The 70,919-nt window shown below is 46.9% G+C and overlaps 4 protein-coding genes and 1 pseudogene across 8 annotated transcripts; 3 read left to right on the forward strand and 2 right to left on the reverse strand.

Moving 5' to 3' along the window:
• Positions 1-6,869: 6,869 nt before the first annotated feature.
• On the forward strand, positions 6,870-11,692 carry LOC136517502 (glucan endo-1,3-beta-glucosidase 14-like). Of its 2 annotated transcripts, XR_010774294.1 has the most exons (4): positions 6,870-7,080; positions 7,958-9,012; positions 9,130-9,302; positions 11,374-11,692. XR_010774294.1 is itself a non-coding variant. In XM_066511074.1 (3 exons), exons 1-3 carry the CDS (start codon positions 6,981-6,983, stop codon positions 9,178-9,180), a joined length of 1,206 nt encoding a protein of 401 aa, XP_066367171.1. In that variant the 5' UTR covers positions 6,870-6,980; the 3' UTR covers positions 9,181-9,392. The 2 variants fall into 2 exon arrangements, 1 of the variants encoding a protein (XP_066367171.1); XM_066511074.1 differs by lacking the exon at positions 11,374-11,692 and having other exon boundaries at positions 9,130-9,392.
• Positions 11,693-15,471: 3,779 nt separating this feature from the next.
• Positions 15,472-21,344, forward strand: LOC136516444 (protein transport protein SEC23 D-like). 2 transcript variants are annotated; one of them, XM_066509837.1, is made up of 14 exons: positions 15,472-15,933; positions 16,008-16,079; positions 16,441-16,494; positions 16,607-16,782; positions 16,865-17,051; positions 17,200-17,345; positions 17,422-17,576; positions 17,688-17,769; positions 17,852-17,967; positions 18,524-18,619; positions 19,218-19,341; positions 19,797-20,062; positions 20,356-20,570; positions 20,785-21,344. In XM_066509837.1, the coding sequence occupies exons 1-14, from the start codon at positions 15,606-15,608 to the stop codon at positions 21,012-21,014; spliced, it is 2,247 nt and encodes a 748-aa protein (XP_066365934.1). In that variant the 5' UTR covers positions 15,472-15,605; the 3' UTR covers positions 21,015-21,344. The 2 variants fall into 2 exon arrangements, with proteins under 2 accessions (XP_066365934.1, XP_066365935.1); XM_066509838.1 differs by having other exon boundaries at positions 15,868-15,933; positions 16,569-16,782.
• A 2,169-nt stretch (positions 21,345-23,513) lies between these two features.
• On the reverse strand, positions 23,514-23,879 carry LOC136515780 (classical arabinogalactan protein 4-like). Its single transcript, XM_066509278.1, has one exon. The coding sequence runs from the start codon at positions 23,877-23,879 to the stop codon at positions 23,514-23,516; it is 366 nt and encodes a 121-aa protein (XP_066365375.1).
• Positions 23,880-32,196: 8,317 nt separating this feature from the next.
• LOC136518682 (uncharacterized) lies at positions 32,197-36,987 on the reverse strand. 3 transcript variants are annotated; one of them, XM_066512364.1, is made up of 7 exons: positions 36,272-36,987; positions 34,894-35,203; positions 34,463-34,515; positions 34,309-34,373; positions 34,141-34,219; positions 33,046-33,342; positions 32,197-32,432 (listed from the first exon to the last, which is right to left on the reverse strand). In XM_066512364.1, the coding sequence occupies exons 2-7, from the start codon at positions 35,127-35,129 to the stop codon at positions 32,332-32,334; spliced, it is 831 nt and encodes a 276-aa protein (XP_066368461.1). In that variant the 5' UTR covers positions 35,130-35,203; positions 36,272-36,987; the 3' UTR covers positions 32,197-32,331. The 3 variants fall into 3 exon arrangements, with proteins under 3 accessions (XP_066368461.1, XP_066368460.1, XP_066368462.1); XM_066512363.1 differs by having other exon boundaries at positions 36,031-36,987; XM_066512365.1 differs by lacking the exon at positions 36,272-36,987 and adding an exon at positions 35,204-35,656 and having other exon boundaries at positions 34,894-35,129.
• A 15,098-nt stretch (positions 36,988-52,085) lies between these two features.
• LOC136518806 (NAC domain-containing protein 90-like) lies at positions 52,086-53,492 on the forward strand (annotated as a pseudogene).
• The last annotated feature ends 17,427 nt before the right edge of the window (positions 53,493-70,919 follow it).

Here is a 70,919-nt window from a genome sequence, read left to right on the forward strand (position 1 = left end):
GCGCCCCATGGCACGTCCAGGATGGCCTCATCCTCAAGGGGACCTGCGTCTACGTGTCGGCCACGTCCAGCCTCCTTCCGGTGGTCCTCCAGCTCGCGCACACAGCGGGGCACGAAGGCGTCCAGAAGACGCTTCAACGACTATGCCTCGACTTCGCCGTGGATCACGACCGCTCCATGGTCCGGGACTTTGTCCGCTCCTGCTCGACATGCCAGAAGAACAAGACGGAGGCTTTGCACCTGGCCGGGCTGCTCCAACCCCTCGACGTCCCCACTCAGGTCTGGTCTGACATCTCGATCGACTTTGTTGAAGGCCTCCCCAAGGTGAACGTCAAGAGCGTGATCCTTACTGCCGTGGATCGATTCTCGAAGTATGCGCACTTCATCCCCTTGGGCCACCCCTACACGGCGTCCTCCATTGCGCGCGCGTTCTTCACCGACGTGGTCCGACTTCATGGGTTCCTGGTCTCCATCGTGAGCGACCGCGACCCCGTCTTCACCGGCCACGTGTGGAGGGACCTGTTCACGATGGTCGGGGTGTAGCTGCGTATGAGCACCGCCTTCCATCCGCAAACGGACGGGCAGTCCGAGGCCGTGAACAAGACGATCGCCATGTACTTAAGGTGCATCACTGGGGACCGGCCTCACGCTTGGCTGGACAGGCTCCCATGGGCCGAATATTGCTACAACATGGCGTTCCACTCGGCGCTGCGCACGACTCCGTTCCAGGTGGTCTACGGGCGACCGCCACCGGCACTACTTCCCTACGAGTCGGCCACGGCGCGCACGGCGACGGTTGATGGCCTCTTGCAGGACCGGGACGCCTTCCTCGTCGACGTCCGGGAACGTCTTCTCCAAGCTCAGAACTACGCCAAGCGGTACTACGACGCACACCATCGCGCTTTGGCGTTCGACGTGGGTGATTGGGTTGTGCTCCGACTGCTCCATCGCCCGGCATAGTCCTTGGTCCCTGGCCGGCGCGGCAAGCTCAGTCCGCGATACGCCGGGCCCTTTCAGGTGCTGGAACGCGTGGGTGACGTCGCGTACCGCCTGGCGCTGCCGGAGCACGCCCGCATACACGATGTCTTCCACGTGGGCGTCCTCAAGCCCTTCCACGGCCAGCCTCCGGCGTCGACTCCGGCTCTTCCACCCCTACGCAACGGCAGGCTCCTCGACACCCCGGAAAAGGCGTTGCGTGCCCAGCTGCGTCGCGGTACATGGCACATGCTCGTCCAGTGGGCTGGCATGTCCCCGGAAGATGCCACTTGGGAGCCACTCGACACGCTGCGCCAGGCCCACCCCGACTTTCAGCTCGAGGACGAGCTGTTTGTCGAGGGAGGGAGAGATGTTATGGTGGGCCAAGTGTACCAGCGAAGGAAGCGTAACCGTGGCTGAAGACACGGGCGTGAAGCGCGCAGAGCGCGGCGACGAAGGGGTGATCGCGCCCAGGGCGGCGTCCTCGTTCCTAGGATCTTGGATTGCATTTCGTAGTCAGTTTGTTAGATCAGATAGATCTTGTTGCTTAATTTGTGGAACATTCGGTTTGTTAGCATGTGGCTATATATAGCCCGCACACTTGATTAATGAAGGGGTAGCTGGAGATTGAGTCAATCTCTTCCGCTCTCGAGTGACTACACTCTCACGTGTTCCAGTTTGACGCCGGACTTCAGGACGGCGTCGCGCGTTCGCCGCTGTCGAGAGCCTAAGCCCCGCCCACCAACCTCGCACGACTACTGCCTGAGAGGAACGAGTAGCGAACTTAACAGCATATGTACGGAATGTAGTTTGCAAAGCAATGTTTCTTGAAACTTGAAATTAAAAATATTTTTCCTTGGCAACATGTTACAAAAATTTGCTACATTTTGGTAGCTGCTCGACTCCGATCCAATTTCACACATCTGACTCATATTGATATTTGATTTGAATCCAAGAAAATCTGAGTTCGTACTCGAGTTCAGTACTTCAGTTGGGTTGGGGCCCTGAGTTCAGTACTGTCCGTCTGTGCCACACGCCCACAGCCCCACACCTCATCGCTGGCACGTGGGACCCTGGTGTCAGTAAGGGTTGGCTGTGCTGATCCCGCCTCCCCTCCTGATCCCCACCAAGGGGCGGCTCATGACTCATCCCGCGAATCAGACGTCCTCGTGATCGCCGAAACCCCACCACCATCATCACATTCACACCGTAAAATAAGCACACAGCTCCTCGTGATCATCGGCTCTCGGCGCCACCACGCACCTTTCGCTCAAGGAGCCAGCCGTGTGCCGACCAGCCCAGGGCAAAGCAGAGGCGTCGCAGCCGCGGCCGCGGCCAGTGACAGTTGGGTTGGGGTCGGAGCCAGCCAGCCGCCGCCGAGCCGTCGACCAGTCGGAGGGGTCGTTCCTCGACGAGGGCCAGATGGCCCAGGGGTACCTCCTCACCTGCATCTCCTACCCCAAGGCAGACTGCGTCATCCACACCCACAAGGAGGAGGAGCTGTATTGAGTTGCTTATGGATGCTTCAGTGCTTGCTCCAATGGTGGCGCGTTCGTTGATGTTCCATGGCAGGGGAATGGGGGTTTCGTTGTTGCAATGGGCTAGTTCTTGTCATCAGTTTCGGTCGTTCGATGAGATCATGGCATATGAGTTGTGGCAATAATTATGGCAAAATATGGTTTCGCAATTCAATCTGCATGTGACCAGCAGTGGCAAAAACTGTACCATATGGGAACTTGTGAAATTGGCATTGTGTTCAATTGGATAGTTTGGCTCGGGTTTTCAGTTTTCACCTCCATTTGGAGGTCATTTGGGCCCAAAGTTGGTGCTTAGTGTTGCTAGATGGAAGCCCACTTATATGAGTGTTGTCTAGGGGTCATCGCTCGGATTACCTAAAAATTTCAGGTCTGGTAATTCGGATTTCTAGAAATGTTAGTAAGTTCATCTGAAATCACCGTTTACCTGAAACTCTGTATTAATCCCGAATTATCCTATTGCATTACAACAAGAGAAAATGAACATCTTTTCAAAGCCATCATATTTGACAGTAGGCACGGCACAATCTTTATTCGGCGCACATGTGTTGCTTCATGTCCCAACACACGGTTTCTAACCATGACTGTTATAACTGATTAGTTTGCTTGCATAGTTAATTAGAATCCGTCTAGCCAACAACAGATTGTTTTAGCCCCTCCCAACAACCAGATTTTTGCCCATACACTTACACTGCCTTATAACTATATTTACACCGCTTTATTACTATATTTGCAATAACTTCTTCAGTGTAATTTATTGGATAGAGTGATGTAATTTGGGAATAACACAAATATAAACAAAAAATTTCAAAAAAATTATAAATTATTTTTATAGATTTCAGACATCAGAGAAATATATGTCAAATTATTCACATATGTCAAATGTCAAAGAAAGCTCATGGCACTCGATCCGCCTGACGTCCCGTCGACGAGGACGCCGGCGTTGACTACATGGCCCGCGCGCAGTAGCTCTGCGCGGCCGTCCTCGGCGCCAACGACGGCCTCGTCTCCGTGGCCTCCCTCATGATCGGCGTCGGCGCCGTGAACGCGACGCGCAAGGCCATGCTGGTGTACCATACGTAGTCGACTATGGCCCCCACGTGACTACTTGTGTTGCCAAACGAACCGAAGGATTGTGGATTCATGGTGTTGCCGTACCATACGTACTCGGTACTCGTATTCTACTGCGACGCAGCGGCAGCGGCAGACGCATACAGACCGAAGCGATCGGGCGGCAGACGCGTACAGACCGAAGCGACCCGTACGCCAATCGTACGGGAAAAAAACGGTTGTTAGCTGGTTGCAAAACAACCGGATGACTGTTAGCAATTCTGTTAATTAAACTCTCCTTTTTCCCATGAATATATCTTTTTTACTTGCATGTCTTTTGTTTAATCTCTCTCTTTTCTTACATGAATGTCTTATAAATATCTCTTATTAGTTCATCATTTTGATTAATTTCCTTGTATGGCCAATGGCAGCGAATGAGCACACAGTAAGAGTCCCGTGCTCTGGAGCTTTCGCCTCTTTTGTGTTATTGTCAATTGCATTCTTATGACAGAATTCTAGCGGTAGTATTCCTAGCATTCCTGTCACCGTATCATCTTCCTTCTTCATGCAACTTGTCCCCAAATAGTACCCCCGACGGCTACACAACTGTCTCAGCTCATTCAAAGTCTTCCAGTCGCTCTCACTCTTTGGACAATGCTAAATGCTCATTGACGACCTTCTGCTCTAGCTTCTCTGACATTTTAAGCAAAGTCCAACTAAACACTAGCTGCGAACTGATCATAGATCAGTTGGTTGGGTTCCTTGTGGTGGAACCTGTCCATCCGGATTTAAGTTCTCGACTTAGCACGGGTGCATGCATTTTTCTGGATCTATTCTAGGATTTACCGGCGCTATGCTTTCAATGGCAGGCGACGTCCCAGTCAACAACGAGAGATCTGCCGGCTCAGTCCTACAGAGGTGCTCATAGGAGTAGGGTTTGCGTACGTGTGTTCATAGGAGTGAGTGTACGTGCGTGTGTGGACGTCTACGTTGTACTATGTAATTTAAAAAAAACACTAGCTCAAAAAATAATATCGCGAGAGAAATTCTAGAGAAGAAGTCCTTTCTTTTTTTGCTATAAACGGTGAAACCATCTAAACATGGCTTGCAAAGAAGTTATGGCCTTGTGGCTAGAGCCGGGCGAAGATTATTTCTTTCTGTGAGAAACAGGTTGGATTACTATTAATGTACCGGAAAAGGATATAATTCTAGAGCTATCTTTAGTCAGGCTTTCTAAAGTTTAACATCAATATTAAGTATACTTATATAAACATATATACGACGAATCTAATGACAATTATTTGGTATTCCCTCTTTGTCATATGTGTGCATATTTGTTCATATTTCACGTTGCTAGCAAGTAGTGTTCGGGCTGGTTATTTATTTTTTTACGCTTCCCACTGCGATCACACTTCCGGAGTAACAACCGATTTTTTGGCTTGTCCTCTTTTGTGCATACTGGTCCGGAAGACGAATGTGACTCCAGATGAGCGCACTATGTCACTGTCGTCATCACCATTCAGAAACATATTTCCATTTTATTTGGGCCGAGAGCCATTGCGTTGTCTGGATGGATGATAACTCCTTTCCTAAAGTGAAGTCTAAACGTGGAACCTCTCTGAAAATTCTGAATGCTGAATGTATGCTGTTCTTTGTTTAACCTGTTCTTCACTAATGTTTCTTTAACCTTCAGTTTTCAGAATTTCAGAGGTTCAGAGCTCAGATGCAGGACGTCGATATATTGGCGGTCCTCTGCGCTATATATGTTATTTAGGTAAGCTACCCTCACTAAGTGAATGTTGATCTGTCGCCTTGATTCAGGTTAATTAACCTGGCTATATGCGTTCTCCACTTTTATTCAGTCGGCACTGCTCTCTGTTCAAGTGTTCATCTGCAGTTCGGCACCGTCTGAGAGTAGTATAGCGCAGCAGCCAGCAGCAATCACTTCCGCTCCGCATCATCCTAATAGTAGATCAGCATCAAGCTATTAACGTACCTCTTTTTTTTGGTCATTTTCACTGTGCGCTCACGCATCTGGTCTTGAACCACCCTAGCATCAATTGCGGATTCCGTCTGTTCAATCCACAGAACATTTGCTCACAACCAGAGAAAGAAAACAATGAGCAGGAAAATGCTGGAGATAAATAAATAGGTACATCAAATTTTACAATTCAAATCAATGTCCCACGTGCCTTTTCGGAGGAGTGAGGACTTTTAAACCCTCCAACGAATCAAGAATCTTATAGCTTGGATCCGACAAGGTATAGTCGTATAGAAACTGGACTTCTTCCTTCCGTCGTGTTGATCGTTGAAAGTTCAGCATTCACAGTCGCATTCAGTAACTATGTTCGCATATTTACATACCCGACGAGCAAAAGAAGAAATTTTTTCCTGGCAACCGTGCTGGAGTCTACAAAAAGATCAAGAACCTGAGATCACGGACGCAAGCTTTCGCTGTCAGGCCTCCATCAGGTGTGACGGGATGACGTGGAGCCTTTAATTTTTGGTCAGCGACCACTACCTGTCATTCATCTGCTCCTGCTGCCCGCCGCCGGAGCCGGAACGAACGAAGCCAACTCAACGACGAAACTGCGGACGACGATGCCACGAAAGGCGCAGCACCGTGCGCGTGCAGTAGCCGGCGCCCGGCGCTCCGGCGTGCACGATGTACGGGTACGGCAGGCACCAGCCATTCGCTGTTCCGTCGCCGTGACACGCACACGCACACGCACCCCTTCTGCCGATACGTTTGTATTGCGATTCCAAATTATAGGACATACGTAATTTTTATTATGCATTTAGATATACAGTATGTTTTATTACGTAATAAAAAGTAATATATTTTGTTTTAATAGGATTATTCCTCCCTCTTTCCTAAAAAACAATGGATATTCCCCTCTCCGGTTTACCAACAAGCAGAGCGAAGACCAATCAATCCGTAAATAATACTCCTTCATTCAGTTAAATTGTATTGTTTTGGCTTTTTAGATACAGAACTTTTACTATGTATTTAGACATAATGTATATCTAGCAACCTAGGAAAACAAGAAAGATTCTGCTACCTGTTTGGAATACATGAATCTTCCATCCATTTGATTGTTTTTGTCGGAATGCCTTCTTGTTTTGCTTATCCACGGAAGGCAGGCCGTGCCTGGGACGAGCAGCCGTCTCCGAAAGTGATGCGTTTCGTCACTTGGAACCATTTAGAACGTATATACATACATAGAAAGTGCATGTAGTATGTATGACAAGACCAGGCAGAGCACGGCGTACGCCGCAGCGAGCCCACGCCTATAAAGAGCAGGGGTGTACATGTACTCAGGCCTCAGGTAGCGCGACCCGGCCCGGCCCAGAGGAGCGCCCCCCGCATCGCTGGCCTGAGGCACGAGGGCGACGAAGGGGAGCGAGCCCCAGGCGAGCCATGGCGCGGGCGGAGCTCCGCACCGTGACCATGCGCTCCTCACCGCTTCCGCGCTGCGTCCTCCTCCTGCTGCCGCTGCCGTTGCTCTCGCTCTTCTCAGGTACGGGTGCTAGCGGCTAGCTGCTAGCTGCCGCCGAGCCGAGCACGTTCTCTCGCTGTTCATGTTCATGGCGTTGCTTTTGCAGTTGCAGTAGTAGATGCGTTCCTGGTTTTTGAATTGTCGAGGTTTTGGGCCCCTTGTGATTGACGGACAGGCCATCCACATGCATGGAAACAAATTTGAATTTCCTTCTGTATCTGTTAATATTTCTTCTCCGTTTCCTATCACCAGTTACTAGGAGCGAATTAGCCATTGAGTTCATACTTGTGATCTTTTTTTAGCATGTTAGATGAGACCATCCTTCCTGTATCACGCAGCAAAACAGCTGTTCTACTTCTATACGTTTCCACAGTGGCCCCGATCGAGCAAACGAGCATTGCTGCTGCATCGCGAGGTCGTTTTCGCCGGTTACTTGAGCTAATTTTCAGTCGGCCAGTCCGACGTGGGTTTGACAAAGAAAAGAATTAAATGTCCACGTTATACGGCGAGCCCTTGTTGAAATCACGAATGCATGATTTGACATTTCCGTGAATTTTTCCACCGATCGCATGCGATGCTGATGAAATTCCGCTGTGCGCACGGCTTGTTGTGAAATCGACGTCCATCCTGCCCACAATGAGTATCACAACAAGCCAGTTTACGTGTGAAAGGAACCCCTTGATATTTTTGTTCTTCAATTCAGATGTACTACTAGTATATCCTGCCGACCCAATTATCACTAGGATTAATTAGGATGAAATATACGTAGTTCTTTCGTCAGCAATGTATGTCGTTGTTAACTTAAATTTTCCTTGCCATTTTAGGCCCGTCCCGAATACTAAATATACTAAATCTGAATATTTAATTTACTTTCCCGGCCCTTTTGATTGCATTGCAGGCATCGACGTTGCGTCGGCGGCCACGACGGCGGCGCCACTCAAGTTCGGCATCAACTACGGGCAGATCGCGAACAACCTCCCGCACCCGACGCAGGTGTCGGACCTCCTGCAGTCGCTGAACGTGAACCGCGTGAAGCTCTACGACGCCGACCCGGCCGTGCTGACGGCCTTCACCGGCACGGGCGTGGAGTTCATCGTCGGCAACGAGGACCTCTTCAACCTGACGGACGCCCGCAAGGCCCGGGCCTGGGTGGCGCAGCACGTGCAGCCGTTCCTGCCCGGCACGCGCATCACCTGCATCACCGTGGGGAACGAGGTGCTCTCCGGCAAGGACACGGCCGCCATGCAGAGCCTGCTCCCGGCCATGCAGGCCGTGTACCAGGCGGTGTTGGCGCTGGGCCTCGCGGGGCAGGTGAACGTCTCGACGGCGCACTCGGTGAACATCCTCGCCAGCAGCTACCCGCCGTCGTCGGGCGCATTCCGGGAGGAGCTCGCGCAGTACGTGCAGCCGATCCTCAACTTCCACGCCGAGGTGGGGTCGCCGTTCCTCATCAACGCGTACCCGTTCTTCGCCTACAAGGCGAGCCCGGGGACCGTGTCGCTGCCGTACGTGCTGTTCGAGCCCAACCCCGGCGTGGTGGACCCCAACACCAACCTCACCTACGACAACATGCTCTACGCCCAGATCGACGCCGTGTACGCGGCAATGAAGGCCATGGGCCACACGGACCTCACCGTAAGGATCTCCGAGACCGGGTGGCCGTCCAAGGGGGACGACGACGAGGTGGGCGCCACCGTGGCCAACGCCGCCGCCTACAACGGCAACCTCATGAAGAGGATCGCCATGGGCCAGGGCACGCCGCTCAAGCCGCACGTCCCCGTCGACGTCTTCGTCTTCGCGCTCTTCAACGAGGACATGAAGCCCGGCCCAACGTCGGAGAGGAACTACGGCTTGTTTTACCCTAACGGCACGCCGGTGTACAACCTCGGGTTCGACAGAGCGTCCTTCTACCCGCCATCGCCGACGTACTCCTCTTCTTCCAAGCTGGCGGCGGTAAGGAAATTCTGAGCTTTATCAGTGGCTAAATTAACTAGTACTATGAATCAAGTTTATTACATCTCTGTCATCACAAGAAGCTTAATTAATTATCCATTGTATTCACTGTTGCAGATTACATTTCAGATGGCGGTTGTTGTCCTACTCGCCGGCTTCTTCCTATGACCATACATCCTACACAGTACCGTGCGTGAAGATTATTGCTATTTTTTGACTAACCCCATCTGTGCCTTCATTGGACTTGGACATCAGACTAGTTACCAGAGCCCATATTAGTCTGACTTGAGGTAATAAGCTTATGTGACAGTAGTCCTGTTCAGCTGACTTGATAATCCATATTTCTTGTGTCAAAAAGTGAAATTCTAAATATTCATTTCTGTTTGGCGTCATGGTAGACTTTTTTTTTTCTCTCTCGTTATATTTTTTCAATTAATTAAGAAATAAAACGTATTCGGGCCTTCCACATTCACCGGCAAACGGGTACAACCGATCAGTACATAAAAAGGTCCGAACGACCACTCTCCACTACGTAGAGCGCGCGCACACAACAAAGTCATCACAGAAGTTAAAAAACAAAGACGCTTAGATCTCCAAACTTCTCTGTTGCTTCCAACCCGCTCTTCCAAAAACCTTTGACAGCATAACTTCCAAACACATGCATCCATTCTCTTCAGCGCCATCCTCTCTTTCTCTTTAGATAACTGGGATCATTGTCTGATCCAGTAAAACTACCTGAATGAACGAGTTAAATTTTTTCTTATCTCATACTATATCGTTTCTATTCAACCACAAAAACCAGCACATCACCAGCAAACCCAACATTATCCGGCTTTCTCAAACTTGGGATAAAATTCCTAAGCCATGAGCCAAACATGTGAATATTATTTTTGGGTGGTTGAAAGTGATGAACAATGCATTCCACAAGAATCATCATCATACAACACTCGAAAAAGAGAGGTTTCACTGTCTCCTTTAAACCACAAAAGCTACAGCTAGGGTCCGCTTTCCACCCCTTTTTAACAAGTTATCTTTTATAAATATGATCCCTCGTTTTAAATACTCGAGGAAAATCTTTATTTTTCAATGGGAGCTTTGCCTTTCAGAACAAATCTTTCCCACCATTCATCTCTTTCTTCATTAGCTCCCTATATAAAGATTGAGTCGAAAATTCACCATTTTTCCTCAACCGACACAAAAAACATATCGTTATTCTCATTCAAATTGATGGGCACAAGGAGACCAAATTCAGCCAATCATCCAAACTTTCACCGCCCTTCTAAACGATATGTTCAAAGGGGTCGTGCTGTTCTTGACCAATCCACAGGTCATTTCCAAAACTAGCTTCATTGCAACTATTAACCTTGAACTTCCCATGTTTTTAGCATAAGGTCTTTGACGTCCATAAGACTTGCCCAAAAATTAGAATCACCTGGCTTCTTTACCACTTTTTTTCTCATTATATGCACGTCTGTTACTTGAAAGTAGATATTATAAGCAATGTTTTGAAAACGGATTTCCCTCCCTGCTGGACCATACACAATCAGTATGGGAGGTCATCGATCGGCTGAGCATCAAAGTCGATTTTCAAAACCTCGAGTAGAAGTAGCAAGATTATTCTAACCAGGTCATACAGTACGTCAGTACGTATATCATACAGTTATGATCTCCTGACTTTTGTTGAGAAAAGTTTGAGCCATGAATCGAGTAGTTTGTCAACCTCTGTCAGCCAAAGATATTCCATTATGTTAGGTGGTCGGTCATCCTGAACCTGGAGGCAACATGTAGATGTTTGGCCTTTTCCACCTCAGGCGCTCCATGCGACGGTTCTTCAGGTAGCGTATCCCTCAGGGACGACAGGGAGGGGCAGGCCGGTGGTTGATCGGTTCTTGCTTTCGCTGCCAATGCCCTGAGAGCTCCACACCGACCAACCGAAGAGGACCCGCCTTGCTCGCGTCATCTTAGAAAAGAATCGAACAAGAATTAGCACAGGAGGGAACAAGATTGGGCCGGCGAGAGCATGCATGCTTCTTCCATTTGACAGCTACTTTTCAGAAGCAAATGTTGCTTTGGCCAAATTGGGGCCTGCTGCCGTTGAGAGCTCGCTGTTGTCGTTAAACCTTGAGAACAGGGCATTTTCTGCCGACTGAGAGAGGTCCAGACTAACTAACTTTTCAAAATGAACTTACCAGTCTACGAAAAAAAATTAGGTCAAAATAAGATTAACGCTTCTTTGTTTGCTGCTACTGCTCTCTATCTATATGATACATGGTCATCTGTTGATTTATTCCTCATTTGGTCTGTTTGACACAACTGAAAAGTTCTAACAATGATCTCACGGCTCTTGTACTTTATGTGCAGGTTTATCAAGATTTTTTGTACCCTATCGATTGATTGGATTGTAAGGTTGTAATAATACTAGGAAGGAAGGAAGCTGATGTATGGCATCATATATTCTGATATTCATATCGACGCACCTTTTTTCATGCCAGGCAGTCAAGCCGCTGTAAAGTTTTTGAAAACATGAGCTGAATTTGGAATAGAATGTAGAAGCGCCCCAGATTAGTTCTCTAGAGGCAGCGAGCATGTGACTGAGCTCATCGGGTGTTCGTTTTGTTTTGTTCTTTCGCTATATCATTGGAGTCTATCAGATCTTTCTTGGTGTGGTTTTGTTCGGTTATACGTTGTGTCTTGTGTGGGTGAAGGAATTGAATGATAGCATATATAGCACTACTTTTTTTCCCAAGGTTTGCAATAGCCGGTCATGATCCCTCGTGTAACTGTAAACTTCAATTCTCAAATTTTCCAAATTGTATTGTCTCACCATAGACAAAAAAACTTGCAGTCTTGAACTGAAAAAAAGGAATACAACAAGTACATAGGCTACAATCACAAATACTGTAGAACACATGCGAGGTACACTATATACGGCACGGACCACTCTGAATTGATCTCTAGAAATTGGATTAGAGAACTTTTGAGAATGGGAGGAAGACAGAAGAAACTTATACGCAAGGGTGACACTAGCGCCCGGACGTCTGGCCCAGACGCGTTCGGACGCATGTAAGGGTAGTCCCAGAAGATGTCGCGCCCATGTCCCCCATCCACGACCTATACCCTCCGCCACTGCGCTGCCATCTCAGGCGCCCCCCCTGCCGAGCCCCCTTTGCAAGCCCCTGCCGCTCCCCCTTCGTAGGCCCCTGCCACGCCGTGCAGCACCGCGCCCCATCCCTTGCCGCGCTGCCTTCTTCGCGTCCCTGGACGGCTGCTCCTTCGCCGAGGTCCACACCAAGTCCCGTCGCGTCCCTGTCCGCCAGCCAACGACGCCATTGTAACATGTGCAACACCCGATCTACTTTTGAAACATCCAGATAAAATATTTGCAACATACATCTAAAACACTTGCAAAAACAGCTGAAAAATACTTGAAAAACCATTGCAAAACATATACAACATCCAGATAAAACACTTCCAACTATTGCTTTACCGTAGCACCATATTATCAAATCGTGGACTAACTAGGCTTAAAAATTCATCTCATAAATTAGTCGCAATCTGTGCAATTAGTTATTTTTAGTCTATATTTAATATTCTATGCATGTGTCAAACTTTCGATGAGATAAAGACTAAACTTTAGGGGAAGGAACTCAACCAGACCTAACTGCACCTGCATGGCTAGGCTCCATATTTTTTGGTTCAGCGTTGGGTTTCCAAGGGCTTCACTAGAATCACTGCCCTCTAGCTTAGAGATATGTTCAAGGATAGCGGAGGAATACACGCCACAATAAATGGGTGACAGGGATGCCACTGGTTGTAAGAAGGTAGAAGGACGATATATAGACCATTGATGAGGGTAAGTGGTATCAGCCCGATGAAGTTATACTGGTGCGTTAGTGGCTTACGTTGGTGTATTTGACAGAGCAGAAGAACATGCGCATGAGTAGTGGGATGATAAGCTAGAACAAAATTAGATCCCGACGTTGCTTAGGGCGTCCGCAATGGCTAGCTATTTGGCTAGCTAGATGTGACGTGTCAAGGAAAAAGTAGGAGAGAGAGTTGTCACTAGCGACGAGCAAATAGTCTATCTATTTCACGTAGCCCAAGAACATATGAGAGAAGCATGTGGGTCCACTAGAACAAGAAAATATAAAGTAGTCATTTCTCTTGTCTCTCACCTCCACATCAGCTAGCTACGTAGCTAACACCATTGCGGACGCCCTTATTCCCTTCCTGTCAAAAAAAAAAAAAACATTCATCTGCCCTCCCATCAAAAAAAAAAACATTCATCTGTCCAAAATCTTTTATTTAGCCCTAGCATAGATAGAGTATTTGGGTTTCCCTATAAGTATTCGCTTTCGCGAGTCTAAAGTCCCTCTTTGGTATTTTTTGGTTTCCTACACTGACCCAATAATACGTGAAAACCACTTGCGAAACCAAAACCAATAGCCGAAACCATATTTCCCAGAAGCCCAAGTCATCAAAACAATATAGGGGTGAGAGCGTTATGGGAATATCTCATATTGTCCGATATTGTTGTCCACATTATCAAAATATGAAAGTTAAACAGCTTTGAGATTTTGGCTCAACCGTTTTTTGATCCTTTTTTCGTTAGATATTTCATATTTGATAAAAATAGGAAAATTCCGTACTCATCATTTAGACGTTTTCGACATTTTTCATCCCTAAAAGACGTAGTTTCTAACTTGTGATAAGCCTATGAACTTGTTTGGATCCAGTATAATGCTAAAAATTAGTTACTTCCCCGTCCTAAATATAAATGATGTATAGTTCAAAATTTATAACAAGTTCAAAATTAGTAACAAATTGTAAGGAATTTTAGTTGAACAAACAGTCTAAAAAGCAATACTCAGAGTATCTCCAAGAGATTAGCTAAAAACATTAACCAAATTTACTGATTTAGCTACTCTCTAAAATAGATTTGATAAAAAAAATACTATAGTACTCCAACAGACTCTGTAAAACCAAGAGGCTGAATGGCCAGTGAGGTAGACTATCCAAAAGTAGAGAGCAAATAAGGTTGGATGGAGAGCTACTAAATTTAAAGAGTCATTTATAGAGTCTATTGGAGACATTTTTTGTTTAATAATAACCTAATTTACTTTTAGAAAACGATTTGGCTAATCTCTTGAAGATGCTCTCACATGCACACTTAAATGTCTATCACCGACCTAAATATAGTAATAAGAGAAGGTTATATGCGTCATTTATCTTACCACGTAATATCTAAAATTATTTATAGATACCTTATATGTTAGGATAGAGGGCGTAGCAATAGATAGCAACTTTTAGTAAGAAGCTCTTTGGATCCACCTGCTAATAGGTAGTTGAATAGCGAGTTGAAGGTGTATATAAACTATTAGCACTTATTAGGGTTTCTTTAGTTGGCTTTCCAACCTATTTTGGCTCCCAAAAACCAAAAGCTAACCTAAGAGCTACTAAGGACCGACTTTCAATAAAACAACTTTTGTGTAGTACAAAATTCATATACCCTGAGGGCCTGCGCCCACCGACTGTGGGGGAGAAAGATTCGTCTAAATTACCCACCTGCCATCTTTATGAAGCGTAGATTCGTTTTCTTTTTTGAGCAAGTGTCTTCTCTCCCGAGCAAGTGATCAGCTTTCCTTCTTCGTCCCCGTCGTATCCCTCCCGTCTGGAATTCCCTCATCGACGGCTGGCGACGACTCCCCTCTCCGCCTCCCCGGCCGCAAGCAGAGAGGCAAGAGCTCCGCACTCGCAGTGGAGTGCGAGGTGTGAACTCCTCACCAAAGCCCCACTAGCACGGCCGACTATGAGCTCCTCCCGGAGCACCACCCCTCGCTAGCCTCATCTGCTTCGTGTGGAGCCTAGAAAAGAAAGGAGAAATATGCATTAGTGGTTGACATGTGGGGTCATGAATGATACGAGGAATCCACTAACAACAGTTTTTTTTTCAGAAGTCACAACTAAATAACTTTCAACTTTTCTACCGTCCATAACCCACAGCAGTTTTTCATAGTCCACAGCTTACAACAACTTTTTCAGAAACCACACCTCAACCAAACACACTCTTAATAACTCTAAACCGCTAGTGAAAATATTAATAGTTATTAGTCTTCTAGCTAATAATTACTAGGTCTATTTAAACCTATTATTTTTATTTTTATTTTCAGTGCTAATAGATTCAAACAGCTCCTATGCCGTATCAAACAAAGCATAAGTTGAAGATTTTCTGTTCGTCTTCTGTGTGACGTCACTCTTTCAGTTTCAGCTGCGGGCGGGCGGGCGGGCGGGCCGGCCGGGGGGTCGGCAGAAAAACAGTGGGTGTGTGCTACCTTGACCTCGGTGACGTAACTTAAACTCCGAACAAGCGTCCGATTGCGTGTGAACGGTCGTGATCCATCTCTGACCAGTGATGGGGAATCCATCTCCATTCCCCATGTGTAGCCCCAGCGTGTCAGACACTCAGACTGTTTGCAGCAGCAAGGCCCGCAACTCCCGAGTCCCGACGACTCGCGCCCCTCGCCTCCTCCGCTGGCCGCCTGGTCCGGCTGGTCTTCCCCGTCGGAATCGCCCACCTCCCCGCTGCGTCGGCCATGGCGGTGCGAGCCACGGTCTCCCGCTTCCCGGCCACGCCGGAGGCGCTGGAGTCGTGCGCCGTCCAGTGGGGCGTCGCCGTGACGCCCTTCGCCGCCGCCGACGAGCGCGGCCAGCCCCCGACCACCGGCGCCGGCGGGGACCGCGTCCCACGCTGCGAGCACTGCTGGGCGTACCTGAGCAGCCACTGCGATCTGGAGCGCTGGGGCTGGACCTGCGCGCTCTGCGGCACGCTCAACGGATTCGACGACGAGACCGAGCGACGGTTCCAGCGTCCCGGCGCGTGCCCCGAGCTCAACTCCTCTTTCGTCGACCTCGAGATCCCAGGTACTACGACATGCAGCTGCCTCCACGCCGCGTGATGTGGGATGAATTTTGACCTGTAGGTTGAATTCGTGCAGTGGATGAGGCAGAGGGCGGAGGAGACGGCGTGCAGGCGCTGCCTGTTTATGTTGCCGCAGTGGATCTCGCATGTAAGTCTTCCGATCATGGAATTCTATCCCAGTCCATTTGATGTGGGAAGTTACCTTAATATGTGAATTCTAGGTCATACCCAAAGAACCCAACTAGATTGAAAAATGTCAATATGTTTTCGGAATAAAAAGAACACAAGACAATGAACGGACCTTGCTAAATTCTCACATTTGTCTATTCCAAAGCAAACAACAAAACGGAAAGAGGAAAAATAATTGCCTAGGTTTGGCACATCATTCAATGCTAATCATGCACTCAGCAAATTTTTCTTTTGGATTGCCAGATATAGTCTGTTGATCTTGTGTGATGTGCTATGAAGTAATCTGGGACTTGATTGTTGCCAACTCTGAATGCCTTTAGGTTCCGAAGAGTTCCTGGAACTTATCAAGAGTGCGCTTCTTGCAGCCCTAGAAGGTATGGAATTCTGATCATTCTGAACTTCCTGAATTTTTTGGTTCATCGAATAACTGTGGTATTTGTGAATTCAGTTTGATCCTCCTTCATTTGGGTTTTCACCATGCAACAGCTCTTATTCCGGGCTCCCTATTTGGGCTTATGACATTCAGCCACAAGATTGGGTTGTATGATGTCCAAGGTCCGATTCCACTCGTGAAAAATATTTTTATTCCTCCGGACTTAGAAGAAGATGGCCTGCCTGTTGCCCTTGAAGATGCCATGCCCCTACACTCTTTTTTGGCCCCAGTATGTCACAAAGCTATCAGCTGAATTACAAAGAGATTTAGACATTAACTTATTGCCTAATGGCAAGATAATTTATGTGCAGGTTGACACATGCAAGGATCGAATTGCTGCTGCCCTGGAGACACTGCGACCTACATCTTCATGGGAGAGAGGGGCTGCTTCTGGGCAGGAAGAGGATACTGTTTTGCTTGGCGGACGAGGTTTTGGGACAGCCATGTCTGCTTTAATTGAGTACCTAAGTTCAGAATATGGCTCTACTTTTGCTTTAGGTAGGTCAACGCACTTTCCAGATCTCATGAAAATCTGGTGTCAATCAGGCAATAACCTTCATAACTTATAAGATGCTGTATGTTTGCAAACAACCTAGTTACCAGTAGCTTTATGCCTAATTTACTTTTGTTCCTTGTTGGAGAACAGCTCGGGTATTTGCTTTTCTGTCTGGTGCTCCTGATTATGGATGTGGTCTGCTAGATACCAGGAGATATGGGGAGCAATATGCTAGTAAAGGGGTAGATGCTGACCTTGCATTACTCCCTGAACAGATACCTTTCTACAGAGACCTAGTAAGCATGAGTCTAAAATTTACAGTTGATTTGACTTTCTCTGCCATGTATTGATCTTATTGAAAAATTGAAACAGGCAGCTGTTGCTGTTCAATCAGGAGTATGCATAGACATATTTGCTGTAACTGATGAATACACAGATTTGGCTTCATTGAAGTTTTTAAGTATCGAAAGTGGTGGATCTTTATTTCTTTATGCAAATACAGATGATTCAACACTCCCCCAAGACATGTATGTTTGATTGAATGAATATTTTGTATGTGTTCTATTCAGAAAATTCCACCAGCCAAATTTCCTAATAAATGTGAATGGTCTTTTCTTTCTTGCAACTCCTACTAACAGATACCGCTTGCTAAGTCGACCCTATGCATTTGGTTGTGTTCTAAGGCTGAGAACATCTTCAGATTTTGAACCAGGCAATTCTGTAAGTACTCAAGCTATTTATGTTCACTTTAACCCTACTATATATGTGTAGCCAATTTGTAATACATTCATCCTTCTGACAGTATGGGCATTTCTTCCCTGACCCTCAATATGAAAATGTGCAACACATCATCTGCTGTGATTCATTTGCCACTTATGCATATGACTTTGAGTTTGCCCATAACAACGGTTTCTCCAGGTATATTGTTTTAACTTAACCCTGTAATTGGTTACTTGCTACTAAATATGTAATTGTTAAAGGAAATATTTGATCTCCTCTTAAAAGGAAGATACTACCAGAATCAGAATTTTCTCGTTGCGCTTAATCTAGTTTGCTGCTAGTGTGCTACTAAATGAAGCTACATTGCCTAAACAGTTTGAAGAAATAATTTCTATGAGCATGATAGTTAAATGAAATGTGCATTTTAGCTGTTCACCTGTAGAAAATCCTCACAAGAAACAGCAACTCTTTTAAAAAAGAAGCCCTAATTTTCCTCAAATGTATATATATGAAGGCATGGTAACCTTGTTTGCTGGATCCTATTAATTGATGATCATGTTTCATATTCTCTCCATTCCAAATTATAAGATGTTTTGACTTTTCTAGATACGCAGCTTTTGCTATGCACTTAGATAGTCATTATGTCTAGATACATAGTAAAAACAATGTATCTAGAAAAGCCAAAATGTCTTATAATTTGGAACGGAGGGAGTACGTGTTAATGGTGGTTAACTAATGTGATTTATATTTACAGGCACACAGATCCTGCTGTTGTGCAGATCGCTTTTCAGTACAGTGTGATTGAACCTGTCAAGGAGACATCAGGCAATGGATCACAATCACCTGCAAGGTACATAGGAGACAAGAAATTGCTTTGTTATAGTTAACAAGGTTCTTGCATGCCTTACAGTTACTATACCTGTGTTCATGTTCAGTGGAAAAGATAGTTCAAGCAGAAATGTTCTCTAGTTAGCTGGCACTCATCAAGCTTAACACATTAATAAAATGATAGTATGTATCAGGGACTATAACAATTTGAATTCTTTAGTCACTGGGCTTGCACATACCCCTATCCTTAATACATCTGCATTTGTTACCTATACATTTTATAAGTATGCAGAGAAGTGGCCTACCATGAAGTTTTCCATAAAAAAGAAATCAATATCTTTTTTGATCCAACTAATATTCAGTCCATTCAACTGATAACTAGCCTGTTACATGCGTTCTCTCTTCAACTATCGATATTTTTTATCCAGTTATTTTTTTGGACTTTGCAACTATTAAATTTCTGGTTTCTTATCAAACTAACTATCATAATAACAGCAACTCAACAAGAGAACAGTACATAAAGTGAATCATATTAACATCCTTTACTTTTCACAAGTTCGCCTACTTCAGTTTTATTTTGTTGCTGTCCTTGCTGTTCTTGTAATGTTATACCTTTGCAGTTACAAGTTCTGTCTAAAGAGGCGGTTGAGAATAAGAACATTGCAGTACCGTCCAGCTAGTAATATCAGTGAAATTTATGACAGTGTAGATCCAGAGGTTGTACTGCATATCCTTGTTCATAAGGTAATCTTATTTAGTTCCAGCAACATAATGTAATTATGTTTGTTTTTGGTTTAAATCAAGTATATTATTTCCTCTACAAGTCATGCAGAATGAATTGAAATAGAAAAATACAGCTTATAGCAATTGATTAGAGGTGATTAATATCAAGATTTGTTGTTAGTATTAGAAATTCTGTGATATCGTTGATTAATTGGGAACAAGGACCAGTGAACCTTCTGTCAGGGAGATTCTCCTTTGCTGACCTTTAACTGGTAGTATCAACATGATTTTCTTAATAAAAAATGTTCTCAGATTAGTCAATGATTTTAGATGTTTGCATATTGGCAAGCATTAAACTCTGATAAAAGGCAATAAAACGCTATGATTCCTTTTATTTTTTTAAAAAATGGATCCTTCTACTACTTCATCTTCATATGGTGATATGCACTAAATGTTCCCCCGTACACTGTTTCCAGGTTATTTTAGAATCCTTGGATAAAGGTGTTAGAGAAGGCAGGCATCAAGTGCATGCTTGGCTATCCCTCCTTGCAGCCCGGTATAATCAGGCCCTGAGCTCTGATGTGCGAACTCCGCTATCGGGCATAGACATTGACTTCTCGCAGTGCCCACAGCTTCAAACGATACCTCAACTTGTTTTTGCATTGCTGAGAAGTCCTCTTCTTCGCTTGCATGAAGAAGGCGTACACCCAGATTACAGGATATATCTACAATGCCTTTTCAGGTTTATAGTGTTTTAAATTCGCTATGTTCTGGTTTGCAGCATATCTTGCATAGAATTTTCCTTATATTAAACTTTGATTAGTTTTACTCCAAAGAAGGCTTGTTTAGTTAGAATATTATTCATGAATCTCTGAAACAAATGTAAAATATGTAAAACATTCCATGTTGAGTTGCTCACTTTGAGAACAAAAAATTGTAGACCATTCCTGCTTTGATGATCTCTTATCCCGTACTCAACTAATGCGAACAAATATTCTAACTCCAAATTCACAAGTTTGAGCCTTTTTTTTGCAGTGCACTGGAGCCATCTTCTCTAGCTAAAGCCATATATCCGGTTTTAGTATCGTATTCCTCACCTGACAAGCAAGCGTTCCCGCGACACACTCTGAGCCGTGCTGCTCTAATAATGAGCGAGTGCCCATTATTTCTTCTCGACACATTTACCAACCTTATTGTTTACTATTCGTCAACTGCTGATCCTTCAATTCCTTTTCCTCCACCCCGTGACTGTAAGTACATGGTTTTGCATTTTGTTGTTCATGTTTTGAGTAGTACATATATGCTTTCCAAAAGAAAAGAATTGCATAAAGCTCCAAAGAATATTGTTTGGTGTAGTCGTGGCTAATAATATTCTTGAAAGTCTTCCTTTTGTTGTTGAGAGCATAGATAGAAGCACTAGTACTTGCTTGTTTCAGCTGCTGATTCTTTCTACATACCATGTAGGTCTTTTGAGAACAACGATCAATAGACTGAAGCAGGACAGATGTATAACCCCAAAGCTTACATTCATCCATGGAGGGAATGATGATTCAACATTGTTTGAGAGCTATCTGATTGAAGAACAAGATGTTGATGGATCATCAGGCTTTACAACTGGTTCAGGTTTTGTAGCCTTCCGTGAGAGCGTGAGGAATGTTGCAGGAGAAATCATCCAGGAAGAAATTGGAAGTTAGTTTCAGCTGGATTAGCCTTTTGGTTCTGCTGCAGACTATCGACTGGGATGCTTTTAACCTTAATTAATGTCGTATTAGTTAACTGAAACTTAGATAGCCAAAATGGAGAAGCAATGTCAATGAATAATAAAAGGAGAAGCCTTTCTAGTATATGGTTGCTTCTGTCAATATGCTTTAGGCTTGATTAGTCAGAGAAACCTTTCTGGTACAGTGGTAGCAGGCCTGTCTCTCTATACTAAAAGAGACGAGTTTTACTAAACAATACACCGTGGGAACCTGGCTGTCTGAATTTTTGGAGAATTCAAACTTTGATACCAGTGCTGCTGTCTATTCTGAGTAAATTGCATCCACAATACAACTTTTATGGTTGTATCACTTTGATCCAGCAAGTTGCAAAACAGGTAAGGAAATGTGTGAACTTGTCAAATAAGTTTATCTATGGTCACATGTACGCAAACATAGTATATTTTGCCAGCATGGTAGATGATGTGGACGGTTTTATGCACGTAGTCTCCTTGCTTTGTTCTCCCTCATGGGGTTTTTGAGTGTAGTTTTTTTTTTTTTTTTTTTTTTTTTTTTTGGCTATTGGCGCGTCCTTTTCAATAGATCGTCGCATGGAGGTAACAAACGACGCTCCGACCAGATCGGCAAAGGGTTCCTAGCGACCTTCGATTTGATGGAGCCCTGTCGACATATACAAGAACTCCTTGATTACTGTTCGTAACCATTCACCTGCTTGTGTTCGTGCATTTTCTGTTTTCATCTGTCGGCATTGACCACGGTGAGCCGAAGGTCTGATAGGTCAAAACTGAATTTGCAAGGATAAAAATAGAAGAACAGTTACGAACATTAACCGAGAGGGAGGGTAGTCCATCTTGTACGCGTCGACATGGCTCTACTCAACGATAAAGGTTGCTAAGAACTCTTTGCCGATTCGATTTTAGGTGCTGCTTGCTACCTTCAGGCGGCGATCTGTTAAAAGGGGCAAGCGGATCATCAAGAAAAGGAAACCGACCGCCAGTTATTATGTTCGTATAAAACCCGTTGAGAAGGAAAAACAAAGGTATACATGATTACGTGCATAAAACCGTCCACAATATTTGCCACATAGTGGCAAAATATATCGGAGAATTACGTGCATAAAACCGTCCACAATATTTGCCTGGTGGCAAAATATATCAGAGGATTACGTGCATAAAATCGTCCATAACATTTGCTATGGTGGCAAAATTTATCAGGTGGCATACATATATAACCGTATATGCACATAATCGACAAATTCATGCATTGCTTTACACGTTATGCAACCTCTTTGACCAAAGTGATATCACCATACAAAATATTGTATGCTAGTTGTAATTTACTTTTTATTTAATTTCTATTTTTGTGAAACATGGAACTGCATCTCTTCTAACCTAAAAAAGAATGTTGTGAATATCATGTTCAAAATATCATTTTTATAATAGCACAACACACGTTGAAAAACATAGAGAAAAACTGGGAAATCTCAGAGAAAAATGAAAAAAAATATATCCATGCAAAGGTCGTCAATCTCAACCTCTTTGAAAAACATAGAGATCAAGTCAAGTCAAGAATAAAAAATGGGTCCCTAACATTAAAGTTTGAAAGGTTTCTTCGTCCTAAACCATCCGATGAGGAATCCTTACGAGTTAAGAGTACCAGGTATCCTCTATATAGGTTAACTAGGGGGCAATGTTACCAGTTGCCAAACAATTATCACATATTTTCGTCAAACCGCGTAGGCTGCATTTGCGTAGTGATTCAAGCAATAGCCATACTCAGTTTACGATAACTTAGCTAAAGTTTGGCTACCAACTAAATAAACGACTCTATTTTTTGTCACAACTTAGATCCTGTTTGAGATCACGATCTCCCACCACGCGTTCCTAAAAACGAGCGGTGGCGAGGCCACCACGATACGTAAAATCGTGTTTGTAGTTCATTTTCGCGATGATATGAATTTGGTGTGGTGATAAGAATCAAGCGGACCACGACACGTTTGGCGAGATTCTCCGATCCATGCATGTCATAATTTATGGTTTTGTGCTTTTTTTTTAGAAACAAGGACCTGTCATTGTTGAATTACCGTGTGCAGAAAGATGATCCAGCGGACGTGGTGAGGCACGCAATGTAGGGGATGGGCACTGCAAAACTCGATCAATCATGACTGATGTTCGTCGCCGATTTCTCAGTTAGTTTTCAGTGTGTTCCTCTTCCGCGAGAAACTCTATACGTGCGCAAAAGATTCTTCCTTATTGCACATACAACGCAATCAAATTCTACGTATTAACCGTAGAGCATGGCATACACAAGTTGTTCAGATAATACCGAGTAGTTATTACATTATGACCAACACTGCACCGCAGTAAAAAAAAACCACGAACACAGCAAAGGAAAGCATGCTTATATTGATAGTAGGCTAGTAGAACCAGCGGAATTACTCCCCCGGACAAATCGATCAATGCCGCATTCGGAGTTTCAGACCATCGTCGCAGCGGCCACGCCGGCGGCGACCAGGAGCGCAGTTAGCCACGCGAACGGCACAGCAGCCGCACCGCCGCTGTGGTCAGGCGATGGGGCGGGCGCCTCCGCTCGCTGAGGTGGCGTCGCTGGGCCAGGCGTCGCCGCCGCCCCCGGGGTGGGAGGCGCCACGGCTGGCGCAGCCGCCGAAGGCAGCGCTGGCGCCGGGGCCTTGTGGGAGTGCTCTCCGTGGCGGTCCCTGGGCGCCGTCCACTTCGAGTCGGCCGCTGTCACGGCCGGCGCCGCAGCAACGGCGGCAGCAACCACGGCCACGAGCAGCAGGGGCATGAGAACCGAGCGAACTCTCGCCGGCGACAGTGCCATGGCGGATCGGAGCTTTGGCGTTCTCTGCGCGCGCTTAGCAACTCGAGAAAGGGGGGCAGAGACGGCCTTGATGCGAATGACAAGGTGAAGAATGCACAAGGCCGTGACGCACTGAGGCGGCGCATGACTGAGCATTTTATACACAGGTCGATCGTGGCGCGGAATGGCAAGCATTTGATAACGGAGAGAATATGGAAGGCGAGTAACGCGATTTTTAGGGGTGCGTTGATGAGGCTCTAATTCCTCGTTTCTGAGCTGCGTCCAGCGTGAGTGCGCGTCAGCCCCGCCCAAAATTGCTCATCAAACAGGAGCAGCTCTTTATTATTCTTTCGTTTAAATTATACTACTTATATTTACTAATATAATTGAATAAATATCATATTACAGGTTAGTGGATGTTTTTTAATATTCTGATGTGGACAACTAAATATATGTTAAATGATGTGGTTTGCTAATGTGAATAGTTTGAATGAAGACATAATGTCATGCATTAGTTGGATGTGTTAGTGGATGATGTTGACACTTTGCAAGCAGTGGCGAATCTAGGATTTTAACTTTAGGTATGCCGTAAAAAAAATTCATATACAATTTGATAAATCTATTTTAGCAATTAAGTAACAATTGTAAATTTTACAACGTGATTTGGTATACATGCACTAAATAACATGATAAGGCTTAAAATCCAAGGATTAAGTTGAAACCATCTACTAAATACAATATAAATAGTTCAAAAGCCATACCGATAGTTTAAATATAGGCATAAAAGAGTATCAGATGCTTACAATGCTATTTTTCCATACTGTTTTATTTGACGCTTTCCAAGGAATATGAATGTCTTACTATATCTTCTTCATCAACCAGATCAACCACCGGTCTTCACCACTAGTTCAACCTGATCAGGTGGAGGATTAGAAGGTTCAACTGGCTATGAATGTTACCAAATAGCTACGAATGTAGAAAATAATTTTCTAAAAAACACGATGAGCAAAGATTAAAATTTACCTAACCAAAATAGCGAATTAAGACGATAAGTCCTGACTGGCGCCACCGTATATTCTGTAGATAGGACGTGGACATTAGACGGCGATCCTCTGATCCAGCATTCAGAGCATGGCGGAGGGCGGCATGGCACCAGGGGCCGCGGCCGGCCAGGGCGTCACAGACTCACCTGTCAGGCGGCGACGCACGTGTTCCTCCGTGGCTCCCCGTCTGATCGAGATTAGATTAGGAAATTCGAAGGGTCATATACGGAGCGCACATATCGGACGTTTGGACTTTGGAGAATTAGAGTTCCCTTGCCACATGAGCCGCCTCAGTGCATCATATGGGCCTCCCGTCATCACGTGATGGTGTCCACATATGTTTTTTTTCTTTTTAACAAATACAGCGTATATACAATATAATAGTATATATACTACTGCTGTCTAGGTTTGCAGGGTATGCCGGTGCATACCCGGCATACCCCGTGGCTATGCCACTGGGCCAAACAGGCCCTCATCCCCATATGCACTATGCGACTAATACTTCAATAAACATGTCATGCATCAGCTAAGGAGTGTTGTGATGAATCGAAGACTTACTTACAGTTTCACAAAAAATCAGATATTGTTTAGTTCGCGGATTCTAGAATTAAGTTATGGAAAAGATAGTCTTAGCACACGTGTGGGTCACCGAGGCCAGTCTAAGGGCCATATGAAGTTAGCCGTTCCATTTTTAAATACCTAACCTTGTGTATTGAATCTATGTCTAATCTTAAAGAAAGAATATATTCTCATGTTTGTCTTTTTCACTTCTCAGGACGGCCTCATGACCCTCTAAATGTGACCTGGACTCATGGCTCGTGCTTACACAAATTAGAACATGTGTTTAGTGATAATATGAAGTATGGTTCAAACACACGTCAAATGATGGTATGAAGTTCGATTTAAAACATATTAGAACAGATGTTAGTCGTTGAATAAATCTTCGATCCACAAATCGTTCGGTGAGTGCACAATAACTATACATTCCGTTGCAGTGGCGGATCCAAAGGGGGGGCTGGGGGGGCTCCAGCCCTCCCTAATGTCTTGATTTCAAGCCTAATCACTGTAGCAAAAGCTTGATTTTACCATTAAATCTTCATGCAAATCAACATCTCCATTGTTTTAGCCCCCCTTATCCCGCATCGTGCATCCGCCACTGTTCCGTTGTATCGTTCTTATGCATTATGTTTATGTCAAGGTTACTCATTCGTACAAAAGTACCATAATACAAAATAAAGTACAATTGTGACAGTGTGGCCGAGTGGTCTAAGGCGCCAGATTTAGTCTCTGGTCTGAAAGGGCGTGGGTCCAAATCCCACAGCTGTCATATTTTATATCTCATGTTAAGTTTTTTAATTTAAATTTTAATAATAGGTATTTTCAACCATATTTTTTCCTATTTTTCTTTTTTTATTAAAAGAGTAATAATTTTAATAATAGGTATTTTCAACCATATTTTTTTTTCTAATTTTTCATTTTATTAAAAGAGTAAAATGTATCGTACGTCCCTAAAGTTTTCATCTATTTTCCTCTAGATCCATAAATAAATCTTTTAGGATTTTCATCTGAATCTATAAACTCTCAAAAGTAAAAAACGCATGGTCCATTTCTCTTATTTTAATAGAGATTTTCAACCATCTACCTTTTTGTCCCCTGTGCACTCTGGTTTGTGCATAGATGTCCAACGGGCCGGCCCGGCCCGGCACGGCACGGCAACGGGCCGGCACGACCCGATGGGGGTCGGGCCGACAAGGCACGACGTGCCCTGTGGGCCGTGCCGCCATGGGCTTCGTGCCTAGCCGACGGCCCAGGCACGGCCTGTTGGGCCGTTTTTCGCGCCGGGCCGGCCCACTACACCGACAGAGAGAGAGAGGGGGAGGCTAGGCTGCCGTCGTTGCGAAGGCCGTGGACGACGCGACCTCTCCATCCCCAACCTCTCCGCACCTCGACTTTGGCTGGATCCGCGGATGATGAGCGATGAGGAGGCCGGATCCACGGAGAACGAGGCCGAATCTGCGCAGAGGAGGCATGGGGAGGAACAGCAGCGCATGGCGGTGAGGAGGAGGCGGCCACCGTCGACGGCAGTGCGGGGCGGTGAGGAGGCGGTAGCCACCGTCGGCGGCTCGCCGCTGGGGGCCACGGAGGCGAGTCGGGAGAGTGCGGTGGCCGGCAGGGAGGCGAGTCGTGCGGGAGAGAGAGTGGGGCGGGGAGGCGACATGGCGAGCGAGTCGTGATGCCGACTCGCGACCGCGACCGCGAGCAGTAGGGAGTGCGGCGACGGGTTGGAGTGGAGGTGGGAGGTGGCGGCAGGAGGAGAGGAGCCCACGGCGGCGCACCCCGCTAGCGAGTCGCGAAGAAGAGAGGGAGCGAGCGAGAGCGGGGAGGAGGCGAGGCGAGCGACTGGGCGACAGAGAGCAGAGTGCGGCGGCGGGGGAGGGAGAGGGTAGGCGGTAGGGTTAAGAGAGGAGGGCTGGCCTGTTGGGCTGTTGTTGGACCTTTGGCCATTTTACGGGCCGGGCCGTGCCAGCCCATGTGCCTGAGGTAAGGCCCAGGCACGGCCTGCTCCCTCGGACCGTGCCAGTCTGGGCCTGCTAGCCATCGGGCTGGACCGTGCTTGGGCCAGGCCAAAAAAAACGGGCCTCGTGTCGGGCTGTCGGGCTCATGCACATCTATAGGTTTGTGGAGTATGAATAAAACTTTTGAAGCCGAGCTTCGTCGAACCACAGTATCAGCTCTTAGAGATCACAATTAGATATTGTAATTAACATGTATATTATTTTATCTTCATAGTACATTTATGTTTATGTAACAGAACATTCTTGTAATCTTTATCAAAGTGGAGCGTATGCGTGTGTCTCTCTATATATGTATCTCCATTCACCCTGTTCGTTTATACAGAAATTTGGCTTATGTTGATGCTTATGCTAAAATATTGTAAGAGAAAAATATTGTTTCATCATTGAAAAGTTTGTTGTTGTCGTACCTTGTTGATAATATCACCAATGTTAAATTCCTGGCTTTGCTCCTGGCTATGTATATCATAGTTTGAGAAGCGAGTACAGCTTAACTGGTTGGGTTTCTCGTGGCGAAATCTGTCTATCTAGGTTCAAGTCTTTCAGCACATGATCGTATTTTCCTATATTTACTAAAAGATATAAAGATATTATTATAGTACAGGACGTATCCAATGATATCAAGAAATATATAGTCATTTTGTCAATCTCGAGATCTGCCGACTCTATCTCAGCTATTCAGAAGTTATCATAGAGATAAGATGAACATGCGTACCTTCATAGGTGGTGTTTGTGAACAGGTAAGAGTCTCTACGTAGTACGTGTCCAACTAGCGATTTATCTTGCCATGCAAAGTGTCCATATCAGCACCCACTAGAATATCCAACTAGCACATTCAACTATCTCGCCTTGCAAACAGTGACGTAGCCACGGGGTATGCCGAGTATGCACCGGCATACCCTGCAAACCTAGACAGCAGTAGTATATATACTATTATATTATATATACGCTGTATTTGTTAAAAAGAAAAAAAAACATACGTGGACACCATCACGTGATGACGGGAGGCCCATATGATGCACTGACGTGGTCCATGTGGCAAGGGAACTCTAATTCTCCAAAGTCCAAACGTCTGGTATGTGCGCTCCGTATATGACCCTTCGAATTTCCTAATCTAATCTCGATCAGACGGGAAGCCACGGAGGAACACGTGCGTCGCCGCCTGACAGGTGAGTCTGTGACACCCTGGCCGGCCACGGCCCCTGGTGCCATGCCGCCCTCCGCCATGCTCTGAATGCTAGATCGGAGGATCGCCGTCTAATTTTCACGTCCTGTCTACAGAATATACGGTGGCGCCAGTCAGGACTTATCGTCTTGATTCGCTATTTTGGTTAGGTAAATTTTAATCTTTGCTCATCGTGTTTTTTAGAAAATTATTTTCTACATTCGTAGCTATTTGGTAACATTCATAGCCAGTTGAACCTTCTAATCCTCCACCTGATCAGGTTGAACTAGTGGTGAAGACCGGTGGTTGATCTGGTTGATGAAGAAGATATAGTAAGACATTCATATTCCTTGGAAAGCGTCGAATAAAACAGTATGAAAAAATAGCATTGTAAGCCTCTGGTACTCTTTTATGCCTATATTTAAACTATCGGTATGGCTTTTAAACTATTTATATTGTATTTAGTAGATGGTTTCAACTTAATCCTTGAATTTAAGCCTTATCATGTTACTTAGTGCATGTATACCAAATCACGTTGTAAAATTTACAATTGTTACTTAATTGCTAAAATAGATTTATCAAATTGTATATGAATTTTTTTTGGCGGCATACCTAAAGTTAAAATCCTAGATTCGCCACTGGAGAGTAGGGATATATTTCTAGAGGCGATTATCTACTACCTATAGAAACCTATTTTGAGAGGTAGCATCAGCTCCTCGCCATGGAGTGATGACGTTGCCTCGACCTCCTCATCTCTCCTTGGCACCACTTCTTCATTCTCGGTCTCCACTCTCGCTATTATGTTACTAGCAACTCCTGCCCGCGCTTCGCTGCGGGTGATGTGCTTGGTATAGGAAAAATCTTGGAAAATATGGCTCATATGTCTAATATGTTTTCTCATCGCGTTGCTACGAAAGGTTGGTCTATTTGGTACATTAAATGGAAAAATATGTGAAGGAAAGGTAACATGGATTTTTTTATTACAATGTTGTAAACGAACATAGAGGTTGATTGTCATTACATGGTGCCTAGTCTAGGCCAGCAAATCAATGACATGTTAGTGGAAAGAAGTATTTGATGGAGTTGGGCTCAAGCAACTAACACACTTAGATTCAAAAGCACAACATTGCCTAGGATTATATTATAGGTGGAAAGAGCAAAAACTACAACACAAGTACGTGTCGTAACACGAGGGTTTATAAAAGAGTGAATTAGGATCCACTCCCCTTAGACAAAGCTACAACACATTTCGTAAATCTAGAATTACACGGTGTCGAACACTAAATTACACCGAGATTTAAAGTTACATGGTTAAGAGCAACCTAGTACAACCAAGGCTTACTCCAGAAGTCGGGATAGACGAGGGCAATAGAGAAACAACATGATAATGATTATCCAAAACATGGCGTATGACCAATAGATCCAGAAACAGGAGACTGAGAAGTCAAACATCGTGAACCCTAAGACCAAACTAACCAACGGTAGACTTGAACTTATTCAAAAACCATATCCCTTCTCAGATTACACCATTCTCAGATTACACCATCACCTCTGTCAGACGAACCTAGTTCCACAATGACGATTGGATCTCGTAGCTCTGCTTCGGATTCGAGAGGGATGGGGATGAAGAAGAAGAGCAAGGACCAAGGGCATCTTATAGTGTCGAACGGAGATGGGGCGCAGCGCACCAGAAGTGGAGACGACATGGATGGGATACACTGCCGGTTCACGCTGTGGGGATACATTTGGCCATGGTGCGCTCCCTGCACAAGCAAGCGGAGGGGGGAATAAAGGAGAGGAGAGAGGGTTTGCTCGACGAGGGAGGCGTGCGGGCGGCCGTGTCCCCAAAAGAAGAAAGAAGGGAGGGAGGTCTGGTACGGGGACGAGGGCGAGGATCAAGACCGGACCAGAGGCCAGGAAAAGGAGAAGCGCAAAGTGCACGAGGACTGCGAGTGCGGAAAAGTTATTATTCGAGTAGTCTGGAGTGATCGAAACGCTTAAATTGACGCCATGTCCCAATCCCAGTGTCCGGTTTGACCGCGCTACGCATGCATCGACACCTGCGGACGTTGTCGATACCGGGACCCACTTGCGTTCAGCTCTCGTTTGGCTATGCCGCACTCGCCTTGTTCACTCGCACGGTTCGTTTTCTCTCCTTTTCCCGCACCCTGTCGGCTCTCGACTCTCGCCCTCGCCCCGTACCGGACCCCTCCTTTTTCTTCTTTTGGGGCACGTCCGCTCGCACACCTCCTCGTCGAGCGAACCCCTCTCCCCTCCTTTTTCGTCCCTTCACTCAAGCTCGCGCAGGGAGCGCACCATGGCCGGCGCTCTCCCCACCTCATGACCCGCCTGTGTTTTCCTTCCATGCCGCCTCCACTTCTCGGTTGCTTGGGTGCGCCCGAGTTAGCTACATTTACTCCACACCCATGCAACCAGCAAAGCGCACAGCAGACCGCATGCAAATTAAAGCCGCGTGCACCGCCAGTGGCCACTCACCCACGCTCTTTTCCCGCACACTGGTGCCGTCCTCTCAGCGTCACGCCGTTGTCTCTTCTGCACCGCCACCCACCGCACGTCGCACCACCGCCCCACGACACCGCTCGTGATGTCACCTCCATTGGCCCGATGTTGCCGCTGCTGTCCCCACAAACCTGATTCCATCGGCCCTTAATGCTGCTCAGTGCCACCGATAATGGCGCGCACCCACCCTCTAAACCCGCCGTCAATCGCCTATACCCCCTTCACAACAAGACACTCCACACTCAACACTAATCATCAACATAAGCCCCCTATTCAAATGCCAACCTATTTCAACATTTTAAGAAAAAGCCTGAGATAAGTGTTGCAAGCTGAAGACTATCAAAGAAAAAATCAAGCAGGAGCCGGAGTACATTGTCAGAAGCAAGAAGCTAATACTCTCAAGATGTGCTTAGATGAAGATGAGCTCACCATGACCATCTTTGCTATCCTAATTCCTACTATGGTGGCATCAATCATATTGCATATCCTTGTAATGCGCCCGCTACCCTACGAGAGGCCCTGAGATAGTTGTTGAAATAAGAAGAGTTGGATAAATATTCAAGTTTCGTGGATTTATTCAAATTTCGAGGGCATAGGGCCTGTCCACAACTTGACTACGCATGATTAAGTTATTTATTACATTCACCAAATAAATAGCGGCGTAATTCCTATACCAGCTATATTGTGATGCGAGGTCCTTTGCAATTGTCATTGTGGTTAAATTTTTACGTAGCTAGCATAGTATCAGTGTTGGGTATCCATGTGAGTTCCTTGTCAGTAATAACTAAATAAAGTTCAGACAGGCTACACTTTAACATTTACGAGGGATACTATAGTGGCTGTAATATGCAATATTATTTTTACTGACTTTGCCGTGGGGTATCAGTCTATGTGGAACCGTTTCACGTGGTAGTACTTAGACCATATATATGGCAGTGATAATGCATTTATATGGTTATATGCCTGCTACCACCGTGTCCTCCCATACTTTGATGGTAATGGGAATAAGAAAAAGAAAACGTCTCAGAAGATCAGTACAGGTGATGGCTTTCCTTCTTCAGAAGGCCATTTTTCATCTAGAAGGTAGTTTTCCAGTCTCGCTGCCCCCAATAATACTTGTCAGTCTGTATGTGTATCCTATGCAATCTTATCATTGTTTCAGAATAATTATTTTAATATTTTCTTTTGTGCTTGTGTCTCTGATATTTACACAATACACAATTCCTTGAATTTGTCACAAGATAGCTCTGAGATTCCTGGAATGCTGCTCCACCTGTAAAAGTGACAAATACTTATACTGATGCCCTATTGACCGTCTCAAACTTAGTCATGCCTATCACTGCTAGGTGAACAAAGGCAGGTGAAACCATGTAAGGTTTAGTTAACAAAAGGATGGGGCAATAAAATCGCTACTAAGACCAAACAGGTGTACAACTGCTCAAACATCAAGTATATTCACTATTCAGGTTTCAGTTATTATAAGATGACCTATAAGGCTGTGTTTAGTTGTAGGAATTTGTATTTTGGGGTTACTGTAGCACGTTCGTTTTTATTTGGCAAATAGTATTCAAACATGGACTAATTAGGCTCAAAACGTTCGTCTCGCAATTTCCCACCAAACTGTGCAATTAGTTTTTCTTTTCGTCTACATTTAATGCTCCATGCACGGGCCACAAACATTCGATGTGACAGGTACTGTAGCAACTTTTTGAAAGTTGGGGTGGAATTAAACAAGGGCTAAGCATCAAATCATGAAAATATATTATATTCAATGGGAAACAACCATATGTGCAAGGCTTCTATGATTTTTTTTCCGCAACACAAATAACTATTTCATGGGCCATGCAGATTCATACTCCAAGAGGAAGGTAATAACAACAACCTACCTGGAGTCATCCATTTCAGAGGTTCGACAAACAAAGATGAGCAATCTTGTTCTTCGTTGTTGTATGGATGACCACTCTTCCTTCGGTTCCAATCAAAGCAAGATTCACCCTCACCAGGAACATGACTTACAACATTGTCCTCTACAGCAATAACTCTCCTGCATTTCCTGCAGCGGTAAGCTGTTTTACGTTGCTCAGCCTTTGAAGAATCTTGACAAGAGCCAGACTGCGGAGCAAGGCCAGGGTCATCTTCAAACATATAGCTGCCTATTTTCTCCCCAAATTTGTAGGATTGACCTGCGAAAGGAAACACATGCTAGGTTACATAATACATGTTTGTTGAAATAAATTGAAATTAAAAGGTACTTTTGTACTTGCAAAAAAAAATCAAGAATGTTCATGACCATGCAGCAAACAGATTTCTGAGTAACAACCTAGCATAGGAAGAAAAATCTCATGATAAAAGATTGACAAAGAGTACAACTGCTCCATATTGAATAAGGATTACTATCTGCTAATGGCCAATTCTATTTGATGAACTGATAGTATTGTTGAATGCTCAAACTTCTATCAGATTAAGACTGATCAATCGACCATTTTGACTTTTTTTATTTTGAGAGGGAAAAAATACTGAAACACATTTCTATTTATTTCCGGTGCAGCTACATATCCAAAGTCCTAACCGTACAACACTTCATATTTATTGATACATAAGTGCAGGTAGGAACTCGCTGGTCATGAGACAAATTATCAGGAAAAAAATTCTGAACGCTCTGCACCGTGAATCAGGGATCGCTCTGGAACACAAAATGATTTTCTATCAATTGCCAATTGTGCACCATTAAAATTCATAAGGAAGACATTTCACGATCAGTGTCAGCAAGTTTCCTTTGAAAGCATGTATCTGGTCTATTGGTCTACCTAAACCACACATGTGAAACTAACTTGCACTATTCTTAGTGAGAGTAGTTAAGGAGCGACCAAACAAATAAAACATAGAGAATACCCCGCGAAAAGTGGAGAATGCCTATTAACTCAAAATTATGTCACGACAACTAGTAAACACCACTTTAACCAAAATGGATCAGGACTAACCTAATAACTTTAAGCGGAATCTCTTGTACAAAGGACTTGAAGTATCAACCTTGAAGCCCATTTCTTCAAACAATTTCAGCTGCAGGGCACAGAACGTTCAGCTAAGCAACAAACATTACAGGAGTTCATATGCTGCATTGCTGCCAGCAGATCATGAGCAAATCTCACGTGGTCAAGAAAACCATCATTCGGGCATGCCGACTCAGAAATCTCCTTCAAAGCTTTTAATGCATCTGGGAAGAAAAAAAGGCAACATGAGTAAAATTCAAGTATAGGAGATGAAAAGATAGATGTTCTCTTTCCAGGAAAAGAGAGTTCGGACCTTCAAAAGATTTCTGGTCTGATCTCATAAGATAAGCAACAATGATGGAAGCGCTGCAGTAAGTTTGACATAAATTATGAATAGATATACAAAGATGCAAATAGGAATTGACAATATTACAAGTGAACAGGTTTGTGCAAATCAATTTACTAAATAGAAACGCTACATAGGTAAGTCCAATTCCGATTCTCAATTGTGAAGCAGTCAGCAGCCTGCTCCAAGTGGTTTGTGTCACAATTCCCAAACATTCAGTGTCATCGCGCTACCAATTGGTTTGGTCAAATTTCACACCTTTAAATCAAATTCGAACTGCTATGCCACTACTACCATGCCGAACCTAATTCCATTGCTAAACATGACTGTTCCAAAATAGAAATCCTAACTTTACCCACAAAATGAAATCAGAAAATGGCAACGCTCCAGACGCCTACCTCCTCGACACTCCAGCAAAGCAATGGACGAGGACATTCCCGACCTTCCTGCCCTCATCGATGAAATCAAGGCAGGGATCGAGGCGGTCGAGCAGGTCCTCCTCCTCGGTGTCCCGCAGCGGCACGGCCATGCGCGTGACCCGCAGCCCGGGCCCGGCACGCTCCACCACCCGCATCAGCGTCCCAGGGGGCACCGCGGCGGCCGATGGCGCGCCCTCCTTGCCGGCGACACCCATCTAACTATACAGAGTTAGATGGATGTGGAATGGGAAAAATTCGCAAAATAAAACATGTCTGGTACCGTGTTAACCTGCAGTCAAGGCCAGCAAGGTCAGCAGGTGAACGAAGGAGACTAAATCAGATGCAAGATAAACACAGGAAAAAAGCAATTAAAATCAGGCAATAGGCTGATTCCGATGGATAGGATTGGAAACACAGCTCTCCTGGAGCAGAGTATTCAACAGCGGGCGCAGCCCATGTCTGGTTTTAGAAGACCACTTTGACCAAAAGCAAACGAAACACATAAAGGGTTGGATAAAAGAACCAAAAGTAGTGGATCAAAAGCAATGTAAAATCCACCTAACTTCACATAACAACAGCGCGCATAATTTAATTGTACAGAAAACTCAAAGGAGCAGGGAAAACAGAAGCCTGACAATGTAATCATTAGGAATAGGGCATGTGCTCAGAACCAACAGTATATAATTTGGCGTGAGGAAGCCACGGTCACAAACAATGATTACAAGGCTAGAAAGAACAAGAATATAACTATCAGTTCACAGACGGTAAACATAATCTCAGATTACACAAATCGTGTGTATTAACATCACAGACAATGATCATAAGCAAGTATGAGTGAAATATGATAGGCAATCATCAGAGTATACAAAGGAGGAAATCATCACAGGCAGCGTCATCAGAAACCGAGATTTCATAACAAAGAGATAATTGCAGCCGCATAGTCCGTGACTGAATAGGCAATAAATATTACTCCTCATTGGTGTCTCCAAACCACACAAATTAGAACAGGTAGGAAGAGATGCATTAAAAATCAGGAACAACCAATTGACCATCGCCTCAATTACCACAGAACAGGTACAAAGAGATGGCAAAAATAGAACAGCCTATGATCATTACCTCAGTTATGGACACAGCAAAGAGATGCAAAACGAAGGAAGAATCATCATAGCTCATGAGCATTGCCTCATTAGTCATGAGAAAGAAGGAAGAGATGTAGACCATGGAAAGATCGCTCATGATCATTGCATCAAACACTACAATAATCATCACTGCAGTAGCCCATTCCCTCAAAGTAAAATGTAACGGCAAGAGAAAAGTGTATTCATCATTGCAGGCGACCAAAATGCAGACAACGAACCAGAAACCATTGCGACTGCAATGTTGAAGGTCACATGCTCAGATCCATGGCACAATAATTGCGTGCTCTCAAGATCCAACCGAGCCGAGCAGGCCACAACCTACAAAACGCAAAACAATCCTTAGTAGCATGCAAACTGGTAAGACAAGGGGACAAAAATAGATCTAGGCTGAAACTGAACTTCCCTTGTTCATTTGCCTCTTTTGACCAAGATTCCCCCTCCAAATCTCACATGCAGTGAAAAATTATGCAAGGGAAGGAGGGTTGAATAGAGGTAAAGCGAGGGAGGGGGCCGGGAGCCAACATGCGAGCAAATAACGCGAGCAAACAGTGGAGCCGCGTAGACCACCTGCACCAGCCACCCCCATGGGCGAGCCGTGGCCACCGGCGGTGCCCGCTTAGCAGCTAGCGCCGTGTCGGAGGCACGGACCCCGGGCGTGCTCATGCTGGTGCGCCGCGCACACGTAGCGGGGATCCGCCGGCGCTCGCGGCCTGGCGGCGCGCCGCCACCCCGAAAGCGAAGGCGCGCGAGAGAGATGCGTGCAGCGGGGGGGGGGGGGAGGGGAGGCGGCTACGCCCACCGCGGGGGCCTGGCCACGCCGGTGCATCGGAGGCCTACCGATGTGGCCGCAGATCTGGAGAGAGGGAGAGGGAGAGGAAGAGAGAGAGGCGCCGCCGGGCCCCCCGTGCCATTGGCCGCCCTGGCCGGCCGGTGCGCTGCCGCCTCGTCCTATCCGCCTGGATGCGCCGTCGCGTGGAGAGAGAGAGGCAAAGAGAGAGAGAGAGAGGAGGTCGAGAGCAGAGAGGGAGGGAGGGAGGGAGGAGGCGTAGGGGGAAAACTCACCCGCGGCTCACATATGCACGCACGTAGTAGCAGCAAGCATACAAGCGAGCAAGTGTCAGCAGTGCACCCACACACACAAACAGATAGCTTATGCATGCATGCAAAGCAAGCAAGGCTCCAGCAGCATGCACGCACGCATACTCGCATGCGTGCCGACCACCATGATTAGGCACCGGCCATGCATGCTGAGAATCCACCGTCACCTGCTACGCGCCACCGTCCATTTGCGTGCCGCGTACAATCACCAGGGAAGCCCTACTTCATTGAATGCGTCCACTTGTTTCATCTATCCACTGCTGAATGCACGGAGAAAGGCTGATTGTGACGCGCTTCATCTGAGTCGTGGAATTTCTATCTAACGCACCAACTAAATAGAACGTACGTGTATATTCTAGAAAGCCGCCTATTCGACGTGTCTTTATATCTCTAATGCTTCCATGGAGGTGCCCCTCCGCTCATCTTTGTAAGTAGGTATACTAGGCCTTGTTGGGCACTTGGGCTAACGTGTTACCAATAGGGGAGCCCATGCAGCGACCAATGGTGGCTGGGCCTTGGCTCCGCCACCGGTCTCCAGACACCATCAAGAGGTAGCATGCATGATGCTCGTGTGTGCCTTATATCCGCATTATTCATCATGATAAATTGGGCTGCAGCACAATAGTTTGGTACAAGCACCAATTCAGAGGCTAGTAACCTCTGAGGGATTTGGATATAAAAGACCAAACAAAATCTTGATTCTTTTTATATAGATGGTAATTAATATTCCTCGTGGACGACACGCTCGGACTTAGACTCCTAGAACATAGAAGCGATGAAAGAAAAAAAATGACTTGTGTAAAATACTAGTGTGCTTGTGTACCATGATTATTGAGATGCATTTATTATGTGATATCTACTCACTCCATTTCAAATTGTAAGTCGTTCTGACTTTTTTTAGATAAATAGCTGTTTAGACATAATATATACCTATGTGTGGTAGCAAAAAGTATGTATCTTGAAGAAATCAGAACAACTTATAGTTTAGAACGGAGGGAGCATGTGATATTTTTTGAACAAGTTTAAACTTTAAAGAACTGCTGCCCGCCGGTATATATATATATGTTAATCTGTTATCACTATGCAGCCTCGGAAGCGGCAAACTTAATTAATTTGTTGGAGAGAACAGGAGCACAGCTAGAATAATCTTGCCAGAGAGCTTTCGCTTGAGTACGTACAGTACAATTATACACCATTGACGGCAACAGTACCAGTCCAGGTACGTCAACAACCTGTCAAGAATAGATCGATATCGACCGGTCATAGCTTGAGGCACTCTGGCACTGCTCGTAGTAGTAGTAGCACTTTTTTTTTTCCATGTTTCGTCAAGGTCAGCTGCTTGACGCATCCAACTGCCAGTTGTGTTTATTCCCAGCCCCGCAATCGCCGGACAACACGGCAGCGTGCCTACTACTTGCGCGACGAAACGACCATCTCTTCCGTCCAGTCGTTCCTTGTCCCGTCACATCGATCGATCGATAATCAAATCTAGCTAGCGAGAAGCGAGAGCTGATGTACCAAAGCAGAAACCAAGAGAACAAACCGTAGACTGGGTCACGGTCACGCGCACGAAGGCAAACGATCATTGATTATTACGCGAGCTAGCATATTAGTATGCTCGACGACGACGGCATGGCCGGAGCGGAGAGCACACTGGCTGGCGCCCGCGCGGCCCCTACGCGCTCGTCCACGGCGACGCACTACTGGCGGCTCCGCCGAGCCTCGGACAACGGCCGCCGGAGTGGTCGTTGTGCTGCGCCCGATGACGAATTGGCGACGATGACGCCGTCCCGGGGTGAGCTGTTGCCCGCTAGGCTGCTACTATCCCTATCTTGACGGGACGATGACGCGTGCACCGTGCAGGCCGTGTATGGGCACCGGCGGCGACCAGGATAAACAAGGGCAAAAAGGCTGCGTACTTGTGCCTGCCGAGTGTGTCGTGTGGGTGGATGGATGGAGATGGATGACTCCGTCGCGCGGTGATCACTCGTCGTCGTAATAAAGTGACAGGACTTCCATATTTAAGCATCCACTTCCACAAGCAAGGTAGAACTAAAGAGTTCTCACTTTCATTCTTTGCACAGATGAATGAGCCATTGAGATTTTCCTAGAAATTCCAGAATTTCTTATTGGGCCCCAAGCTTATATATTCCAACAAGACTTTTTAGTAAGAGTGGATGACAGTCTTAAAAATAATATCATAAAACTCCACGCTGAGACTAGCATAACGGCACTTTAGTACTTTGTATGGTCTCTTGGTCAAATGGATTCAGTAATTATATATGGTCTCTTGGTCTGCCAAGAGTAATTATGAAAAGGTCCAACACTGAACAGTTCAGAATGGTCGTTCAACGTCAAGTTCATAATTTCGTCTTTTCTCCAAGGTAAAGCAGACAAAAATTTTCAGGAACATGGTATAACTGGAATCACCAGCTGACACGAGACCTCGAGTAGCTTACCATTTTGTGCAAAAGTCAACTTTCACCATTTCCTCTGAAAGAATCTCAAGGTTTCAATACTAGTACTGCTCATGACAAGTTAACACGTGCCCTGTTTACAGATTTTAAGATAATATATAAGGATCTGTTTAGATCAGATAGGATAGTTGTTAGCTAAGACTAAAATTAGTCCAAATTAACTTAGTTTGGCCACATAGTTAGCTAACAGCTAGTTTGAGGCTTAGTTAAAATATTAGCCTCCATTTAATAGGTTAACACTAAAAATTAGCTGACTAACGATTAACCCTGTACATCAAACGGACCCTAAATCGGTTAATTTCGGTGTCCACCTCTGTGTCTGTCTCCCTCACGTTTGCCAGAGGGATGGATTCCATGTCCCTATTACGATCAACGGGTTGGATCTTTGGTTGTCGCTTTCAGTGGAATCAACATTTTATTCAGAGATAATCCTCGCCCTTATTAGCAAGATCTCGTGACTAGACTGAAGATCGCATATGTACTATGGGTCATTGAACACGTCAAGAAATAAGTGGCTGGATTTTTTTTTTGTTATGGCAGATCAACCTTTTTTTTTGTATCGAAGAGGGACAAAAGAGCCTTCTTTTTTACTAATAAAAGAATAAAAAGCGAAACAAGCATATTCTCCGACGAACAACGTGAGTTCATAGTACCCATTTATTAACGAGGGGTCTAGGACCATTGCGTCGATCCACTTGTAAGCATTACAGAAGTTCAAGAAAGGTACTCCTTTCAATTTTAAATGCATATTATTTTAGAATAGAATGAAGGACCACTGGTATATGTCTATAGCCGATCCAGTTTCATCTCTAGTTTTGAACGTGAACACAATCATTGAATTTAATCACTTTTTATCTTTTTGATTCACATATGACATACATGGTGTCGGGTTCATAAATCCGGAGTCCCTCGTGGACCTGCTTCCCAGCAAAAGCTCGGCTCAATAGACGATGTTGCGAACGACGCGCAACTCCTAGGCCGGCCCAAAAAACCTAACGATAGGCTAGAAGGGCGATCCTGGCTTGTTTCCGACTCCGGCCCGCCTCTCCGACCAAAAGGCCTGGCACGCTTCCGACTTCGGTCCGCCTCTCCGACCGGAAGGCCTGGCTAAGGAAAAACGGCTCTCGCTTCTAACTCCGGCCCGCCTCTCCGACCGAAAGGCCTAGCAAAGTAGAGGACGACGCTCGCTTCCGACTCCGGCCTGCCTCTCCGACCGGAAGGTCTGGCCAGAGAGGAACAACGTTTGCTTTCGACTCCAACCCGCTTCTCCAATCGAGAATACACTAAACCTCTGCTTACAGCTCTTCTCCGATCGGGAGGCCGGAGCCGACTGGGGAACGACCGACCGGGGACGCCCGCTCGGTGAAAACCTAGGAAACGGATAGAGCAAGTAAGGCGGGGCGCTCCAGTCAACCACAATATCAAGGACCGTACCCTGCGTACCTGCGGGACAGTACTGTCAGGCCCAAGGATGCACCACAACCTTCTAGACATGTCAGAACACCAACAATGTTGTACGCGTCGACATTTATCCTACAGTATGGTAGGCGCCGACATTGGCCATACCAGAAGATCACGATGGAGCCTACCACATGCATCCGGACATCAACAGTGTTGTGGGCGCCGACAAACCACCTTGTACCCGATGGCGTGGGCAACAAGACTAGGAAACACACACACTCTATTTCTCTCTCACACACTCTCTCTCTTATAAACCCATCCCCTTCATCTATAAAAGGGGATGCGCTCTCTCTAAAAGGAGGACAGACGATTCGACCACCCATCGATTGATTCACGAACGATTCGAACAACCTACGATTCGAACAATTCCAACAGAGCACACCCTCAAATACTTAGCGCACGTAGGAGCTCCCGTCTCTCTCGGCCCTTCGGTCCGGAGTCCGACCGGACCTCTTGCACCCCCCATCTTACTCCCTCTCGTTTGTAGCCCCACAACAAACTTCGAGCACCTGGGCTCAGGAATAAAGTCACTGACCAACTCAAACTGGACGTAGGGCATATTGCCTGAACCAGTATAAACCCTGTGTCATTGAGTGCTAGGCCACATCCGATCACAACGTACGGCAAAACTATAAATATTTACGTGTTGGTCACTTTCTGCACCGACACATGGATAAAATAAAATGTATTTTTTTTGAAACATCTTTTGTCAGGGCATAAGCTAATCCTCACAAGAGAAGGATGATAAGGGGAATCATAGCTCATCCTTGCCTGTGAGCAATATTGCCGAGGTAATTTTTTCTCGAATACGCAAAAGATTTGCGTATCATTGTAATTAAGAAGAAGAGTTTAACCATACAAACGACACGCTTCTGATGATGTGGTTTTTATAGTTGTGACTGGACCTTTCTAGTAGACTGTTTCAAACTTGGGTATTACATAGATATTGCCGAGGTAATTGAACAAGCATACTTTATTTCACATCCTTCCATTATGTTTGGATCTAAATATATTCAATCGTCACCATGGCGTAGAGGAAAATCATACATAGTCCTTATCTATGACCAACGTTGTCGAGATAATTCAGTAAGTAAATCACTTTAATTTACCTCTTTCATTTCAGTTTGGATCTAATTATATTTACTCTTCACAATGGCGCACAGGGGAATCATACATAGGAAGTCCTTATGACCAACATTCACCAGATACTTGATCAAGAGCAAATCACTTTTATTTAAATGCTTCAATTCAGTTTGGAACTTGTTATATTGACTCTGCGTTGTAGCCAGTAGGGGCACATACCGGGGAGTAGTCTGGTGAAGTACAACTACCTCATTTCATCATGTAAGTCCATGTATAGAGATCACTGCCTTATTATGCAATCAAGAGTAGCTTGGATAGTACATCAGCTCATAGCGGGCATGTCTTTCCTTGCATTCTTTGTTAGCATGGGTTGTTCTTATAAAGCTTAAAGTTGTTCTTGGATACGATGTGTGGATTTGATGATTTTGGTTTGTTCAATATGCTACTAAGCTTCATCTCAATAAATATTGTGGAAATGCAATATCATAGCCGGATGCAATAACATTATGGCGGTGAAAGGTCTAACGTCAGATCAAACTATTTACTGGCGGTGAACTAATAGTGATCCCCACCGGGTTAATGCATGACCCAACATTGATCAATTACTCATCACCCCATATTGAACTACTAACCGGTGGTAACCTGGAGGATCACTAGGAGGCCTAGAGGGGGGGGGGTGAATAGGTCTGTTAAAACAAAACTTGAAAACTGCTGTCAAATTATGCACGGCACTGCCACTCGACACAGCGGCACTGCCGCTCAAAGCGGCACTGCAGCTCGTTCTCGCGGCACTGTCGCTCGCACAAACACAAATATATCACAGTTCAAAATCTACCTAACGAAATTTAGATTGGAAAAATTCCTCAGCTTCCTAGGATAGAGTAGAGCCTGTTTCACTATTTGAATAAATGCGGAAGTGTCCACACGAGTAGATCAGGACCAAACCCTAGAATCACACAAACACAAATATTACAAAGCAAATCACAAGAACACAAGTGAGACACCAATTTTTCTCGTGGTTTAGCTCACCACTAAGGCTTGTCTAAGTCCACGTTGTTGAGGAAGCCACTAAGGCTTGGGTTTCGTGGAACCCTATTCTCGTTCTCAAGACAAGAGAATGAACTCTTGAGATCAGGGGTGATTTCACTAGATGATTGGGATGATTACAAACCTTCCGGGGCTACCACATAAGTTGGCAAGCTCCACGGGCGATGCTCTAGCCGGATAGGAGCCTTGCTCCAAGAGTAATAGATGCAATCCACCAACTTGAATGTGAACCACATGCTCTAGGAGTTGAAGATCAGTTGGAGCAGCTCTCAATCGAAGATTTGAGGCTCAATCTCTCAAAGATTTAGAAGGGAATCAAGGGAGAGAAGCTTGGGAGCCTTGCAATGGAGAGAGAGGAGCTGCTCTGGTTGCTGAGTCGTGAAATAGGCAAGGTAACCATTGGAGGGGATGAGGGAGAGGTAAAGTACCCCCTCAGCCCCAACAGTCACTTTAAGTCGCGGCAGTGCCACTTGCCTAAGCCGCAGTGCCGCTTTGCCTAGATAGCTCAAAAGATGGGATTGCAAAGCTTGTTGTCTTGGCTATGGTTTTAGGATATTTGGTGGGAATTTGAGAACATGGTTGCACATTGAAGCTTGTACATTGCATCCCCCTTTATAGTGCGGCTTTTCCTAAACTCAATTTCAAAATAAAAATCAAATTAAACGCCATTGAGTTGATTACCACATCCTTTTGTAATCGGGGTTTCCACCAACACATGTATTATCCTCCTTTTCATTTTACCTTCTTGTCAACTCGACCAATCTCATTAGTCCTCTAATGTGGTCATCATCACCAAAACTCACAATAGGGCTTGATTGCACTTACATAACCAAACGCTCATCACCGCCGGATTGAACCATTGGCTGGTGGTGACGAAATTCTCATCACTGTCGGAGTGCACCTCTGACCGGCGGTGATCGAATGATCATCACCACCGAATCATGTTGTAAATCGACAACTATTATTGGATCAGCAACGTTGGTTCAAACTTTGAACCGACGGTGACCTTGTTGTTGTGATACTGGATCAAATGGTGAATCATCGACAATAGCAGATTATCACCGTTGGTTCATAATCAGCATTGATGACCATGACTATCACTATCAACATTTCACCGCCGAGGTCTGAAACTGATAGTAATGAGGGTTCCGACCCGACAGTGATGACCGTCTTGTAGTAGTGACTAGATGAAAACAGTTTTTTAGATAAAATATCCCCCAACTACTACTTTAATAATGCGAACATAGTGCGAAGGTTCATATAAGTCAAGCATTATGCGAGTTCAAGGCATGCACTCCTAACATGATCTTGAACCACAACACGATCAACTTCTAACCAAATAACTTGGTCAAACTCTTCATCTACTGCACTATCATAGTGCAAAGGAAGAGATAGATGACTCTCATCCATCAGTTCTAGTGTGTTTTTGTAACTTTTGAACTTGAAAATCTGTTGGCAACCAATAAAATTCTCTTTGTTTGCATCACCCTTGATTCTATTCTTTTTATGACCAACTCCGGTTTATCCTATTCCACCCTTGATCAACACATTCCATCTTCTCATCATCTTGTCGCAATTATTAGGATCTTTGTGTTTGTCCAACTCTATTCCTAAAGCATATAAACCATTTTTCATTTCGATAAGCTCTACATAGTTATAAAACTACAATCGTTCCTAACATTTTTCCTTCTTCTTAGAAATCCATCATTCATCCAAATATTAAAAGTTTTTGCCCAAATCAATCTCCAAAATACTAGAACTATGCCGAAATGCTACAGGCAACATTCGAATAACAGATGGGAAACATACTCTTTCTCATTGCAAAAATAAGCAAGTGTTATCTACTACAAGTCTTCATCTACTCATGTTATCCATGGTTAATAATTATTGTTTCTTAATAGCCAAAGAAAGATGTGCAACATAGGAGGAACAGATAGTTTCCACATCATTGTGCTATACACAGGTTGAATACTTTTAAATGTTACTACACCCTCCAACTTGTAATATAATGTATTCTAGCATTCAAAAACTATACTAAAATATAAGGAATTTAGGAGACAAGAGCTATTTTGCATTAAATAGTCGCATAAATTTGGTAGTATTATATCAATACTTGCCATTTACCAAACAATCTTCATTAATCACACTATTGATAGCGTCTGATTGGGAAATTAGGTGCAGACACATACGTCGGAGGGAGTACAACATATTGTAGTCATATGCGAAAGAACTAGAACTAGCAATCTCTTAATTCTAACCACACATTCATCATATTTTGGGACATAGTCCCCCCAAAAGTAGATTTCAAGTTACTATATCATCCTTGGCCTCAGTAACAGCTAAACTAGAATTCTAAAACCAACAATCTTAAAAAAAAACTAATATTTCTACCATATCCCACTTTCCAAATGTAGCCCATTTTTGTTGCATTAGTAGCCCATAAAACTCAATTTATAAAAAGAAGAAGTACTCAGCTTAGGGCAACAAAATAGATAGGATCATTCACAATATTTTTTTTTTGCATAATGCAAGGCACTGCTAAACATTTGAAAGGAAATTATCCCCTTTTAGAGAAAAGGGCTAGCCAAATAATTCGCTAGATTGTCATCTAAGCCAATAATCATTAAGTCAATCTGATCATAGTTAATCTTCATCCTAGAAAGCTGTTCTAAATAGGCTAACAACCACTTTAAATACCTAGCATTCTCTTCATATGAATTCAGAAGTAAGATGGTATCATCAACATAGGGGCTGATGATGCTAAGGGAAATATATCATGTAACAAACCAATAATTAAACCATTGTCTGTGGCTTTACTTACTATTTTTGCTAAAGCATCTGCCACCAAATTAAAAAAGAAAGGAGATAGAGGACCTCCTTGCCTCAAGCTTTTTCCTGTTTTAAAAGGGGCTATTCTGATCATTGATCTGAATGCAAATGGAACCATACTTAATATATTACTTGTTGGATCCAAGAGATCCATTTGGACCCACAACTTCTAGATATAATAAGAATCTCCTAAAGGAAATGCTAGTAGAGTCTGTGACAAGCCTTCTCGTGATCTAACTTCTAAATAATGGCAAATATGTCCATACGCTATAATGGGACCCAATACGTTTTGGATTCGGATTTTGTACCATCACTGGATGTGACTCGTTCTAACTTATACGAGCACGGGTCATGACATATGTGACATGGAGAGCGCGATTTTTTTTAGTTTTAACCCTTTTTTGAATATAATTTTAAATCTAACACTGTCGGTTTTTTTAAACTAATACTTTTGGCCACGCCTATTGCCCTGGCACGGCCAAATGCCTGTGCCGCGCCATGCATGGTGGCGCGGCACAGGGCTGATGTTGCGTGGGCCGGCCTAGGGGGCCGATGACATGGCGGGTCTTGCCGCGCCACCGACCCTGGCGCGGCAGTGCCGTGCCCTGATTCGTGGCGCGGCTGGACCAGATATATACCACGTGCGAGCCCGCCCGCCCGCACGCACCCCTGCCCTGCCCGCCCGCCCGAACGCCGCCGCCGCCGCCAGCGCCCTGCCTGCGGCCGCACGCGCCCGCCCGGCCTCGGCCGCTCGCCCATGCCGCGCCCGTCCACTCCCGTCGCGCAGCGCCCTAGCCGGCCGCGCCACGAACGCCGGCGCGTCAAGGCCGCCTGCTCCTAAGGTACCTCCTTCTCGTTTTCATATTTTTTTTATTATTATCTAGTATAGTTAGTATTTTTTGTATCCCTACGATACCCCCACGTGCCATCGCAATCCTCGAGCGGCCGGCGCAGAAGCAAAAGAGTTGATGATGGTCTGCTAGTGCTAGCATTTCTAGGAGCATGTAGGGGCATCGAGGCTATTTTCATTGACTATTAGTGTATTTGACCAAATTTATATAATAGCGTACTAATATTTATGATACATAATAGGTACTATTACATTAAACATGGAGTATACTTTCGTAATAAACTTATTAGGAGATAGAAATATTGATACCATTTTTTTAGTTTTGATCAAACTTAAACATATTTGACTACTCGAGAAGCATGTGTATTTATTTTGAGATGGAGAGATTACTTGTAATTTTAGAACCAAAGTTTTATATGGATTGATTATGTATTTATTATCTAGTATAGTTAGAATTTTGGGTTTAGAGATTTAGGCTAGTTAGGTTAGTGAATTTGTTTGTGATTTGTTTGTGAATTTACTAATATTAACTTGAATTTTGTTAATTTGAATACTCTAACGCTTTGTTTATCAATTTGTAACAGGATGGCCCCTCCCACGCAGCATCCATTGTACCCTATTCTTGAGGTGGAGTACGACGACCAGCACCGAGCACACATCTTGAGTGACAACGACGCAGATGTGTCCTTGCCTCCTTTGAGGCCCCGCACTCACACCAGGGCGCATCAGTGGGACGAGCGTTATACGCCATACATACGGCGTGCCGGCTTCCTCGAGCTTGTCTATGTTGTCAACCACGGTCTTCCGCCCCTTGACCCAGCACTACTTACTGCAGCTGTAGACAGGTGCGAGTGTATTCTTTGTACGTAAACTTTCTTGTAACAAATTGGAGGCAACTAACAGTCGTTCTATTCTTATAACAGGTGGAGACCTGAGACCCACACGTTCCACCTACCTTGTGGCGAGATGACCTTGACATTGCAGGACGTGAAGGACTATTTTAGGCCTTTGGTTGGGGGGACTTCCAGTGACAGGGATAGTTGACAACGATCACTGGAGGGAGCTGGTGGCTCAGTTTACTGGTTTTCTTCCACCGGACGATGATGCTTCCAAGAAAAATAAGTGAGTAATTCAAGCCTATTTAATACTTGCATTGCTTTACAGCTGGCATCGGGTCTCATTTTCTTTGATCAATTACAGGAAAAGTTCGGTGTTTCGTCGTCCTGGATCACAGAGCGCTTTGAGTACTTGGACCCACAAGCTGAGGAGGCACAGATCGATAGGTTCGCTCGAGTGTGGCTCTGGCACTTTCTTGGTGCTTTCCTCTTCCCAGACGCCTCGGGCAACACCATCAGCTGGATCTTCCTTGACATACTTCGCCAGCCGTGGGAGAACATAGCGGGGTACAGCTGGGGCAGCGCAGTCCTGGCATGGACGTATCGACAGCTATGCGTTGCCTGTCGTCGCACCTCAGGACATGCGAACCTTGGGGGTTGCTCCTACCTACTCCAGGTTTGGTGTTGGGAACGATTGCCCGTTGGAAGGCCCCTTAATAATGGTTTATCCGGTAAGTACTTCGGTTCATTATATTCTTCCAGGACAGTTAGATATGATGAGATTATTTGTTGCTAATTCATTATCGTGTTCAATGCAGCGATGGAACGGCATGATACACTCCCTACAGCTCTGTATATCTAGACGGAAGCACAAGTTAGTTAGAGGGAATGCGTGGCGCAAGTACAGGGAGTATACGGATGGTCTCGACTGTCCTGACTACAGCACCAGGTTACGCTCTCTATACTATAGTAGCAGTGTCTTCTTCGATGTACACTATATCACAACCTAACACAATTATAAAATTTCAGGTGTTTTAGTGTCCTTGGGATTCTCCAGAGCTCCAGGACTATCTGAGTCCTGTCACTAGGGACGAGTCACACGAGTATCGCTGCGACATCCCTCTTATTTTCTTCCATGTGGTCGAGATTCACTTGCCCATCCGGGTCTGCAGACAGTTTGGAAGAATGACAGGCTGCCCACCACCGCTTTACTCCACCAATCAAGCATTGCACGGGTGCGTTATCGATTAATAACAATGCTATAATTCAGAGGTGTGTTTGGTATAACTAATATCGTTTTGTTGCAAGGTTTGACCGCAGGAAGAGGTACAAGACCAAGGATTGGCGCGTGACACACAGCTCGTACATCCATTTGTGGCAGACCAGGGTACCACATGCGGTCCTTGCGGGTCCTCCACACGACCAGCACACCTTCGACTGAGTACCTGCGGTGGCTTCACAGGTCTACGAGGACACATATCAAGCCCCCGTACACTGACGTGGCGATTGACGAGGACTCGGAGGAAGATGTCATCGAAGATGTGTATGACATTACCACTAGGGAGGACACACATGCTACAGAGAGCCCCGCTTCAAAGATACGTGGTAAGATACTTGAATGGTACAATTTGTTATCCTTTTGGTATTAAGTATGTGTACTAAAACTGTCCAACCGCGTTTCTGTACCCAGGCGACACAATTGTCAAGGCTGTCCAACGAAGCAGCGTTCCAGGCTTCACGAGTCTAGAGGGCAGGGGCCAGGCGTTCTCGCGGCTTTTGTGGAGGTAAACATAAACTTGTCCGTTTCGAAAATATTTCTTTAGTGTATATGCGTTTGGGTAATGAACTAACTTTAACGTCTATTTATGCAGAAGGTGAAGAAGAGCTGTAGGAAGCTAGCTCAGAAGTTGAGCTGCATGGACACTCCTTATAAGGAACCGCCACTCCCCGCGTGGTCGGGTGGCACGTCTTCAGCCTCTTTGAGGACACCAGCCGGCTCTTCTCAGCCGATGACGCAGGGTGCCACTTCCGCGGTGCGTACACCACCACATCATAGCGCTGGGAAGGACCCTGCAACCGAGGACGAGGAGGAGGACGATGACGACGACGACGAACCCCCAGGCTTCCACGGACAGCACGGCCAGTGAGACGAATGGCCGCAGCATGAGATCAGTATGTCTCAGCTAGGTGGTGCCCCGCTTGGTACCCAAGGAGCCTCACATGTACTATCAAAGATACTTTATTTAAATACATAGGCTCCATGAACTAACGATCATAAAGAATTATAAGTAATCGTGCGTATCATATACCTGCAGGGTACGAGCCGTACGCACCGTCGACGCGACCATACCGACGTTGGCTACACTCCCTAATGTGTTGCCAACAAATCCGAAGAGACAGAGGCGTCCGAGGGATCCTTACACTCCTGGGTCTTAGTTTGTTAGGTCAAACGAATATTGGCATCCGAAACTTGCGGGGTTATTTGGTTATGTTATCTCAAACTTATGTCAAAACAATGAATATGTTATGTGGCAGCTTGTCAACTTACTTCTTATTCGATTCTTTGAGTCGCGGCAGCACTGCCGGCGAGATTAAGTACCATGCGTTCGAGAACCGGCAGTCCCGGCGTATCTGGACGCCGGTGGTAATTTTTCGTAATTGATTAGTTAAAATGGTGCACAACCGTATTATGAAAGACGAAAAACTAATCATTGGCTTATCAAATTCTCTATTCGGCCGTGAAAAAAACTCAACAAAATACGGGCGCGACGCGTTTCGATTCTACCATCCAGGTAGCCCGGGCCGGCGGCAGGCGCAGCGGCCAGGTGGTGTGGCTGCTCGTGCGGTATATTTGGTCCAGCCGCGCCACGCAACAGGGCGCGGCACTGCCGCGCCAGGGTCGGTGGCGCGGCAAGGACCCGCCACGTCATCGGCCCCCCAGGCCGGCCCACGCCACGTCAGCCATGTGCCGCGCAACCATGCATGGCGCGGCACAGGCATTTGGCCGCGCCAGGGTAATAGGCGCGGCCAAAAGTGTTAGTTTAAAAAAAACTGACAGCGTTAGATTTAAAATTATATTCAAAAAAGGGTTAAAATTAAAAAAAAATCGAGAGCGCAAAGGTGTTTTGAGAGTAAAAAGAACAGATAGAAAGAAACTATTCGCTCTTTAATATTAAAGTAGAGATAGAGATTTCTTTCTCCTTATTCCTAGCAACCCCATGAATAATCTCGCAAGCTGCAACAAGGTTTTCCAAAATATATCTGTATTTCATAAAAGCAGTTTGATTTTGAGAAACCAACCTATGTCAAATCTTGATCAACATGTAATTCAGGTCTTTTGAAGGAAAATAATTCTTAAGCTACGGCTAGTAAGACTGATGGATCTGATTTTTTTCTCAAGTTTTTAGCATCAAATTCCGTTGGAATTAGGGTGCAATATAATAACAACATAACTCGATCCTAGAGAGATTTAAGTTTGGTGCTCAAACTCTCGCACTAGGGACACAAGATCATCCTTGACCACTTCGCAAAAACGCTGATAAAAAATGAAGGAAAAACCTGTTAGGGACACATGATCATCCTTGACTTGCGCTAGTAGATGATAAACAAATAGATAAACAAGGTCGAACTGATAAAAAATGAAGGAAAAACCTGTTAGGGACACAAGATCATCCTTGACCTGCGCTAGTAGATGATAAACAAATAGATAAACAAGGTCGTTCAGATTCTAACTATATCAACCTGTTAGCAGCCGCAACTAATCTAAAGGGCCGGGTCGCCGGACGTTAGGCACTAAGAAGCTAAGCGGCCATTACAACTAACCGGATGCTGCTGTCCGCAGCTACTGACTGACTTTTGGAACCATTTTTCTGCAGCAAGGTCCTTCAGATATGATGTTTGATTCTCACATACCGAGTTATCCTTCAGCACCGAGGGCATATCAATCCTCACATGCTTTCAGATGATCATCAAAGCAACCGAGTTACTCGTAGTAGCCTAATAAAGTAATAGGAAAAATGAGGACGGAATAAACACAACTGGCTAATATAATAGATGCTAAGCAAAAGCTAGGTGAGCGTAAAGAAAGAAGGATAAGAAGACTGACCCGGTCCTCCCTAGCTCCCACCATACAACGCACGTCGCAGTACCGCACCATGCAACCTCCACTCCCTTCCTTTTTTTTTCCACAACAAGAAAAATAAAATTCTTTGGCAATAAAGCGTGAAACTAAACCATGCAACACCATGTCAAATCTCGACAACAATAACGCGCATCCAGCCTGCTGCCATCCTATATAAAACCTGACGTTACCTACCTGTGTTCTCACTCTCTGTTCTTGTAGCAGCAGACACACCTTTTTCGAAGCCTACATACCCTGAAGAGAAGAGAGAGTCACTCCCTCCGTCATGGCCGAGTTAGCCCCCGGGTTCCGCTTCTACCCAACGGAGGAGGAGCTCATCTGCTTCTACCTCCGGAACAAGCTCAGCGGCACCCGCCGCGGCGACATCGAGCGCGTCATCCCCGTCGCCGACTGTCTGCGCCCTTGACCCATGGGAGCTCTCAGGCATGGCACAAGCGCAGTCCATCGATCGAGTGCATTTCTTTGGTTAGTTAGGTAGCTAATAACGATGGTTCGATTATTGCATCCATGCAGATGCGGCGCACCGTGGCGCGTACTCCGGCAACGAGGAGCCGTGGTTCTACTTCTGCCCGCGGCAGGAGCGCGAGGCGCGGGGCGGGCGCCCGAGCCGGACCACGCCGTCGGGCTACTGGAAGGCAGCGGGCACCCCGGGGTTGGTCTACGCCGCCGATGGCCGCCCCATCGGGACCAAGAAGACCTATGGTGTTCTACCGCGGCCGCGCACCGGCGGGGGCCAAGACCAAGTGGAAGCTAAACGAGTACAAGGCTTTCGAGTACGAGTACGAGGACGAGGACGATACAGCTCCGGCGGCCGCCGCCGAGCCATGCTCCCCAGGTAACTGATGATGGCTCCATCCAGCCGATAAGCTAGAGTCCCCAACACGCAACTTGCCTTAATGCCTGCTAGCTACTGGACTACTGTAGTCACACGAGTCGTGAGGGTACGCACAAGGGTGCGCGACTAGCGTCGTGCGATGCTGAAAGGTGCATGCATTGCTGTTTCTGTTTGTCTCTGCAGACGAGGAGCGAGTACAGCCTGTGCCGGCTCTACACCAAGTCCGGGTGCCCGCGGCAGTTCGACCGCCGGCCTAGCACTGTACCAGCCGCGGCGGGTGGCGGCGGCGGCGGCGGCGAGAACCCGGCGCCGTCGTCGGCTGCGTTGCCAAACGGTGACCAAACGGGACAGAAGAGGAAAAGGGCTGCGCCGAGCGACGACGACACATATTCGAGTTACGACGACGGCGACGACGTCCTCCACGCAGCAGCGGCTGCGGCTGGCACAGAGAGGGACCGGTGACGGTGAGGGGCTCATCGAGGACGACATGGCCGACTGGTCAGAGTTCTTGGACGACTGGATTTGATACTTTGGGTCGTCGCGCTACGAGTAAAAACATGCTCGAGCTCTTATTTTGCGATATTTCTGTTACAACAAGAAGATTTTTTTTTAAGAATTCTTTACCCCGATCGACTGCCAAAATATAGACTAGTCGTTGGGTATTAATTTTAGGAGATACTACCTTAAACTGTGGATCACCTGTTGTAATCTAAACTTACAAGAACATTTTTTGAACTCAAAATGTGGACTAGACTTCAGATAAGCTAGTCAACTCTTGGGCTTTTTGCTGAACTTTTCCTTTTGATGCAGCGAGAGACCAAAACGCCACTGTGTTTTGGCCATGCATATGCACACGAAGAATCTTTTCATTATTCCATGTGTCGTCCTTTTGTCTTCGATCGGGTCTTGAGGTCCCGTTTTGCAGTGATTTTGACGTCTTATTATGTTGTTAAAGGCGGACCAAACGTGCACAATATATGCTAACAGTAACAGGACTTCAATTCTCATATTGACTACCCGTTGAACTTTTGTGCAGAAGGAATGTACATATATATTTATTTCCCATCCATTTCATCTGGGCTGGGAAGCAGTCATGCTGACGAGCATCAACTGTTATGAATTCGTTGCCAGATTACTTCATTGCCATGTATTATCAGGATTCAGGACAAATGAATTCGGAGTTATATCTACTACTCTAGGACTGAAACATGAAAATGTTCAGGAACGATAACAATATTTTTTTCGATATCATTTCTTGAATCACATTATTTATTCTTTTCTCATAAACAATCTCAGTAACAATAAAGCGGAAAATTAGAGTGGAATCGAAACGATTCAAATACACTAACATATATAGAGATGGAACGGAAACTTTCAGGAAAACATACTGTTGTATCAACTAGTAACCAATAACTATAGTCGGAAAGGTTGAATTATAGAACCATAAAGTCTACTCCGTGCTCGTTCAACCAACTTTTTATCTCAAAGAATTGGCAATGGGAGCTGCCCATTATATTAAAAAAACACTTAGAGGGTCTCCGTACAAAGATGGACTATGGTACCACAACGATAAAAACTCGCCAACCCATGACAAAAGGTTAAAAAAAGAGCCCTCAGCTAGAGCGAAATGCTTACACCCATGAGAAACATACAACTAACTATGGGCTATTGATTGTACACAATATGAGTATATATAGTTGGATACCAAACTGTGGGAGAATTTGTGTTCCCTGGCTTCTCAGATATTGTTTACTACCATTGGCCAATATGACAGTGACAAATGGCAGACAAAGATGTGGTTGCACCATCCCTATGTGGAGTCGTCCTTACCTCTTGAAGTAATCGATGGCATCGTAGGATTTCTATGTTTCCGTCATTGTTCTCTCTTTCTCCCTCCAGCCTGTCCTTCACTCCTCATCCACAAAAATGGCGACAAAACACATCCACTGCCGTTTCCCTCCCCTCTCCTGATTCTGACAAATTATCGTTGTCTCTACTACCACTTCTCCTTCACTGCCCTAGCGCATCACTACTCAATCCTTGCCTCACCCCTTTGCCTTTTTGTAATTATCCAGAATGCATTTCTCTTGCTGAGCATGATCATCAAATGCATTGCATCATAAAAAACTCTTATTCACAAAAGCTAAATGTTAACTATTGCGCAAACTAGAATTTATATGCACCGACGTATGGTGCTCTAGAGGCGCCAGACGGTCTAGATCGAAGCTACAGTGCCGAGATAGTCTTAGTCAACTAGAGTTGTGCTCTGGCAGATGGTCCAATAGGAACATTGGGCGGACCATCGGGACACAATGACACCTAGCACATGCAAGTTGTGAGTTGTCTGAGTTTGCCATGCTTTGGCCCCACACGTCAGTAGCACTCACCCCCACCCCCCAAGAACCAGCACAACATCAAAACCCTGTCTCTTGCCATTCCCCATTTGAGTTGTCTCTCTACCAAGAAAGCAAGGAGGAGAAAGGAAGAAAAGGAAGGAGGAGGAGACCAAGAGGCCTCCCACAAGCTGCAGCAACATCCCTATGTGACCATCCATTTGCTAGGGTGGAGCAAGGAGTGCTCCCCTCTATAGCATTGGTGAAAAAGGAGAGAAGAGCAAGAGGAGCCCACCTCAACCCTCTATGGCCCCAAGTTTGGATCTTACCAAGCTTCAATAGGTTCTTAGCCAATTCAAGAAGCTAACCTTAAAATTCATCCTAAAATCCCCACAACCATGGTAGGTTAGCCGTGGATAGCCAAGAGCTTCAGCACTGTGCAAAAACCCACCAATCACCTCCCTAGATGTACCTTAGGACCCTAGAACATCCAACAACAAATCTTGCACGAAAGCCTCGGCTTGATCCATTCTTGATAAGCTTGAGATTTGACCTTGGTGTCTTCACCATGAACACCATACATTTCAGGCAACGCATGTGGACGACCTACCAGGACAAAATCCCCCACTAGAAACATAAAGGTTTCCTGTCTAGAACCCCCGAACAATCCGATGGAACACCAGGATGGTTAGTATGCTCCTAGCCGAGCAACAGAGGCTCATGAGTGTCCGCTCTAAGTGCAATGACACGATCCATGGGATCACCCAGATAGTCCTCAAGCTAAACACTTCACCAACTAGAATCTTGTGAGTCTCTGTTGTGATCACATGGAAAGTCCATGTCACGCCTCAAAATTTCCATTTCAGGATGTGAACGGTTCACTAAATAAAATAAATAATTTTAATAGTTATTTTATTATTTTTGGATAAATAAAAATGGCTCTATATTTTTTCTACATTAATTTTCCTAAGGGTGTTGCATTCATACGGAATACATAATTTATTTTAATGAAAAGTAAAATTTGGTTAAGTCTCAAATAGGATCTGTTATATTTTCCAAAAAAATGTGCAAAATTATGCTTCAAAAATTCATTTTATAATATTTCAAAACGGAGTACATTTTAGTTCTCAAATTTGGAGTCTAAATAATTTTAAAACCATCATTTAAAATATAGTTAAAATGAGATTTAAATTAGAGATTTAATGATTTCCAAAAATGTAGTTTTTATGGTTTTAATATGTGTGAGAAGGTTGCAAAGCTAAATTGTTTAAATCTAGTTCATTTGAATGTCAATTTGCAAAACTGTAAAAACCTTCAAAATCCTCCTTAAGCCAAATCCAACTTTCTTGCCAGGCCAAGCCCAGCTAATTCTTCTGGCCCCTTCTCCTTTTTTCCTAGGATATCGGCCTGTTAGCAGCCAGCCCATCTCGGCCCATAGCCGAGCACCTGCAACCATTTCCCGGTTCCCGCAAGTCTTCCGGTCGAGGGCTCCAACCGGTGCAGACCACCGACCACCCCTTCCCATGGCTCAAGTGGTTTGCAGTTTTGCACGTTTTGTGGCCTAGCAAACAAACATATGTTCTTCTCCCAGCACAGATTAGCAGATCACGACAGGAGTCATCCAGTCCATCTGGCTTTAGCATGTAAGCAGCTTAATTAGTCCACCGTATTGGAAAACAAATGTCCAAGGTATTTAGCAACACTCAGCTCTTCGCCTTTCCTTTATATTTTGTTTTCTTTTTTATTAATTATATTCTCCTTTGTATACATATTTCATAGCAACTTTTTTATCTATGATCTCGACAGGATATTCATTTGAACCTTTTTTTTCTTGTGGCGCTATGCCACTTAGATCCGTGAATTCTCAAAATCTAAATCTGGCTCACTAAACTTGTTAAATTATACATGTAGCACCCGATTTTAAGAACAAAACCAGATACACACCATATGTGAGCCCAGAAAGTCAAATCTCATATATAGCTACAAATAAGGGTAATATCAATAGACAATGCTTAAATACATAACGTATTAGTATAAAGAATGTAACCTCAGAGTATAGACAGCGGAAAGACAACTCCGATCTTCAGGCGAAGACTCCAATCCACAGGGACAACAAACTGGTTGATCATAAGCCTAATTCCTCCATACTCTAGCAATCTGGTACCCATCCGGAATTTTTATCCAAAGATTTAAAAAGTAAAGCAATCGTAAGTACATGTCGTACTCAACAAATATAACATGGGGTTCATGAGGCTCAAAAGGCTGACACTGATTTAACTGCGATTAGCTTTTAATGAGTCATGATTTTAGCAAGTGAGTAGCAACAAGTTTATCACAAGCCCATAAACACATGATCAGGTAAACATGAATAATGAATAGCATAAACAATTAACCATCAGTGGGCATGTTCATCATCCATATCATTAGTGTTCGTCATCTATTCCGTAAGGGTTCTAAGGCCGCTTGTGACCGTGAACACGGCTGATATACCAGTTTTACACTCTGCAGAGGTTGTACACTTTCATTGTGAGTCGTGATTTACCCTTTTGCCCGAGGTAGTTAATCTCTTGACCCACTTCCAAGGAAGGTCGGCAGGGTTCACTATGAAGCCTTTCAAAGGTTTGTCTAACAAGTTAGGGCCATTAGATTCACTTGGCAAATAGATGTAGGAACCCCCTATCGAATGGCACATTTCCATCATGGCTATACACATAAGAGTAGAGGCTGTCCTATACCCGATTCGGCAAGCTATTCTTACGCCAATAAAGTAACCTCTAACAAGCTAGAAAAGGTCCTTATACTGAGCTAAAGCCAGAGCCATGTAGCCCTCACAGCTGTACTGTAAGTCTCGAATGATCACTTACATATAAGTTCTTAGGGAGAGGAATCTAGAGCACCATAAAACAGCCCAATGCTCTAGCCCCCTTGTTCCATGTTGCTAAAAAGCATCTTTTAGTGTTTATTGCATATACCATTAGTCAAGTTATAAGATCATGGTCTTTAATTGAGCACTAGCATCATACTACCCAATGCAATACCCTATAGGTATCAAGGTACAAGTACAAAGTACTAGGAAATCCTTAGTGGTAGTCAAGATAGACACATGTAGTATGAATTAAGTGATTAAAGGTGAATAGGTAACAAGGATGGTCCCATGCTATACTTGCCTTAAACATCGATCCTTCGGTAAGCTTTAATCTTCAATGTTCGTCTTCTTCTTCTTGATCACCATGTTTACCTCACCAACTGGACGAAATCATAAAGCACCACACAAGCATCCATACAATCATACACGAAGCAAACAATAGATCTAAATTAGAATAGTACACCAATCATAAAATCAAGATGAAAAGTTTGTAAAACGAATCTACGTCTCGCTACGAACACATAGACGCGAAGAGCACACTAACCGAAGCTACGGTTGAAAAGATACAACTACCGAGAGATCTACTCATAAAACCCTTAGCTTCATGTGTTTTAATTATATAAAAACATATATAGGATATTGTCGGTGCAGAAAGTGACCAACTAGTGAATATTTGTAGTTTTGCTGTACATTGTGATCGGAGGTGGCCTAGCACTCAATGACACTGGATTTATACTGGTTCAGGCAACATGCCCTACGTCCAGTCGGGGTCGGTCGGTGACTTTATTTCTGAGCCTAGGTGCTCGAAGTTTGCAGTGGGGTTACAAACGAGAGGGAGAAAGATGGGGTGTACAAGAGGTCCGGTCGGCTCCGACCGGAAGGGCTGAGAGTGACATGAACTTCGCTACGAGCTAGGTGTTCGAGCGTGTGCTTGCGGTCAGAACTTGGTGGTTCTTCGGTTGTGAGGTGTCGATGTCGATCTCAGGAACTCTAGCCTCCTTCCATCCGTCCCCTTATTGGAGGGCGCGCATCCCCTTTTATAGATGAAGGGGATGGCTCTACAGGTGAGAGGGAGAGGGTATGGATGTCTTTAAGCCTTGCTACCCATGCTGATGAGGATTGGATAATGGTAGGCGCTCCCAACACTGTTGATGTCGCTGTAGAATGTCAGATGCGCACGGGAGGTCGTGCTATCTTCTTTAGGAAGGATGGATGCCAGTACCTGCAAATACTATTTTGATGCCTAGTGGCATGTGAGGAGTCACGCTATGTTCACCCGGTACGGCAAATCCTGGTGCCCATACCGCGATCGATGTCTAGAGACACGCGGGGGGCTTACCGTATGGGAGTTTTAGCGGCCCCTACAATACTGTAGGGGGAGATGTCGGTGCCTACAATACTATTTGTATCATGGTGGATGCAGAGTACTGTTTCGTGCAGGGTATGGTCCCTGGTACAGTGGTTTTGACTTGTGAGCCTTGCCTTGTCTTTCTCCGCACGTCTTCTAGTTCCTACCGAACGGGGCGCCCCTGGTCGGATGGCTCCAGTCGGCTCTGAGTGCGCCGGTCGAAGAAGAGCGGTGAGCAGGGTTCCCATGAGGCCCGGTCGCGGGGTTAGAGTTGGAAGTAGGGCTCGGGGTAGGCCTTCCGATCAGAGAGGTCGTCCGGAGGCGACTGAAGCCTGAATTGAGTGCTCCGGTCGGATAGGTGGGCCGAAGTAGCCGATGAGTGGGCGTTGCTCTTCTTGGGCCTGGCCTTCTAATCGGTTGCTGGGCCGTTCCTTTGCCCTATTGTTTTTAGACTCTTGGATCGAGCCTTGGTGCAAAAGCCGGTCCCTGAGGGACCTCGAGTTTATGAACCCAACAGGAGCCCCCGAGCCCCCGGGTGATTTGGGTAGAATCGTCCAGGGGATTTTTGTTATGTCATTGGGTGCGCGCGAGCGCACCCGCGGGTGTAGCCCCTGAGTCCCCAGGTGGTTCAGGCAGAACTGTTTGGGGGGTGTCGTTTCAGCGGGCGTGCGTGTTTTTAGTTTTGAGACGAATTTTTGTTTAACCACGGCGTTGTTGTGCAGCCGAGACATTTTTAGGCTCGGGGATTGGATCGAGACAGAACTTACTAATCCTGGTGTCAGTGCGTGCCGGGGGTTGGGCGAGGAAGTTTAGTTTGAGACAAACCCTAGCATCGATGCACGCCTGTGAACGGAGATAGCTTAGTTTGGATGCGATAGAGCTTACTGATCTTTGGCATCGATACGCATCGTGGGATCGGGTGAGGCGGAGTCGCAAGTAGACCCAAGCGTCGGTGCACGCCGTGGGATCGAGCGAGGTGGAGTCGCGAGTAGACCCAGGTGTTGGTGTGCGTCGTGGATCGAGAGATTTAGTTTTAGTTAGTTTCAGTTAGTGAAGCCATTACACGAGTTTGGAGTCGCGGTCCCAAGAGCCGTAGCCAGATGTCGCCGATCCTATCGATGCAAGTTCGGGGTCATGGTCCCAAGAGCCGTAGCCAGATGTCGCCTACCCTGTCGACATGAGTTTGGGGTCGTGGTCCCAAGATTTCTTTGGAGCGTAGTCGGAAGTGAAGCCGTTACGAAGACATTGTTAGTTTAGTTAAAGATCGGATGAGGCGGTGCTCGCGGATCCTGGCGTCGGTGCGCGCTATGGGACCGGGCGAGTCGTAGTCGTTGATCTGGTGAGTTCGAGGTCACCGTCCTTGGCATTTTTCTTGAGCCCCCGAGCCCTATCGGGCCTTCATGGGGGTCGATGTGAGTATTGTGCGTTACCCCATCCAGTTCCTCACAACCGGAGGGGCTAAGTTTCATCACCTGTCCTGATCGCTCGGGCTCGAAGACTAGCTCAGTGAGCTCGCTAATGGGTGTGATCGAGTGGAATCCGGGCCCGTCGTTCATGACGGGGTCGACATAGCCCTCTTGTGACATTCCACTACTCCTTTACCTGCAACCCGATAGATGCCTAGGTCATTCCGGAGACCGACCCGGGTGGCCTAACAGCCTACCCTTCGATGGAGATTCTATGGGCCTAGCGAGAGGTTCAGGATCGAACGAGAAGGTTGAGATGACCTGGTCTGCCAAACCAGGCTAGGGCCGCGCGGTGGTCATCTATGGTTTTCTCCACTGGCTCTATTTGGTTTCTCATGTCGAATGAGGCAAACCATCGCTTCATGACGCAACATGGAGCGTTGTGATGCATTTCGCTGCACGTGCGATGCTTAGTTCCTGAGCCCCCGGGCGGTTCATGCCCTAACCATTCGGGGGGTTCAGGCATATGAGATGAATGCACGTATGGATGTATGAATGATTTGTAAACAAATAGAGGGGGTTTTGGCAATGTTTACCTTGACGACTGGAGTGACGGGGCTCGGAGAGCTTCAGTCGGAAATGTCTGACCAGTACCCATGCTCATCGTTCGAGATAGAGTCAGCATGGCCTGCATGAGGCATCCCTTTGCTCCTTACCTGTCGCCTAGTGTCCCTCCTAGGTGATTCGATCGACACAGGGAGGTCCGGTGGTCTCTTCTGGCGAAGATTTCATTTCTGGTCCGTACACCCACGTGCGGTGGCGCTTCGGTTCCTATGCCCGTCGTGTGGTAGTGGTTGATCGTGTTGTAGTGGTGGGCCACGGCCAGGCCACGGCCCATCCGATCAGGAGCTGTTCCATCGAGCGGGGCGCGTCTCATCGGTAAAGGGCACGTCTCATCTACATTAAATGGAAAAGAGAGAAATTCTCGCTCTGCCGCTCTGCCTTCCCCGATCGGCGTGACCTTCCTTAACCACTGTTCCATTTCCTTTAAATAGGAGTAGGGAGAGGGGTTTTGTTTCGTTCTTTTGCCTGTTCTTCATCTGCCGCTGTCTTCTCTCTTCCTTTTTGCCATGAGCGTTCCTGAGAACCGTGAAGGTTTCTAGGAAAGAAGGGGAGAGAGCGAGGGAGAAGAGAGGAACTCACCGACCTTTTTTTGATCCAGAGCAAAATGTCGGACTGACGGACGTCCAACGTGAGGAAGTCGGTGCTGGAGGCTTTCGTCGCGAAGGGGTTTCTACCGCCACAGGAGGTGGCGCACTGGAGGGTCCCTAGAGGGGAAGAGTTCCTGCGACCTCATCCCGATGAGGTGGTTTCTTTCCTTACCTTCCACGAGCGCGGATTAGGATACCCCGCGCACTGGTTCCTGCGCGGGCTCCTCAACGAGTGGGGTCTAGAGCTATAGCATCTCAATCCGATGGGGGTGCTGCACATTGCTGGTTTCATCACCGTTTGCGAGGCTTTCCTCGGGATGGAGCCGCACGCGGATCTCTTCTGGCTTTTCTTCTCTGGGAGAGCTATGGCGGACTGGAGTTCGGTTGAGATCGCACCGGTCGGAGGCTTCGCCCTACAGAGGAAGCCTCATGCGGGAGGCTTGTATCCCGTGTATTCCCCATGTGCCTCCAACCGGGGATGGCATGGGGAGTGGTTCTACCTTAGGAATCCAGCGGGGGCGCCATTTCTAGCGTTTACCAGCGGGAGGCCAGTGAAGCAGAAGAGTTGGTCGTGGGGCTACGCCCATACGGAGAGGCACAAGGTGGAGGCCATCGAGGAGGAGCTCCGGAAGCTCGTAAGGGGTGGCCTCGATGGGGTGCGGGTGTTCCACACCCTTTACCGCCACTGGGTTGCACCGTTGGCGGATAGGGCACACCCGATGTGGACATACGGTGGCCGATCGGACCCAGACCGCGCTTCGCTGGAGGAGCTGCAGGACGACGAGATCTGGAGTCGCGTCGGCTGAGTGCTACAGCTAAGGCCCGGAGAGATGGTGGTGGGAAAACCCATACCGTTCAATGCCTCGATTGTGCCCACGCTGGTACGCTCCCTTATTTTGTTCGTGCTTTTTCTCTACCCCTTTTTTTTATTTTGGTTCATTCTTTCCGTAGTGACTTGGGAGGTATAAGTCCCGGCCGCACCATCCCAAGGGACCGGTAGGCCGGGCCCGGTAGGGCGCCCAGAAGGAGGCGGCAGACGCCTAGAAGAAGAAGAAAACCAAGGAGGTTCAGCAGAAAGAAGAGAAGAAGAAGGAGGTCGCCCGACGTGTGAGGACCGGGGAACGTGGGAGCGACGTCGAGTCGGAACTCGCGTCGGATGATCCTATGGATTTGGACGACATGGTATTCTCCGATGAGGAGGAGAGTCAGGAGGTCGTTGTGACCTCAGCGGTGCATCGCGACCCTACGGCGATGTCCGCTGGTGAGGAGCAGGAGGCCGTGCGGCGTGCGGAGGTTCCTACATCGAGGAAGCGTGCGGCGAGTGCAGACGCCATTGGCGAGTGAGAGGTGAAGCGGACACGGTCACCGCATATCTCGGCGGTGTCGCCGGTCCCATTGTCGCTTGTGGTGGACACGACTGGTGGAGCCGGGCGGTCCGAGGAGCGGACCAACACTTGTGCGGCGACGGTGCCGGTGCCAACACCGGACTTGCGGTCGGAGGAGGCCCCACCTGCCGTGGGTGCGGTCGAGCAGTCCGGGCGGGTTGAGGGGCAGACTGGCGCCCGGTCGACGCGTGTCTCACAGTTGGGGGATGCCCCACCCACTGCTCTAGTCAGGGAGCCCCGAGCCAAAGGTCATAGCGACCCATAGGCTAGGCAGGAGCCGGTTGGGACGACTCCAACCCCATCTGAAGTGAGGGGGCGTGGGTCACAGTCCGAGAGTGGTCCTCGTCCTATGGGCCCGTCGTCGTCAGAGCCTGCCTTCAGAGTAGTGCCGCTCGCCACCCGGTATGTTTCCTTTTGTTGCTTCTTCGACTTTTGGTGGTTGAGTCTTTTTTGGAGTGTGGCTTACCCATGATTTTTATCTGCGGCCGAGGGATGCCAGGGTTAAGCATCGCCCCGACCCCCATGCAAGAGGTTTGGGGGCCCACTCTGCAGCGTGTTGCGGTGAGCGAAGGGGGCAGCAGGGTGGCAGCGGCGAAGCCTTCCCTCTCGGGGGGTGGTGCCACCCGGGGTGGCTATTGATAACGTGACAGCGGCGGTGATCCCGGTGCCGATGGCAGAGGTGGCGTTGGAGGTAACTCTTGCAGCCCCTCCTCTGCCGGTCACAGTGGAGGAGACAAGGGGGGGCGAGCTCCCTACCTCGCCGAGTGGAGGGCTACATGACCTATCCTTGCCGTTGGAGCCGAAGGCGCTGGAGGGAAGCATGGCCGGGATGGAGTTGGGACACCCGGTGGCATCCCATGCGAGCGAGGTGGTGGAGATCCCGTCTGACAATGAGACGAATACCATGGCAGAACCGCCGTTGTCGCCGCGAGAGCTGGCGGTGGTCCGGTCGGAGGCTGGGCCATCCGGTGGTTCATCGAAGGGTGACCTGGAGTGGCCCTGCCCTGAGGACCCATCGAAGGCGCGGTTCGTCCTCTGGGATTCCCAGGAGCGTCAGCTCTAGGACATTTTTGGGGGGCAAGGGCATGCCACGGTGTCCGAACTCACCAAGCTGTCCACGAAGCTTGAGAACGCCCAGAAGCAGGCCCAGTTTGCTCGGTAGCTGGTTGAGATCGACCTATAGCTCACCGCGGAGGTTAGTTTCTGGTACTTCTCCTTGCCCTTTGAATCTTTCGTCGGTTGTTTTTAGCATGCCTATTTTTCATAGGAAATAAGGAAGGTGTCTTCCCGTAAGTCTTACTTCCTCTGGGCGGAACACGCCCGGATAGCCGAGCTTGAGCGTCAGGTGGAGTCTGCTTGCCACGAGTCCTAGGTCCGGGCGGCCGAGGCGGCCGCGGCATGGGCAGAGGGGCAACATGTGGCGGAGCGGGCGACTACTGCCGAGCAAGGGCTCGAGGCGGCAAGGGTCCACTAGGTGGAGACTGAGGCGGGGCTACGGACTATAACAACCCAAAAATCCACACACCAAAAATCCCAACTACAAAATTTTTTCTTTAAACCCCTTGAGTGATGATGTGGCATGTAGGAAAACCCCTAGCCTTGCACTAACTAAACCTACATGACTTGCACAAGTATCTCACCTCATCACCTTGAATTTATTTTACCACATAGCATACATCAAGTTGCATTATATTCAACATGGTGATTTGGATTTTATTGGATTATGTATTGATTAATAAAAGCCACCAAATATTTAATTCTACAATAAATAATTATACTAACATGGAACCAATATCCCAAACATATACCATGACCAACACTTTTCACCATGGAACATTATACCATGGGTGCAACATGCTACTTGATTTATATACACATGTGTGAAGCATAAAACAAAAATGGAAAAAGGAAAAGAAAAACAGAAAAGGAGAAAAGGGAGGAGCTAGCCTCGCAGCCCAAGCAACCGAGTCGGCCCAGCCTGCCTTCTACCACCAGCGGGCCCAGCTCGCCCTCCTGGCTTCGCTGGCCCGCGCACACAACCCACATGCCTTCCTTCCCTTGCCAGGCCAATCAGCGGAGTAGGTCTAGCTCGCCCCCCAGACCCCGCGTGCTCCAGCTGCTGGCCTAGCTCACCCTCCCAGCCTCGCTGGCCTGCTAGCGCTTGTGGCCTCACACGAGTGGCCTAGCAAGCCCGACGGCATCACTTCCTCCCCGCGCTGGCTGACGGGTGGGACACCCTTGTCATCCCCCTCCTTGGTCCCCTCCTTTGCATCCAGAAAACAGAGCACAGATGCCGTGGGAGAAAGATCCGATGCCGCCTCGGCCCTTCTCCACCATCCGTGCCTCACAACCGACTGCGAGGCCCTGTTGGATGGGTGCCACGCAGGCACCGGCTACCCGACAGGGTCACGTACGGTGCGTGACCGCTGCCACGCGCGCCTGCCATGGCCATGGCCAAGCCGTGACCTTGTCACCTCCCTGTCCCCCGCCTTTTTGATGAAGGAGCATGAAATTGGTTTCGCCAACGCACCCGTGGCTGCGTCGCGACCCCATAGCCCTAGCCTCAACGCGATCACAGCCCTCTGCGCGCCCCTTGGCCATCCCTAGCTGCTCGCTCCAAGCCATGGCCGAGCTTTGGCTATAAAAGCCCTGGCCCCGGTTGCCCTAGCGTGTTCCCGTGCCCCACCGCCACCTAGTGGCCATCCACTGCACACCCGAGCCAAGAGAGAGAGAGAGGGGATAGAGGAAGAAGAAGGAGCGTCGAACCCACCCCATGTCGCCGGTGTCACCGCAGCGGAGGACGACGCCTCGATCCACCATGTCGACGCTGCTGCTCGGCACTGCACGGCATCGTATCGACATGGCCACGACCCGCCACTGCACCACCATCCTTTCGCCTTCGGCACCGAAGGTGAGCCCATGCACGACCCTCTGCTCACCGTCACCGTGAGCACCATGGCCGCCGACATGATCTCCCCACCTGGGAGGCCCAACGTCCACACCTTTTGCCGCCTTGGAGCACGACACACTCACGCACATGTCCACGACCACACCAACCACCTTGCCAAGCCCCGGAGGACCAGGCACATCGGAGCTCCATACGCGCACCGAGCACGCTCACCATGGCCAGAGCACGACCATGGTGGAGCCGTTCTGTCCGATATGGGCTAGTAGAGGTAGGATGGATCGACTTGCCTTGATCTTGGGAAGCTGTAGAACACCTAGACCGCCCCGCCGGCGCCCCATAGCGCTCCTACATGCCTTGTCGTCGTCACCATGCCGCTGCGGACGCCGTAGTGCCCCTACCAGCCACATGGGGACCCAAAGCCCTGCCTTGAGCCCCTGGATGCCCTCGCCGTGCCCCCATGGATCCATAGAGGCTTTTATCCGCCCAGCCGAGCCACCAGGGAGCCCCCACGCACGACCTCGCCGCCGGCGAGAGCTCTGCTCCGGTAGAACGCCGGTAGAGAAACGGGGGGGGGGGGGAACGGAGCCTCTCGTCACCACGTGCACCGAGTGCATGGTGCACCGCACGGCCTATGCCCGCATGGACGTGGTCCACCGTAGACCTACCCGCGGTACATGGACTAGCGTTCCTGAGTCCATCGTGGACCGTGCCTATGAACCAAAGCCCGTTAGAGGCCCACTAGGAGCCCAACTGTGCCATGTGGCATCCTTCGTAGCACGACACATGGCGGGCTGAGCCTGGCCCAAATCTAGCCCTGTCCAGGCCCACCAAAGCTCAGTCAAGACCCGGCCTGTGTTGACCGTTGACCGGTCAACATTGACCGATTGACCGGGCCCACATGTCAGTGACACAGAGACTCTGGACCCACTTGTCAGTAGGTGATGTCATGCTGACGTCATGACGACGTCACGCGGGGCCCACCTGTCAGTAACAACACAGCCAAGGTGACGTCATGATGACGTCACGATGACATCAGCTGCTGACGACAGCAGCCCTGGCCCCACCTATCAGTGATTATGGCCTATTGACCGTTGACTCACCCGTTGACTTGGCGTTGACTTTGACTGGACCCACAAGTCAGTGACCCAAGAGCCTCTGGCCCCACCTGTCGAAACTGATGACGTTGATGACGTCATGCTGACGTCAAGATGACGTCAGCAGGACCCCACTTGTCAGCTCGGAGCCGAGATGATGACGTCATGCTGACGTCAGCATGCCACGTGTACCAGTCACAGTGTGACACGTCTCAGCCCTGAATTAATCAGCCTTAATTATTTTCAGAGATGATTTAAACTTCAGAAATTCATAACTAATTCATACGAACTCGGAAAAATACATGACCAGGACCAAAATTCATCTAAAATCGAGGTCTACGCAATGAATGCATGTTTGAGTGCATTTGGTTCTTTTGAATTTTCATTGCTCTTTTTGCTATTCTATAGACGTCGCTAACGCGACTATAATGCGATCGTTTGCAGACTCAGAGGAGAACCAGACGGACGAGGACCGAGAGTACCGTGAGGAGTATGGAGACGACTATACCGAAGGTGCCACATCCCACCCAACCTCGTAGCACCTATTACGCATGGCTCATATAGAACTGCTATTGCTTACTTTATTATTATATTCACACTATGATAGGACTTGCATGGTAGTATGCTTACTTGATGGCTTTTACCTTGACGCAACCTTACCCCTGCTTACCCTGCTATTAGGCTAGACACACGCTTGCTGCTATACTTCATTGCTTATACTTCTGCTACGCTTGTACTATATTGATGCGTGGTGGAAACTGGTGTTATCTAGACTATGGGGAGAGTGCGGCGTGTGTGACTTGGGTGCATGGAGGGTAAGGGTTGTGTCGACCAAATTGGAGTATACGACAAGCCTGGGGCAAGTCTTGCCATGGGGTGCTACCTGGGCACCCCTGGAATGGATACCTGTGGTGGGTAAAATGGTATATGAGGTGGTCCTGGGTGTGAACCTGTGTTGGGAGGAGCCCGGAGTGGAGGTGTTGTGGTGACACGGTAAATGGAAACCCTAATGAAGACATTCTGGCTTGGTCATCCCTAAGGACCTACTAGTACTCAGATTCACCGGGAAGCCTTACGTACCACTCGCCCTATATGGTGCGGGACGGCCGGACTACTTGGTAGGATGTTTCCACTACTGCTAGGTTGATAGCGGACAGTGTAAGGAGGTATGGGGCGCGGAGGATTCCCCCACACCCTTCCGAGACTTCATGGAGACCTTGTGGACCTGGCTCATGACTCACAGTTTCAGCCACCCAGACTAGACTTGGGGTGAACCAGGGCTGAATGGTAGAGTGGCATTATCCTAGGCTAGCAAGTGGCCAGAATTAGCCCAGTTGACGATGGTCAGCGAAGAAGGCAGATCTTGTGGTTATGTAAAACCTCTGCAGAGTGTATGGTTGATCGATCGATACATGTGCCGACTTGTCGGCTATGGACCTTTCCTGGGTTTCACTTAAGCTAGATAGCGAGATGAGTCCTTCTCTTCTTCCCCTATGAGAGAGTGTCGACGTAGCCAGGGGCTACGGGCCATGAGACAGTGCCGAGAGGGAGTTGGCCTGTCGACTGAGCGATGGTATGGTGGTGATGTGGTGATGATGTGGAGATGGTGGTATATTGATCCTAGGATCGAAACCTGGCTCTGGACGGAAATGGGGTGGAATGTGTGTGGGAATGGTGTTAAAACTTGACTACACTATTATATACTTGATATGCTAATACATAGGAAACCCCAGCCTTTTAGGTTCCTTTTGATTATATCCAACTTGCATCCAACTTCCACAAAGCAATGCTCATAGGGTGGGAGTGGCCAGTACAAATCGTACTGACAAATTTTGGCACACAGGTTCTACTGAGGAGTATAGCTCCAGGGAGTTTGACGGTTGAGGGGTTCGTTCCTACGCTCGAGTTTGGTGATCTTATCTTCAAGCTGTTCTGAATGAATGCTACCTTTGATTCCGCCTATGCGGCGATGTAATAATTTATGTAATTCCATACTTTATGTACTCTGATATTATCGTTGTATGGATGTGGTATTCGACTGGAAATTTAGGTAATATGATCTACAATGGTCTTATTACACTTTGACTCTGTGGATTTCCCTTCGTGGAAATCAGGTCGTTTCATGGACATCCCTGGCAAACACCGAGGCAGCGCTTCAAGAGGCCTTGGCAGCCCTTGAGCCAGAGCGGGCCACCCTGGAGTCAGCACAAAAGGCCCTGGAGGAGGAGCAGAGGGCCCGGGTGGAAGCGGATTGGAGGTGCTCGCGCTCTGGGACCAGGTGATGGGGATGGAGGATGCGAGTGCCCAGCTGCGCGAGCAGGTGGCTCAGCAGGCAGAGGATCTCTCCACCCTTGAGGCCTCTTGCATCGGTGCGTACCTTTTTATTTTCTCGTGGTGTTGATTTTTTTCCCCAGCCTATTTCTGAGCTTGTCGCCCTTCTTGCAGAGCTGGGTGAAAAGGTGAAGGCGCTGGAGCGAGACCTAGAGATGACCAAGGCGAACTTTAACTGGAATGTCGAGGAGCTGGCCAAGTCCTGTGAAGAACGACGTGCTCTTGAAGGGGAGCTCGGCTATATCCACAACGCTGCCTAGCTCATCATCTCAGAAGTCTTTGGGCCGGCGCCAAGTACCAGCGCGCCCATGGTTCAGCTGGCGGAGGTCCCGGACGTAGTCAAGGACCTTGTTAGGAGTGGGCTATTTTACGGGGCGTCGGTTGTGCTGACCTCGGTGGCGACGTACCACCCGAATCTAGACTTTGCCACTATCTGCAGCGGGTATGCTGAAGGCCTGAGCATGGAGGACATCCAATCAATCAGGGAGAGCTTGCTGCCGCACGCGCGGTCGGTGTCAGAGCAAGTCTCCGCCGAGTGAGTGATGGATGTTCACCGTCAAGACATGGCCCGAAGCATGCGTGGAGAGGACGCTTCCAAGCCTGTGGATAGTCCAGAGCCTGGTTTGGGGGGGGATGTCGCCTCGGCCTCTACCGAGCCGAACGTCGTGCCACCGGGGAGTGAGCAGCCTACGCCTTCGTCAGTCGCGCCGTCAGCAGATGCCGTCGGGTCGGTTTAATACCTTGATAAATATAAGTAGTTAGTAAATGTAAGAAGTTTAAGTTCATGGGGGGGACCCCTGTGTAAAATGTTCGTGTGTGTTTTAATGACTGCAATTGGTTTTTGTTTTTGTGATGGAGTTGCTCCGTTCGGGGAAGCTTGTTCCCTTTCGTTTCTTAGTTCTCCCTTAGCATAATTTTGTTTTAATTTTCTTTCTCTCTCGTGCCTGCCTGTTTGTTCCATAGGCTGCAACTTTGTGAGCCCGGGGCGTGGCCCGCGAGGCTCGGCCGGTCGTAGCCGTAGTGGGTGCGATCAGTCGGAATGTTCTAAAGCAAAGTTACGTAAGGTAACTCAAAGGAACGAACTGCCCTTTTGTTCGGGTAGGAAGGAGTTTCTCCATATGAAAGTAAAAGAGTACTTAAGGTAAAAAAACAGAGGGGTAGTAGAGCCCCCTAGTGGAGCCCCCGAGCGCCCCGAGCCAAAAAGTGTTCGGGTCGGGGTGCTCTTATAGGAGCGTTCGCTAAGTAAAGGTAATACTAAAACTTAGGAAAAGAAGAAACAACATAGTTGTTCCAAGGTCCTCGGAGAGAGCATCGTCGTCGTCGTCCT

The sequence above is a fragment of the Miscanthus floridulus genome, chromosome 17, assembly GCF_019320115.1.
Source record: "Miscanthus floridulus cultivar M001 chromosome 17, ASM1932011v1, whole genome shotgun sequence".
Classification (NCBI taxonomy): domain Eukaryota; kingdom Viridiplantae; phylum Streptophyta; class Magnoliopsida; order Poales; family Poaceae; genus Miscanthus; species Miscanthus floridulus.

Coding starts and splice junctions, on each gene's coding strand:
- LOC136517502 (XM_066511074.1), top strand. CDS start 6,981: ATGGCGCGGGCGGAGCTCCGCACCGTGACCATGCGCTCCTCACCGCTT. Junction 7,081..7,957: donor GTTGCTCTCGCTCTTCTCAG/GTACGGGTGCTA, acceptor ATTGCATTGCAG/GCATCGACGTTGCGTCGGCG. Junction 9,013..9,129: donor CTTCTTCCAAGCTGGCGGCG/GTAAGGAAATTC, acceptor TCACTGTTGCAG/ATTACATTTCAGATGGCGGT.
- LOC136516444 (XM_066509837.1), top strand. CDS start 15,606: ATGGCGGTGCGAGCCACGGTCTCCCGCTTCCCGGCCACGCCGGAGGCG. Junction 16,080..16,440: donor TGCCGCAGTGGATCTCGCAT/GTAAGTCTTCCG, acceptor GAATGCCTTTAG/GTTCCGAAGAGTTCCTGGAA. Junction 20,571..20,784: donor TTTTCCTCCACCCCGTGACT/GTAAGTACATGG, acceptor CATACCATGTAG/GTCTTTTGAGAACAACGATC.
- LOC136515780 (XM_066509278.1), bottom strand. CDS start 23,879: ATGGCACTGTCGCCGGCGAGAGTTCGCTCGGTTCTCATGCCCCTGCTG.
- LOC136518682 (XM_066512364.1), bottom strand. CDS start 35,129: ATGGGTGTCGCCGGCAAGGAGGGCGCGCCATCGGCCGCCGCGGTGCCC. Junction 34,220..34,308: donor ATGATGGTTTTCTTGACCAC/GTGAGATTTGCT, acceptor TGTGCCCTGCAG/CTGAAATTGTTTGAAGAAAT. Junction 32,433..33,045: donor TCTGAAATGGATGACTCCAG/GTAGGTTGTTGT, acceptor TCACTTTTACAG/GTGGAGCAGCATTCCAGGAA.